The 72,089-nt window shown below is 39.0% G+C and overlaps 2 protein-coding genes across 2 annotated transcripts in view; one reads left to right on the forward strand and one right to left on the reverse strand.

Moving 5' to 3' along the window:
• Positions 1 to 7,672: 7,672 nt before the first annotated feature.
• GUCY1B1 (guanylate cyclase 1 soluble subunit beta 1) lies at positions 7,673 to 53,378 on the forward strand. The gene is made up of 14 exons (XM_075751762.1): positions 7,673 to 7,814; positions 8,129 to 8,202; positions 25,487 to 25,587; positions 26,598 to 26,716; positions 32,798 to 32,995; positions 40,189 to 40,419; positions 41,787 to 41,903; positions 42,748 to 42,881; positions 43,685 to 43,882; positions 45,747 to 45,984; positions 46,828 to 46,968; positions 48,108 to 48,262; positions 48,575 to 48,701; positions 52,051 to 53,378. Exons 1-14 carry the CDS (start codon positions 7,812 to 7,814, stop codon positions 52,072 to 52,074), a joined length of 1,860 nt encoding a protein of 619 aa, XP_075607877.1. The 5' UTR covers positions 7,673 to 7,811; the 3' UTR covers positions 52,075 to 53,378.
• A 16,532-nt stretch (positions 53,379 to 69,910) lies between these two features.
• Positions 69,911 to 72,089, reverse strand: part of ASIC5 (acid sensing ion channel subunit family member 5) — an 18,009-nt gene continuing 15,830 nt past the window's right edge. Inside the window, exons 9-10 of the mRNA XM_075750722.1 lie at positions 71,612 to 71,703; positions 69,911 to 71,009 (exon numbers count right to left, since the gene is read on the reverse strand). Coding sequence (XP_075606837.1) covers positions 70,810 to 71,009; positions 71,612 to 71,703 — 292 coding nt within the window. The 3' untranslated portion in view covers positions 69,911 to 70,809. The remainder of the gene's footprint in view (positions 71,010 to 71,611; positions 71,704 to 72,089) is intronic.

Consider the following 72,089-nt stretch of genomic DNA (forward strand, 5'->3'; position numbering starts at 1 on the left):
ATTACTACAGTACAAGCTTTTCTACTGTGGATGGTGGAACATGAATGGAGAACTCTCAAGACTCTGCCTCTAGAAGTGGCAGAATAGTTAGAATCCTGAGTTTAGGATTCTGCCTCTCTAACTAGCAGATCCATCTGCACAGAAATATCTCTGTGCTGCAGTTTGATCCCAACTCCAGGCTGGATAAGTGCACTGCTTACACACATACAAATATTTCCAGTAGTATCAGATATTATTAGTTATTATTCTAACCTCTTAAACTCGGGTTTTGGCATATCAAGCCATAAAAGTCTTTCTTCAAGCTGCTTGCCACTGAATCAGATTTTGCTTTCTGAGTATTTACAGGGAGCAATTACATTAGACTAAGGTGCCATTCTGTTCATTTTCTGAACTTGACTGGTTCATTCAGAAGCTCGATATACTATTTTATCCTACTCTTTTGCAGTAGAAACTGACACAGCACATGTACCATCACAGCCTTGAGAAAAATCCTTATAAGGGACTATCACTAAGAACATTTTAAAAGCATAGTTTGTCAGATTTGCTGTAAGCAGTATTTGAACAAAACTTGAACCATTAAATCCTGCTATTGCTTGAGGTCTCCTATATCCATCCAAGATGCTTAGAAATAATCTGTGACACAAAAATGGAACCTGAGAGTCTCTCTCTATATTTATATATACACATCTCACACAAGCCATATATGCACACACATACACAAGCATACATATTTGTAACATTATTAACAACAGTGTTTCAAGGAAACAAGAACTATGCAAATCTCAGCGACTGATCTTTGCAATATTATTTTGGTCAGAAAAATCTTTTCTATTGACATAAATACCCAGAAGCTAGTAGCAGTCCCATGTGGGTGCTCCTGGATTTAAAAATGTGGGAGTATTCGACTACTGACTCTTCAGTAGGCTCATGATATTAAGCCAGTAATGACTGAAGTCAGTAGGAATCTATCCATCTCTGTTATCTATTGAATGTTAAAAACCACACAAGCTTCTAAATAGAAAGGATTTCTTTCTCCGTATCTACTGAATGGGACAGACTCTTAGGAGTGAATTTCCTTTTGTCCCTAGGAAGGAACTGTTGCTGGACTGGATGATGGCCATTCTCAAAGCTAGATTTCATATAAATCCATCATTCAGTAGGACGTTCATCATGGCAGTTCCTGACACATTCCTAACTGTATCTCTGTAAAACAAAATGCGCCCTAGGCCAAAGTTCTTATTACAGATCAAATTTATCTTCCAATGTTACTTCTTAGAACTCTTTTTTAATACACCCTGGGCTACATTACCAGCTAGGACAGAATTGCTGTAGAATTCCTTTGCATTTCACCAACTTTTTTTCTGAAAAGTTCAAAACATTCCCATCTCTACTTCAGCCTTAGTTCAGAGAAGAATCCTAATAAGGCGCTTAGGTGTACACATAAAGCAATATGCTTGAATGTCAGTGAAGTAAATAGGATTTAGGCACATATTTAAGACAATTATTCAAGAAAGTGCTTTAAAAGGTACTTGTGTTCAGACCTGTTCTGCAAAAAAACCCACAAGTCTATGTTTAGCTTTAAGCATAACTTAAAAATTTAAGTCTCACTGAAGCTGTTCCTCTATTTAAGTTTTTTTGCTGAATTAATATGTATTTAATAAGGGACAATTATTTTTAACCTTTTCACTTAGATCTTAAATAGTCCTTTTACTTTTTAACTAATCTTTTCACTTAAGTTAAAGCCAAAGGAAAAAAAGGAATCAGGAAGCCAATAAGCAAATTGTTGAGATAAACAAAAGGAAGGCAATTTAACTGATAAAATACCAGGAGATTTTGCAAGGAAATAAAATGGTTTTAAGCTGATGTCTTGTATAGTAATATGTTGTATGATATTGTGAAAGTCTTCAGAGACTATTTATATAAATATACAAATATTTTAGTGTTATGTCCAGAAACAGTTTTGTTATTACATGAATTTTTATTTTATTATTTCATGAAGATTCTGTGGGTCTGATTCCTGTTCACATTTACACTATGTGACGGGATGATACATTTTTATCACACTGCAGTTTCTTTGCCAAAGAGGTGTAAATGGCCCTTGAAATAAATAAAGTGGGTCTTTTGAATCTTAACAGTGTCATAGCTAAAGTAAAAGCTATAGCAAAAGAATTCAACTAATTTTATTCCATTCAGGCAACACCTGGTAAGATTTCAGGGAGATGTTGGAAAAAAATTCTCATTGCTGGTGTCAGAGGAAGTGCAATTAGTGTGGAGCTGATGTTTTCTCCCTCTCCGAACTACTGTGCAAAACCAAAGCAAACAAACGGACAGAAACTAACAGAACAGTGAAGTGCACAGAGCATAATTGAGTATAATCACGCCCCAGAACAGATCTATTTTTTCATGTGAAATCTTACAAAGGATGAATTCAGACCTCCTCTATACCCCCATTTATTTCTCCCATCATTTTCTTTTGCATTCTCTGCAGAAACAGCTGCAACAGATAGTACAGGAGGTGAAATGAGTATTTCTAGCTGAAAGCCATCAGAATTAAAGGGAATTTCTCTTGAATCTTGGCAAGGGGACCCTTTTTCAAACCCCACCCATCCTATAACCTAGCAGGCCACTCTAGCTACTACTATTTTTTATGCTTGCTCTTTGTTCTGCAAAAGCAGTGAAAGGGGAGGTTTTGTTTCCTGCGACAGCATTAATTTTTGTGGCTATTTGCCATATAGCATACAAGGGACTGTGTTGCTTTCAAAGCCCTGCTCCAGTTTATCAGAAGTCAATTTGGGAGGAACCAAATTTAACTTTGAGGCTGTTTCTGAAATGAAAGCTAGAACTATATTTTCTACCTCTAAAGTCTGCAAGACGTGTGCCACAAGAGTCTTCAAAGAGCTCTAAAACCATTTATGATGGTATGGCTGCTCACAACTGCATAGGAAGGAAATAATTAGATATAAGCTTTGCCTTTATTTAAGAAAAAATAAAAATAATTCCCAATCCCATTTGCATGGACTGGCAGTCCTTTTCTGCAGAGCAAAGGAAGAGAGTAAAACTCACTGTCTTACGTTATTCAGCATTGCTCTGATACTGAAGCACAAATAAAAAAATGGAAGACAATCATTGGTTCTGGAACCTCTGCTACATCCAGATGCAACAGTTTAAAGATATGTACTCTCCTGAGCACAAACAGTAGGATCTGAATGTTAAATATGTAGTTAGGCTCGGACATGAAGCTGGAGAGCCAATTAAAGAAACAATAAACTGTGAAAGAATCTAAAACAAAGTAAACATCCTTATAAAGTTGTGTGTCTCATCTGCTTCAGCAGATTTTTGATGCTGACAATGAAGTCAAGTTGAGCCAGTGGTTTCCTAATATAAATGAAAATGAGCACATTGCTTTGCAGCCCCATTATAAGGCCCCCTCTGAAGATCTCTGCTGAAATTGTTTCCCACCTTCTGAGCAGTACAAATTCTTGTGCCACTACAGCAACAAATGCCATGTTTATATGAGTATCCTGCACATCCAGCATGTAATGGGAAATAGAGGAATACATGCAGTAACATCCCAAGGATGTGAAAAGGGGCAGATTAAGTCATAGATACACTTCCACTCTTCTGATTTGTTCAACACAAACAAAACCTGCCAAAGAAATATTGAGGACAGTAACGTTCCCCAGAGCTTTAGACTACAAGCCTGCAAAAATCAACAGGATTCTTTCCACTGATTGCAGAAGGTGTTAGGGAAGATTTGGACACATGATTAGTTTGCTCTGCATTGCTAAGATTACATTTCTCTTACAGGTGGATGCAACAGAGCCCACAGAGTTTCTCAAATCTACACAGGTTATTGCATTACAGAACAGCATGGACATATTGAGGGCTGTTTCAGTCATAGCTTCTCAATACCAGTATTAGAAAATGAATGTAACGGCATAGTGAAATAGGGTATAGTGGTACAGCAGAAATAATTAATCTTGCTGAAGTGATCTTAAAAAAAAGAGCGTATTTCTGCACCTGAGAAGTAGTATTATGACAATCCCAAATGGCATGTCTTGGACCATTATCATTTGAAACAGATAACTAGAAAATACCCATAATTCAGTTCGATGTCAGTAAAGTAACTCCACCTTCAGTAAGTGAAATCCAGCAATACCATATAAGGCAGCATTTTTATTCAGGATTACAGTAATGATATAAACTGTAAGAGCAAAGTCTAAAGTAAAAAATGCATCTTATTAAAATACTTTCTTTGTTTTATAGTGGTTGTGTATTAACACAAACCATATTGAACTGCATGTAGATGTTCTTGGCCAGATAGTGGTTTTCCCAAAGTTACTGTCTCAGCAACTGCCCTTTCATACAGCATAAAGGATCCTATGCTACTTTTTGCTCTCATGGATCTCAACAAGAATTTCCAGATGAAGTTAGCATCTCAAATCAGGAAAAAACATGTATACCACCACTTTACAAGTACAGCAGTTGTTCGTCTCCTGTAATCACTGACTGCAACTCTTTCAGCTTTCTGATTGCCAAAGCAGGAAACTCCCCCTGAGCAACATGTTCAGGTGGACACAAAGTAGAGAGGCTGCCTTGCAGGATTTCAGTTACAGAAAACGCTTTCTGAAGGGCTCCTTTCATGCCAGCATTCCATCCCATGCTCGTCCCAATTGTGGCTAGTGCCACAGCTACTCTACCACTCCTGAGTACCAAAAAGCAGCTGGGCAGCGGGTCATGAGCTGTACCTAGTGTGTGAGGGTCCCCAAATGGGAATGAGATTGCATACTATAGTGAGTATGCTGCAGGCTTTAAGGAAGTGCATAAGATACAGTCCAAATGGTTGTGTGATGTGCACAATCCATGAGTCCAAGCAGTCCTGATACTGATAGGGTTGGGCCTTGAAAACACAGCCCAGTATTAACAGCTTAGTCTGACATGTACTTTATCTTGTTAACTTAGAGCCTTTCCTTCAGCTTAAACCAAATGTTGCCTAAGACCTACCAGACAGTCTTGATTCAGCAGCATCTAGAATGGAGGCTGGTCCCTCAGTGAATCACTTTGTTGAATTCTTTAACTCAGCATCTTCCAAACTTTTAAAAGGGGATCCCTGTTTTAGAAAACTATATTAATCATTGTCTGCTTTAACTCTGTCCGTGCTGTTTTCAGTTCACATTTTACAAATCTCATCTCAGATGCTAGAATGACACTTGTATTACAACGGCTTAATCGCAAGAACAGCCTGCAAATGCAACGTACCAAGCCTGAACCAAATCAGAAGAAGAAAGGCAATTTCACAATTGTCTCAAGCAATTTTGACCTTTGCACATATCAGCACTTTTGAAAAAGTGTCATTCGTACACAAAATTGCCAGGATAATCTACTTTCAGAAAACCATATTAAAAAAAAAAAAAAAAGTTATGTAATCTCTCTAGTATCATTTCATGAGCATGAGGGTTTACCCCATATACAGACTGAGCAAGTGGATTCCCTTGAAGCTTATGAAGAACGGGGATGTTGTTAACACTGATTCTCAATCCAGTCTTGTTGTTTCCTGCCCGGGATGTGCTGTCAGGACTTCCTTGACATTTTGTGTCCTCAAAACTATTTTACAGGTGTGTGAAGAGGAAGACTACACAACATAAGAGGGCAAAACTCCCAGGTGTTATCTTAGATCTTCCAGTAGTGTAGATTCACTACCACCAGTAGGCACACAAAGCTTACAAAAGGCATGTAACTACAACATTTGTATTGTAGGATAGGTTTTCCCATTTTCCAAAAACTTCCTTCTAACCACATAGGAAAATTGGATGGCGACCTGATGTACTCAAATCCTAGTTAATTTGTGACAAGCTGACCCCTCCTCAACTATAGGGAAACATGCCTTTTGTCTGGTTACAACAGCATGATTTATTACATTATCTCTGTTGCCACTTTCCTGGAGATTGAAGAGATTCTTAGAGATCTGCATCTCTTCAGCTTTTGTCTGGTTTTCTACACAGTAGATTTGGAATGTGTTAAACTAAGTAGAATTTATTCTGATGTCTACATGACCTAAAAGCAGGGTGTTCTTGGAATGCCTACTGAGATGACATTTGCCAAATTTCTAATGGCTATCAACCTGTAATTTGTCTCAGCACTTAAAAGCAATTTCAACAGATCTTAACACAGATTCAAAGTTCACCAAGCAATAGATGAGATTTCAAAAGATTTTAAATGCTGTCATTTGTTAACTTACATGGAAGTTCCAACACACTCCATCTTTGGGTTTTTTTAATTTTTTTTTCAAGAAGTATGTGAACAGTTCAAATTTTAAACTTATTTTGCACTATCCTACTAAGGTCTGAACTTTTGCAATTTTACTTACATCTAGAATCCATCTGGATTGATTAGTATCTATGGCTCTAGTGACTTCATGTAGCAAGGTCTATGCCCAAGAGCTACTACAGTAGTAGCCCATCAAGTATTCATCCTATAATCCTCCTAGATAATCTCATTATCTCTTGAATATATTTTGATTCTTTTTAAGTAAGCAAAAAGAATCATTAGTCTCCTCAGGATTTTTATTTCTTACACTGAGGCCAGGTCTTTAGGTGGTACAAAGGGCTTTACACTAAATGGGTTTTTCAAGCGCTGCACTATCTTTTTTGTTCCATGTATATGCTGATATACGATGACAGCATGTTATTTCTGAACTATCCTTGGCAGTTTGTCAGCAACTGTCCTCTGCTCAAAAACTCCTGTTGTTAGGGTCATACCTTAGTTGGAGATCCCTTTAAGAATCCGTATGCAGCAGGTTACTTGTACAATGCAGTGTTTATTTACACTGGCTACTGACAAGGACTCAACAATACAAAACCAAACATTACTGAAAGCATTCCTTACTATGCTTTTCACTAGCCTTTGAAAAATGAATGCACAGAAATGTCTGCAATCATTTTGCCCCTCAGATTCTTCGTTTTTAGGGGGCATTTAGGGGCCATTCATGTTCCTAAAAGCTACATGCTTGCACTGGGATATGAAACAACTGAAGAAGCATTTCTGTTCCTGTGAAGGCAATCCCTGCAAAGGGCACTGACACCAGAACACATGTTGCCCTACACGTACCTACGGAACTGCTAGGAACCTGCCAGGGACTTTCATTAATCTTCACACTGTCAGGCGAGTCCCAACAGCTCCAGCTGAAGAAAAGCATTTGGAAAATCCCTTTTGATGCAAGGGAAACTAAAACAGAGGTTCGAAGGGTTCCCCGCTGAAGCGAGCATCGAGGGGGAAAAAAACCCGAGAGGGATGCATGTATTTCCTGGGCCTGTCCCTCCTTCCCTCTCCCACACACGCCGGGCTCGGACGACAGCAAACACTGTTATCCCGCCGACTGCCGCCGCCTCAGCACCTGAGGAGGAGGCGACGGGCGAGCCGCAGGCCGGGCAGTGAGCGCACCTAGCTACCCGCAGCCGGCCAAGCCCGCACTCCCCTCTCCCCGCCGGGCCAAGGCAGCGGCGCCCCGGGCGAGGCCGCTCCGCGGATGGCGACCAGCTACGGGCGGTGACTGGCCGCGGCCCTCGCGCCCGCCGCTCCCACTTCCACGCGCCCAGCCCCCGCATCCCACAGTCACCCTAAGTCCCGCCCCCGCTTCTGATTGGAAGAGAGCACGGCGGTCGCGCCCGCCATTGGATACTAGAGCGGCAGCCGCGCTCGCCATTGGCTGTCGGCGGATGCCACTCGGAGCGGTGGAGGCCGGGGGGAGGTGGTGAGGCGATCGGGATCGACCTTCTGCTCCGCGGCGGCGGCGGGGAGGCGGCGGCGGCACCATGGTGAGCTCCGTTGGGCTACCTTCCCTACCCGGGAGACCGGAGCTGACGGAGGACGCTTGTTCTGATCCGCCCGGGCCCGTGGTGGGAAGGAAGAGGCTGAATCCGCTTGGGAAGAGGGAACCGGGAGGGGAGATGGGCCCTAGTGCTTTGTTTTGAGGGGGAGATGGAGGGAGGGTGTTTCGGAGAGGTTGCTTCCCGCCGGGGTGACCAGCAGCGGGGTGGAAGGGGAGGCGTGGGGTGGGATGCTGCGGGGCGGTGGAAGGGGCTCCCCCGCCTGGTGCCTGACCGTGCCGCCGCCTCTCCCTGCCCCGCAGTACGGCTTCGTCAATCACGCCCTGGAGCTGCTCGTCATCCGCAACTACGGCCCCGCCGTCTGGGAGGACATCAAGTAAGTCCGGCGCGTGTGTGCGCGCGTGTGTGCGCGCGTACCTCCGCCCCGTCGCGGGGGCGGGCTGGGCCGGGGGCAGGGGCCGCTCGCCGGCGGGGTACCGGGCTGGGCAGCCGCGGCCCGGCGGCTCTCCGGTGCCGGCAGGGCTGTGTGAACGTCTGTGTCTGGCAGCGGTCCCCAGGAGGTGGCTTTCGGCCGTGACAAGACCAGCATGGTTCTTGCCGCGTTTCGTCCCGCTCGGGGCCTTAACGCCGCAAAGACCCGCCTTGTTCCATCTTTACTCGTCTCCAGGAGTCGCAGAGGAGATGACATTGATCCCTGCGGTTCCCTCGATTATGCAGAGTATACAGCAGAAGTAACGAGTGGGCAAAATGTCCCAGAAACCACGGAAGCCCTTCCTTGAGTCAGACCACCAGATGATCCATGCAACAGTTACATCTCTTTGCATTCCTGAAGGAATTGAAATACAGTTTTTAGCTAGTAAACTCTATCTAAAACTAGTGTGAGATTTTGGTAATGTGTGCAGCTCAGAATTTAAAAAGCCCCTGCTATAGAGAAGCGTAACTTCATGTACGTATAAGAATGGATTTTTGCTTTCTTCTCTTGAACCTGATTTCTTGTGTCCAACCCTTGCTTGTCTGGCAGTATAGCATTTTTCCAAGGAAATGACTGTCTTCACTTTAAACTTTTGATGAATTGTGGGATTGCACAAAAAGTTTTAAATGAGCAGTGCAAAGACAATTCTATTTACTGTAAATATGGTATTATTGATACTTAGATAAAACTACAAGAAATTTCTCATTGGTTGATATTGTATGTTTTAAAGGAGAAGCAGATGACCCAACTTGGAGAAAGTAGTCTTCTTTCTACTGGACACTTTCTTCTATACTCCTCTCCCATTTATTTTGGACCAAGTTTACTATGTCAATGTAGCTGTCTTGCCATTGTCCTCACACAATTTTTGGAGTCAAAGGGCTGCTCTTGACTGTGAGATTTTTGTGGCCATGACACTTTTTTTCATGAATCCATTCATTAAGAGTGTGGTAATCTTCCACAGTACCATGAAATCAGAGAATCATAGAAATGTTGGTTGGAAGAGAGCTCCGGAGGTCAGCTAGTCCAGTCTCTGTTCCAGTCAGGACTGTTGCTGGCACTAGATCAGGGCTCAGCTATGATTTTTGTGTGGCTGAGCCTTTACTGTCACCCAGGATGGAGAGTCCACAGTTCTGGTTCAGCTGACATTCACCGTTCCAGTGATCCCTGACAGTCTATAAATTATACTTTGCAAATGCAGTTCTATGGATTGCATAGATGACTCTTTAGTGAATGCCACACGGTTTTGGGCTCTAAGTGAGCTATCTAAGTTTATTTTTCTTACATACCTTATCTAAACACACTGATCTATTTTGAATCCTTATGGTTTGATACTGTTTTTATATGACACATGTAAGATGTATCATATAAGAGCTTTATTAAAAAAAAAAAAGGTACATACCTCATTTTCCATTAAAATTATAATAAAATATAATAAAGAATGTTTACTCTTTCCTAGCATGCCATCCCTTACCAACATGCTTTTGAATGTTATGGTCCACTTTTGTCCAGATTACTTACTGAACAGAATTTGTATTTAAGGCTAATTCATCTGAGAAGATACAAAGTTTCATCTTTTAGTACAAGATCATTCTGCAGACTGTCAGAACCCAGTCATGATTCCTGATGCATCCTATCACTAAGATTTTACACACACTTACTAGAATACCGAAGATAACTACAGCCTGTGAGGAGGATTACTCATTTAACATTTTGTAGAAATTTAATAAAAAGATACGAAATATTTTACTAAAGGTCAACTGTGAAAATTCAGGAAGCTGCTACATCCTGTTTCTGTCTTTCAGCTGAGAAACATTTCTGTCTTGTAGCAGCCCAACAGCTAGGCTCTGCTATTAACTCGCAGAGAAGATGGCTTTCTGGAAGGAAACTGTACCACATCACCACCCAAACAGAAGAATGGAACGTGATCTGCAAGGAAGCTCCAACATATATGCAACAGCTGCCATAAATCCTTATGCAAAACATGTTTGCAACAGGGTATTTGTTCAGCAGAATTTATCTTAAAAAGCAGCATATCCTAGAGTTTAGAAACCAGCAAACAAACCCCTATATATCTCACTGGAACAGATTATAGTGGTTTTGGTGGTTTAGGGGATGGTACAGGGTCAAGTGGGAGCCACTAAATGTTTGTTGGTTTTGGTACTTTAAGTTCCTGTGGTGCACTTGTAGAGGTGTTGTGGAAGAGGTTAGATGTTTTACATTATGTAAGCAAATACAGACTTCTTGCAAAGGCTTTATTAGAACTGTTAAGTCTAATTTAGGAAACAATGGGAAAATATAGACCAGTGTTGTGGCATGCTGGGTTGAATCAGTTGAATCACTGATTATTGAATTGGAGGAGTAATTGTTGAAGTCAACAGTCTTTGGCCATTTAAAATACATGAGGGGAACTTTGCACTGTTAGTGTGGTTGAATTCACAACAATTTAAGCATTTCTGTGAAGCAGAAAGGCCTCTGGGTAGTTCAATACAAAATTTGACATCTAAGCCTGTTTTTTTTTTTTTTTCATGTTGAGCTAATCACTTATTGCTATTTTGCTCTCTCTGAAGTCACTGCAGAAGCTGTGAATCAGCACTGCAGGGTGGTGGGTTGTGATTGCTGAGTGATTCTCAAATGCCAGTGGATGAATTTGTACTTAATATTGATAGAAGTGAAAAGAAAACAGAACTGAATAAACCGAAGTGATGAAAACAGGTCATTCTTCAAAAAAAAGTACATTCAGAAAAGTGAAATACTGAATTGAAAGGGTATGCTCCATCTGAAGCATGAAAAGTCTTGCTTCTGTAGCTTCTTCAGTTGAAAGTGACATTGAATGAAGTTCTTCAATATAGAATTTGGGAGACCAAATAGTTGAATTTGATGCTGAGAGTAGTGTTTTCGTTGCCATCACTCACTGTTGTTTGGGTCAGAGTGATGATTTCAAGTCTTTGTTTCTGCTGTTTCATTCATTTTTCAACATTCTTGGGAAACCACGATCATTCTGAAAAAGATACATATTGATTTTGTTTTTAAATGTCTCAGAGTGGAATTCTTGAGGAAGTTATACTTTGTTTTTTTTCATCCGCCTTTAAAACAGAGCATAACTAAACAACAGACTTTTTTTTACACATCAGGCGATGTTTACAATGAGGCACTAAGCTCATTGAAAAATTACAGTATATACTCTGAAATTTTACTCAATATGAATTTTGTCAGCTCAATGGAAATATGGCTTGGTTTTCCTAAAGAACTAGAATTAAAATGCTTAAAACTCAGAACAATTTAAAGCCATCTATTTCTGAACCAACATTGCTGATCTCAAATAGGATGAATTCAAAATAACATGAAGAAAGCTGGCATATGATCAATGAAAGGCTATCTTGATTTATGGAGCCTTTATTCGTTTTCTGAACCGCAAAGTCAAAAATTTGTTTCTCCTTAGTTTTTCTCTGGCTGCCACTCACAGAATTGAGAATTTGGGCTTGTGGACAGGTTTTTTTCATTATAAAGCCTTAGAAGCATTAGAGGAATTTAACGCTGGATGAGAGAGGGGGAGTGAGAGCCACTTGGGAGAGTCCTTCTGCAGTTGCTGAATTCTGCAGTAGCAGATTTTTCTTAGTGGAAAGTGAAGATGATTCAGCATAATAATTTCTTTTGCTTACTGGCAGTTACACTTCTCATTGCAGTTCACTCCTTCAGTCATTGCAAGGAGAAACTTAGGACCTGGAATTCATGTAATCGTAGAATCATAGAATGGTTTGGGTTGGAAGGGACCTTAAAGATCATATAGTTCCAACACCCCTGCTGCAGGCAGGGACACCCTCCACTAGACCAGGTTGCCCAAAGTCTCATCCAGCCTGGCCTTAAATGCTTCCAGGGATGGAGCAGCCACAGCCTCTCTGGGCAACCTGTTCCAGTGCCTCACCACCCTCACAGTAAAGAATTTCTTTCTAACATCTAATCTAAATTGACCCTCCTTCAGCTTAAGGTCATTCCCCCTTGTCCTGTCACTACACTCCCTGATAAACAGTCCCTCTCCAGCTTTCCTGCAGGCCCCTTCAGGTACTGGAAGGCCGCAATTAGATCTCCCCGGAGCCTTCTCTTCTCCAGGCTGAACAGCCCCAACTCTCTCAGCCTGTCCTCATAGGAGAGGTGCTCCAGCCCTCTCATCAGCTTCGTGGCCCTCCTCTGGACTCGCTCCAACAGCTCCATGTCTCTCCTGTACTGGGGCCCCCAGAGCTGGACGCAGTACTCCAGGTGGGGTCTCACAAGAGAGGAGTAGAGGGGCAGGATCCCCTCCCTCGACCTGGTGGTCACACCTCTTTTGATGCAGCCCAGGACACGGTTGGCTTTCTGGGCTGCAAGCGCACACTGCCGGCTCATGTTGAGCTTTTTATCAATCAATACCAAGTCCTTCTCCTCAGGGTGAATTCATGGAGGCATGCTTCTTTGCTCAGCACTCCGCTACTTCTGCAGTTATTTTCTTAGTAAATAAACTGTTAGAACTATTAACCACTTTTTGCTAAGACACTTTTGATTTGTCCCTTTCCTGCTTAAGAGAAAACCTTTCTCAAATCCCTTATCTTGTCAGTGTTACGTCCAGAGGGCCATTTTGGATTGCGTGGCAACAATTGCAATGGCTTGAAAAGATGGTTCTCAATATTCCTTTGGCATTAGATATCTTCAATTCGTCTGCAGTCAACATAAACACTAGGTGACATAAACTAAAAATTGTCAGGCCTGACCACTCTCACATACATGGCGTTGTGTGCTCATGTCTGGTCGAGACCAAATTTGAACTGCTGGGTGATATGGTAGTGTGTGAATGTGATAATAAGTAGTGTGTGTGGAATTACTGTCTATGTGCCTGCCAAAACAAAACAGATTACTTGCATTAAAAACAATTAAATCCAAGGCTTCTGAAGTTCTGTCTTCTATCTGGTATGTTTTTGCGGTGGACATATTTAAATAGGTGTATGGTTACACGTTTTTAAAAGGGGCTTCTATCATGATAAAATGTGAGCTCTTCTGCAGCAGGTGCTGAACAGCCAATATATGTGAAATTCTGAGCACTCCATTCAGCAGCTCTAAAGGTTTAATTGTGTAACAAAGAAGCATTAACAGGGATGTCTTTCTGAAACAGCTCCAGGACAGTATGTGGGAGCTAGGGCCATGTTGTCAGCAGGGAATATGTACATAGTCATTTATCCTGTGTTTCCCAACAGTATCCCTCTGTGTTTGATTAAATGAATGCAGGGTTTTCCCACGGGCTCCTAAATCTGAATTTCAGCCAGGTTAGATGCTCAAACTGTGACACTTTCAAATATATTGCCAAGAAAAGGAATGAGAACTCAAATATCATATTAAGAAATGCATTAAAATGCTTTGTCACAAGACTGTAGGATAAATTAGTATTTTTCCCACGTAGAGGTATTTTTCCCACTGTGTTTGGGAAGTGAAATGGCACAACCAGTCAACTTCAGTCCTCATCTTTCTTCTCTTTCTATGTTAGATGTCCCCACAAAACCTGATGAGCATGGAAAAACTAAAACAGAAGTTGAAAACTCTGTGTTTGCAATAAGTGACTACCTAGAGGTCAAACCAGTTGATTCTATAAAATAGTATCTATGTTGAAACTTGCACAGTAGCAAAATAGGCATTTTATGCCCCAAGAGCCATGTATCCTTTGCTGGCTGCATCTTAGTGTGGGATGCAGAAAGCAGGTAATAGTCGTCTTTTCCTGGTGCTCTATGCTTAATGTCGAATTAAGGCATCATCCTGCCTTTGCCCTTTTTTGTCCTCCTTTTGTGGGTTAGGCTGGCATGTGCTGTCCACACATGCTCTTAAATGCCAAGACTCCAGGTTCGGGAAGCCCACTGGGTAGCACAAACTTTACATGGGCCCAGTGGTCTGGAGTGCACACAAAGGAAGAACGAAACTCAATCACTTGTCCTATGAGGAAGGAAATTTTTGTTTTTCTCCCCCGGACTTCACACATTATCACCTACCAAGGCTCCAGGCTAGTTGACTCGTCAGAATTTGTTTTCTGTAACTGTCTTGTTATGGTTAAAATGGTGAAACATGGAGGGTTAAGAAATTATCCTGGTGCAGTGTAAGTAGAAAGCTTTTCTCCTCAGTTTCAAATTGGGTTCAACTGAAGTAGTAGAAAACCCTGTAAATTTTGGGGAGTGAGATAAGCTGTAGGGCTATCATTTGCTTTTAAAAAATGAAACAGACACAGAAACTTCTGCGTCATATCAGTAATGGTTAACATAGGTCAGACTTAAGTTACTTAATGTGGCTTTTGCAGTAGAATGTAGGTGATTTAAGAATACGTGTTTATTGGGTCAATTTTTTCTAACAGGTACACAAACGTTGTTGCAGGTTGGCTAGTTAAGTCAGGAGATGTAGAGACTTTTATTCATTTATGCGCTTAAAAATGTCCTCCACTGACTTTCACTAAAATTTAGATACTTAGGAACTCATTGACAGGATGTGATATTCTGATTGATTTTATTTGCAGTTATCTTCCTAAATAGTAAATAATATAAAATCAAATAATATAATAGAAAATCTACTCAACTTTTCCTTTAAGAATATGTATTACAATTTTTTTACAGGGGACAGAGTTGAGGTTTTTTTAAACTCACATTATTTCCTGGGAATTTCCAGGATAGCAAAACCTGTCCATTTTTATGCTTCAACAAAGCATAAAACAAAGTGGATAATAGAAAACTTTCTGTAGCTGCAGAATAAAGGCACTAGCTTGACTTGTGTCCATATACTTTGATTTGTTGTGTCCGTATACTGAGTTCAGAAAGTCACCTTGTCAAAGATGTTACTTTCTGCTTACTAATATGGCAAAACACAATTTGCATTTGTTGACAAATCCTGTAAAAATGAAGATTTTGGCCCATTACTATTGCTTAGCACAATGTTTAGATGTAATAATAATTCATACCATACTATAGTTTGCCTTTTCAGAAACCTAGAAAAATACTCACAAAAGCTGTAATGAAAGACTGTACATGTTGCAACAGTAAGCTCTGAAGAAGTGTTGGAATTCAGATAACTTGTAGGTCTGATGTTGGTGGCATGTAAAGTCCATGAAACCTGTGCTTTGAGCATAAAAAGTGCTGAGTACCTTGAAAAAACAAGTGCACCCTCTCTCAAACTGGGAACCCCAAATTAATGAAACCTTTTTGATCCACAGTAGTCTTGCCCATTTAAAATGGAAATGGTATAATTGGCCTCACGAGGTTGTTGGAGAGCTAATTAATGCTTGTGTATGCAAATAGTATAGGGATAAATTCCACAGGAAGGCTTGTTAGAAATGAATATTTCTGTCTTCAGAGCTGGATTTGAAAACTACGCTGTACGTTAAGCCTGAGGTTATATATCAATGAAGGGGATTAAAAAAAATACAGAATAGCTGTGCATTAACTGAGTAGGATTTAGCCTCAGTACTGAAAGAACCAGTAGCCTGGAGGAAAAGGAATAGGTTCTGTGGGCTCATGGGTGCGACTAGTAGGTTGCATCGTGCAGGCTCAGGGAGAGGCAGGGAAATGTGCTTTGGAGTAAACTTCACTAATGTTGCTATGAGTGGTACCTGAGTCCATCTTTCCTGGTTTCACAAAACAATACAAAAAAGCTCATCAGATGCTTATGGCTCTTTATGAGACACTCATTTTATTTCTTCATAATCATTCTGGAAAATGTCATGTTTTCTAAGTTTTCAGCTGACACTAGTTTCTATATATGTAGGGCAACCCTTTAAAAAGCATGTAAAATAGTGCCATAGTCTATACCAATCTGTCTACAGTGTTAACAGTGTCACTTCTGCTAGGAGAAAAGATGGATAATCATCAGCTTAGAATGTAAAGTTTTTTGAGAAACTATATTTGTATATATATAGATACATATGCATATAAATATTTGTGTGTGTGTGCATATTATGTCTATATAACCACAACGTGGCCTGGGCAATAGAAATGCAAACTAAACGGGATAAGAATCAAAGATATGTACAAAATGTGAGATGTGGCATTTCAATTAAGTATCATGCATAGTTGAAGCGAGTGAAAGGCCTTCCAGTAATTTGTGGTATCTCTCAACAAAGACTGATTTACAAGAGAACCTTGGTGCCAAACTCCTTTTAAACATCTAAGTGTAGGTTTGGATGTGCCTGGGACTTCACTTTTTTTTTTTAATCATATTAATGCCTTTGGGATTTCTCCCATCAAATTGCTGGCTTTCCTTTTCCTTTCTTATGTACTTGTCTTCCCAGGAACTGTAGAAAAAGCCCAGGTGACTAACAAGTGGGTTATGGGTTTTACCACATCGACACGTATAGCTGTATATTGCCGTGGTGGTAATCAGTCCTGTGTGAATCATCCCTCCTGCTTCGTTGAACTGCTGTGAGCTTGCTCGGTATTTCCCTTTCCCAGCGCACAACTAATTTATTATAAAGAATGCTTGCTTTACAGTTTACCTAAAGTTACTGATTCTTTCATGTTCAAAAATCTTGCGGACATACTGTGTTAATTATCTTAATTGTCTTCCTACCCTGAGCACTGATGAACAAATAGACTGTTCACTAGAGTTTTAGATTAGAGGTCCATACTTATTTTGGGTCATGTAGGACTCAGTTATAATTAATTGCAGCGGTCTGTGAAAAAACATGAAAATTGTTTTTTTTGCTGCCTTCTTAGCACCATGTGGGTTTACCCAGTGCTGAAGATGGAGTGTTCTGTTCAATCACTCTCATAACTATTTTGAAAAAAATACAGATTACTTATAAATAGATGTCAGAAAGAGACTTTGGAAAGCCATTAGTGGTGTAAGGACGATAGATTTAATTTTTTTAATCCATACACCTCTTAACATTAATGAGTGTTTATCCAGAAAGTGGTGTTAAGTAGGAACATTTATTGTTGTTTAAGTTTCTAAGTCCTTATTTCATAGTATTCCAAAATTCTAAGCAGTATTTTTGAAGTTTTCCTAAAACTGATGCTGAATAGATGGTTCTTCATGGGTCTGGAGGTTAATATTAACAAGATTTATAGGGTCAGGACACTACACTTCCTGCTCCTTCAGTTCCTTGCAGCGGAAGGACCTGCTTGGAGGTCAGGAGTTTAAACTATGTGGATGCCAAATTCTTTAATTCTCCTGGGAAAGACTTGGCTAAAAGGAAATAGTGGCGTGTTGTGAAACACGGTGTGAGTTTTCTTGCAGTATATCTCAGGTACTTGGCAGTTTTTCTAGAACTGGGAAATGCTTTTAGACTTGTCAGGATACCAGGTGTTATAAACATATCACTCACTCTTATAAATGAAATGCTTAAAAGAGTATTTTGTAAATACCATTCCTTTTAGTCCACTCATGTAAAAATAAGCAAAATAATACTAGCTTTATATTTTAATAATATTTTTAGTATTTGGAGTAGTAGCAAAGATCTTGTACATTTGTTAACTGTATCTTCCAGGATTATCTTGTTTTGAAAACCTACATTAAACACTCTCATATCCAGCCTGTAAAACTGGGAAACAGCTCAGAGCTCTGAAGTCTATAAATACACCTATTTACTTTACCCAGAACATCATTTTCCTGGACAGATTCCCATTTTTATTTGATCTTGTAACTTAATATAATTTATATTTTTCCCAGCTGGGTGTTTTAAAATATCTCTGGACTATCCACAACATGTACAAGTCTATTTTCTTTTTTTTCCTTTAGGGAGGAGTGAGAAGAGGGGTTCAATATTTGTAATAATTTTTACCAAACCATCTTTGTGAAATACATGAAAAAAGATAAGAAGCATTTTGAAAACACAAACCATCTGTGAAGTAATACAATGAACAGAGAGTTTGCCATTTTAATGTAAAAGAGATGCAAAGATGATGATTCTGTTTTTACTGATAGCATCTTTAGTTCTGACACATGTGATTCTGTTTAATAGTGTTACTCTTGGAAGAGAATTAAACTTGACATGCTCAGATCAGTGAGATCAGAACCATGCTGGGTTTCTAAGTGCAGTAGTGTTATTTTGTCATTAAGATTGTTTTGACTGGTCTCTTCAAATTAACGAGCACTTTTTTCCATCCTTGGTACACCAAGAATAGTTAAGCACAATGGTGGCAAAAGTCCCAGCAGAAACAATACCTATCATGGAAGAAGTCCTAGAGGTGATCTTGGAACTAGCTGTTGTTGTGGTGTGTTCAAGGTGACACACCCAGGGCATGCACTTCGGACTGGAGTTTTAATAGGAAGAGATCCAGTTGTGCTTTTGGGACACTAAAGTGACACCAACAACTTCTAAATAATAATGTTGTTTTATCACAGAGAAGCCTGTGCATCTTCAGGATACAAAGTAATTGTTCTGTGCAGTCTTGTACCATCTTTTTTTCCTGTTTGTATCCATTACATTTTCTCAATATTTACTGAATACACAGTTCTGTAATGGAAAGGGTTCTTTTTCTCTAAGATTTTTTTTTTTTTAATTCCAGCTTTATGACTGACTACAGAGACAGGATAGCAAGTGCTGCTTCAGGAGAATAAAAAAATTCTAACAGCAGCAACCTTTTTCTTGATTATGATTAATCAAATTCCCTTTAAATGCTACAATCTGACTGCAAAACTACATTAAAATCCACTTTGTGCAGAATGGGCTATATAAGTTAGACCAACTTGATGTGGCATCTTATCCAACTGTGTTGTCTGTAAAATCTCTAAAGATGGCAAGAGAAATCCTTACTACAGCAAAATAGAGAAAATAATTCCTCTATGTGAAATACAAATGTGTGTAATCTGTGGTTTAAAAATCTGCAGTGCAAGATCTGTTCTGATTTTAAGAATGGTTTTTGTCGGAATGTTTGTCCACACTTAACATTTCATCCATCTCTGAGAATTATTAACATTACCTTTGAACATCAGGAGTGTGTTTTCAAATACTGAACTAGTTTCACAATGGGAACGATTTTCAAAGGGCCCATTGTACCCAGGTAGTATCACCTGTAATGCTATTCTGTGCTGCTAGACCAGCAGCAGTTTGGGGGGTGTTTGCATGACTGATGGAGCAAAGGCTGCTTTAAGACTTGATCCTGCTTTGATCTACTCAGTAGGAATTTTTCCATTGATTTCAACCTGTACATGAAAAATGACCTCTATGTAGCTGTGTTATTTTCCATGGTGCAATGGTTAAGGTTCTTTTTTTCCCAAGTAAACTTCCTCACATTAACCTGGATAATATAAACATTCTGGAGGAAAACAAAGGCATTTTAGAAAAGTCTGGGCTGGAATCTTTGTTTCCCACAATTTGAATAGCTCTGTGTAATCGTTCAAAATTAGTCTAGAGTAAATAAAAAGGGCTGCCAGACCGTAGAAGTTAGGACAGGCATAACATAGGATGTAAATTTTAAACCATGAAATATCACATCCCATGTGCTCACAACAGGAGTCAGTTTGGGCAAGAGTATTAAAATCCTGGATTTTTTTAAAGTTTTGAATGTAAACTTACTGGAGAAAAGCACACCCTTCTTTTGTCTCTAGAAATGTAAACGAGACATTAATTGTAAATTCTGTTCTATTTGACTCAGAAGTTATTTTGAAAGAAAGGCCACAGAAAAGTTAAAAGTTTGCTACTGCAGTGCTGCTACTTCACTAAAGAATTAACCAGGGTTTGGGAATTTGCCAGAGCTTGTTGCTTTTGGCTCATTTCCAGTCAAGTCCTTAAGAAAGCCACCAACATGTTATTGCTGTTAATGCCTTTGTGATCAAACACCACAGTCTGCAGAAAACATTAGAGCTATGCTAATTTACTCCCATAATTTTATCAGATCAAAAACTGGGAATAAAGATTGCAGCAAAACATTTCAAGGGAAATGCCGAGGTTTTTCGCAAAGCTATGGATTATGAAGTTTTCTATGAAATATGGTCAACCAAATGTAAATTCTTTGTATCTGAGGATGCCATGTTATATTGCAGTTCTAATCCCAGTTTATGAACCATCTGTCAGCCAGGAGAGGGAAGCTGTTCAGATGAGAACAGTTACAGCTTTCTGGTCTTTTAAAGTTCACATACTCGGGTTTGTAGCCATACCTTGTTGTTCCACACAGACAGGTTTGTTTTCATATGTGGTACTCATAAATTATGGAGTTAAAACCAACCGTGTCACACTGGAGGAATTACTGTTGTTGGACAGCCAACCACAGCAGCTCTGCAGAGCTGACAAAGCAGCCTCACTTTTGGTATTAGTTATAACAGTTTTCACAACACTATCATATATCATGTCACCCTTGTTGTAGAACCAGTTCCGTAGTGGAAATGCAGGCAGGTTTGATAGATCAGGTAGGGGTCAGGTAATTAGGTGAGAAAACTGCAGCCAAGAGGAAACAATTTAGGAATTGCTCACGTTGAATGAATACTTCAATGGCTTTGTCCTGTTTCCTAGACCACTGGTGGTCACATAATGTTCAGCCTGTCTGGGGCTGATAGCTGTGATGCTATGCTCTCTGAAATAAGTTTATCAGAGAACCTGCAGTTTTGTAGACTTGCTGAAGGACAAGTGCCTCTGTAAAAATAGGAGTGTTTTCACATTGCAGTGGCCATTTTGGATAAGCTTACAGCAGCATTTCACCATCACATCTAGTCTTAAAGCTAACCAGATATTTCAGAGAGAAAGACTTTTGGAAGATCTCACTGCTGTCAGATTACTGAGGGGGGCAGAAAGGCTTCGGAAGCTGCAGACCCAGCAGGAGAAAGCCTTTGGCTGACTTGACTGCACCTCCTATCCTGTCCTCAGCCACTCTGTACTGCTATGCTTTGCTCTGTACGCACAGCAGCTTCTGTGACCAGGTGATGAAGCAGACAGGGAAATCCATCCAGCAGAAAATTAACTCAGAAAAACAAATATCTAACTGAATTATTTCAGCTCAACACCTAGCTAAACGATTGAGATATACAAGCACAACAGGACATAGAGGTATGGAAAAGGAATTGTCCTGGAAAGGGAAAAAAAAGAGTTCTGGAATTTAATAATTTTCAAGCACAGGCTTTAAAAAGGCAGTTTATCTTTTGACACAGTTTAGATCAGACATTGTCATGCAATTTGCCATATTTGTGGGACAAGCAAAGAGATTTTTGCCCACATGGTTTTGAATAGGAGTGTAATCCCCTGCAGGAGTAAAGATTTAATTTGACAAATTTTCTAGAAAAAATTTCCCCAAATGGGAGTGGCTTTTGTTGGGTTACTTTTTTTTAAAATATATTTTTCTCTGTCTTTTTAAAACAGAGTGTTTTGGAGTATTAGCCTGCAGTACAAGCACTGGGTCCTTTTCCTGTAATGCTGGAACGCCCAGCAAGACTGCTAATACTGAAGGACAGTGAAGCCTTAGAGCAGCGAGTTTCACTCTTATATCCAAGAAATGCAGATGTGATTGCTGATTGAACTATTTTTTGTTTAATTTTATCAATAAAGTTATTTTAGTGGGAAATACATCATTAAGACTACAGAGAAGATGGCCGTTGAGTAATCTAAAGCATCTAGAGAAAAATGGAGAAAAACAAAATAGCTAAAATAATCAAAATGGAATAGACATTGAAATAACCAGTGGTGATTTTAAAAAGTGGTGGCTCAGAGAAACTGCAAGCATTGAAGAAAAACTTTGACAAAGTAAACTAAAGACAATTAAAGTAAGAAAAAAGGAAGCATGGCTTGGCACAAAGAAGGAAACGGAAAAGTTCCAGTCAGTATAATTGGAAAGACATGTAAGAAGTCTTGAAAGAGATAACAGCAGCATCAAACTGGGTCAATTTTTAATAGAGAAAATTCTCACACACAAAAACTGTGTCTACTGGATTGTGCAAGTATGCAGTATTTTTGAGGATGGTCATTGCTTTTCCAGATGTGTTTGTTATCCTTTGTGGTTTGGCTGAGATCAGAGAGACTAAAAGAGAGCACAGTGTGTATCAGAGATGTGGGAAAGTTTGTTCATCCTTTGCAAACTTCCCTCCAAACTGTATCTGACTTCCAGTTACATATACTGTTATGAGAATCAAAGAATCAAGACGGTTTTCTCTTCTCATATTAATTTCAGTTCAGTTCTTAGGAAATGTAAACTCTATCTTCTTGTCCCTGACTGACCTCATATGCTTCAAGACAGTGTTTCCCACTAGTAAGTCCAGCTCTCCTCCTACTTAGGAAAAGAAGGATTATGTGGCATGGGAGCTGTTTTCAGGAAACAGTGAGACTTGATATCCTGCAGGCTGATCTGAAGTTTTCAGAGAATGCCTGGGGAAGAGGACCGGAAGTACTATTTTGGAGTATGAAAATAAAGAGTGGTTTAGGGGATTGTGTGCACACATACCATTTCTGCTTGCTTTTTTATAAATATACTGTTTCTTCAGGTAATGAATATGTTATTGTAATTGATTATTTAATAAAAGATAATACCGTAGTTTATCTATTTTATCTCTGAGAACACTCTTGCAGCCAGTTTTGTCCTGCTTGTTAATGACCGTTCTTTCATGACTTTTGGCAAGTTCTCAAAGAGTTTAAGAAAAAAAATAAGTTTATTAATGTTTTTCATGCCATTTTTTATCCTTGTTTTTAGCTCATTATGCTCATTCATAGAGTATAAAAATGTATATGTCAAGTAGCAGTTACAAGACTTAATTAATAAAAAAGAGTAGATATATTTTTTAAATATAAAAACAATGTAGTATAATTTGTGGTCAGCAGTAAAAATGTGATGAGCAAGATTAAAAGAAGAGGAAAACAAAAATAATGGGTTCCAGACTTCCATTGATAAGTGAACAGATTATCAAGGACTGATGATTACTAATTGGAGAGTTACATTACAAGTAATTTCATTTAGGTCAATAGAATACTATCATATGATCTTGGAATCAGGCCTTATCAGCAGTACCATTTGCCATCTAGCAGTTTTAGGATGAACAAGAGTAATTATTTCTCAGACGTCTCTCCCCTTTAAACAACACAGAAAATATTTCTGTTTGTATGGCTGGATAATTCAACTGCAACTGTAAATGCTTGAATTGTTGTGCAGGAATTATTATTTTTTATTATTTCATTTTTAAAATAAATTATGCCAGCTCTAGAAAATTAGAATCTAAGTTTCAAAGACTTTTGTTTTGATTGATGGTTGATCATGCCATGATGGAGACAAAGATTTTGATGTAAAAGGGGATGTAGGATTTTAGATAGTAGATTTAGAATCTACTTTTTATAGGTTTATAATTCCTCTGATGACTATTAGAAATTAGCAGTTACAAATATTGGCTCTTAAACTATATTTCAGCCTTATCTCAAGGAGCATTTCTGTCCTAGTCTGTCTGGTAAAAGCCCTTCATTACCATGGTATGAGTAAACAGTTTTTTACTTATGGTTCTCTTTAATTTGTACATTAGAAAAACAATTATTCCAGTTTAATTATTTATTAAAATATACCTCATCATCTGCCTTTTTGATATTTTTTCTAATTCTAAGGCTTTTTCTGAAGAACAACTCCCTGTACTAATTCTTTTTGAGGTGTAACATAAGAAGGTGTGATTCAGTCATTCTCTTCTAGGGTTTCCTACCTCTGCCTTTCTTTTGCCTTTCTGAAGTGTTCTGCAGCACAGAGCTGCATTTAGATGAAAGGGTATCTTCTTTTTAATGAGGTAGCTGTGACCCTCCACCTGCAAGGATACTATCGATGCCATGATCATATTAGTTTTGTTGAGCCAAAATACATTCTGAGCACATGAATTAGAGCATCAATACCTACAAATGTCTCCTCTTTTGTCACTGTTTCTGCAAAGCACATTGTCTCTATAGAGAATCATTGTAGGCGAGACAACGGAAGGTGAACAGCTATTATAAAAAATATACTGATAAAGGAGGCTATGCTCCTTTTCCAGATGAGAACTTCAACAAACAGAGCATGGCTTCATCAGAGACCACAGTGTGCCCCCCTGCACGTCCCCCTCTCTCTGCTAAAGGATGGGGGATGAGGAGCAAATACAGAATATGACTTGCACTTGCAACAGGGCAGAGGCATGGCCATGTCCATTGGCATATTCTATGTGCAGCAGGACCAGCCACATGGGGCGGCTGGCCCTTCAGGGTCCAGGGGTCTGCCTGCCCATGAAGGTGCTCCTTGTCCTCCTCCCGAGAGCTGGGACTCGGCCAGCACTGCAGCATCAGTGGCCTGGATCTTGTGTTAAGCACATGGGGTAAAACAGGGAGGAACTTGTGGGCCCTCCCAAGTAACTCACTTGTGTCAAATGCAAGGCTTGGAAGGTACAACAGTTCATTGCCTAGGGATATCAACTTGTTTTTCTCAGGAAAAGATAGCCCACAGAGTTGTGCTGCCGTTTGGACTAGCTGCAGACTCCGTGTTCAAGCTGAAGAGAATAATAAATGATCCTGAAAAACAAAGGAGTCATTTTGCTTTGTTTTTTTACTTGGCAGCAGTAGTAAGTGTGTGTGTGACATATGCATGAATCTGGTCTTAAACCTGGGGTTGAGAATTGTTTCCTTTAGTGAAGAAATGTATATTTTTATTGTGCTTTAGCTAAAAAAAAAGTAAAAGTGGTGACACTTTACTCATGAAGAACTGATGTGCAATGCGAGAACAAGGCCTTACAAAATCCTAGCATACTTTTTTTCCTATCTACTGGGCATGTACAGAATTCTGAAAAAAAGGTATTTGATTAGGTACCTACATCTGGATTTTAGATTCCCCTTTGAAAATAGGTGCAAATGGTTGTAAAAACATCCTATGCCTTTTGTAAATAAAGTGTAATCAAAATTGGAAGGAATGAGAACACTTGCTTAAAAAGTGTTTAAAGAGCCCATCTTGGGGTGGATTATTGGATATTCCCCTATTTTAAAATGCAAATTCTGTCTTTATTAGTTCAGCAAGTTCTTTGTGAGGCTCTGTACTGAAAAATTGTGTTTATTTTCTCACAGCTAATTATTATTTTCAGAACACATGTGGTCTGCAATATTTGTATTGTACCTTAATGACTCTGAGATATGGAACAGATTTATTTCTAATTTTCTATCTTAAGTAACTTCTTAAAGGTAGAACCTACAAACTTATTTTATTTAAAAGACTAATATATAATTGATTTATTGATATGGTGCTTCTCCCTCAACCAAAAAGATTTTATTCTATTTTACTTTTAGGAAGGAGGCACAGCTGGATGAAGAAGGACAGTTTCTGGTCAGAATAATTTATGATGATTCCAAAACCTATGATCTGGTTGCAGCTGCAAGCAAGGTCCTTAGTAAGTAATACAGATATCTTCTTTGCCCATTCATCATGAAAAAGATGAACCCCCCCAAAAAAATCTATGTTCCAGAGGGAAAAAGGATTTAGCACAGAGGAAGTGAAAATGAGGTATTGGTCAAAGAAAGAATTTTTAAAAAATCTTAGAAGAAAGGATTTTATTTCTTTTATTTTTCTAAGATATTTTTATTCTTTTTATTCCTTGATGTGATTTTTATTACTTTCCAAGTATTCAAAGTCATAGGTACACCTTAAAACTGCAGTAATATACCTCATCCACAGAGCATGGTCAGTGCTACAAGCCGTCATGAGGTAACTACCTTGCAAATACATCCAGGTTTCAACTACTGCTGCAAGAGCAGCCCGTGAATGAATCCTTGATCTCTCTGCTGAACAAGCCTGCTGAGTTACATAAATGTTTGTCGCATGGGCACATCTAAAATTTCATATCTGCCATAGATTTGGGTTGCATTCATTTTCAATCATTGCAGCTGTGGTCTGGAATTTAAAAGGTAGAATGACGCCCATCAGCATTATTTTATCTGCAGACCCAAATGCAGGATGAATTTGTTCTGAATCAGTAATTAGCTGAGAACCCATAAAACTATGATGACTGTAGTAATGCTGAATTGAAGCAGCACATGTGTTTCCATGCTATTGTAAACGAGAAGTAACTGCCCCGAGGCGAGCACTACTAACAACTGAGTTCCTTTATTTTCAAGTAGTGATTTCTTATCTGTATCAAAATCTAAAATGCTATACATGCATGAACTGCACAATGTGGCAAAGTCATAATGGTAGTTGGTAAATCCTAATGAAATTCCTGTATTGAATATCCATTATTTGCCACGTGGACCCTGAATCTTATTTTTCTCATATTCTTCACCTGCTGGATCTGGGTAGAGTTTAGGTACTGTCTTTCTTATTTATAAATACGAGACTGAAGTAGTGAGCAAAGTACATGAAATGCAGTGTTTGGGCTAAATCATGTTTTCCTGTTTTAACTAGATCTAAATGCCGGGGAAATTCTTCAAATGTTTGGGAAGATGTTTTTTGTGTTTTGTCAAGAATCTGGTTATGATACAATTCTGCGTGTCTTGGGCTCAAATGTCAGAGAGTTTTTGCAGGTAAGAATTTTGTGCCAAATTATTTCAGATACCAGACAGAAGTGTGGTCTAGTCAACAGATTAGATTGAGATTTGGAGATATAGGTTGTACTGTGTAATCTCCCAGGTATTTGTGGAGGGGTGTCTGAAAACTTTCTTCCTTATTATTTGTATTCTGTAGAGCTTTCCACTGCTCAGCAGCTTTGGCATTGTTGCTCTCTTTCCCTCTCAGTTAATATATTATTCAGTTACTTGATAGAGTAATAATTTTTCCGTGGCATTTTTGACTGTTCAATTTCATAAAAAAGGAGTGAGAAGGCAAGTAAGCTGGGGTTGCAGAGGCATTCATAAATCTGAAATTTCATTTGAAATTGCAAAAAAAAGTTTTGAACAGTTTTCATATGTGACAAAAGTATGGGGTACAAGAGACAAGAAAAAATGCCACCAGTTCAAATTGTCTGTGTGTGTTAAGTAAAAAGACTTACCTTTCTTTATACTAACGGAAAATGTTGTCCTCAGATTTGTAGGGTATTTCTTCTCCTAAGTTCTCTTTGAGTAATTGTAGATACTGGTTATTTCTAATTGTACATTATATACAGACCTAGGGATAATGTACAGCTTGTGTCTAAGACATTATCCTTCATCCATGAACTGAGGGTGGGATACAGCAGCAGTATTTAAGTTAATTTTTTGTGCTTTCCTAACTGCAGAACAGTGTGATACTGTACTGTGAAAGAAAACAAAATGAAAACAATTTTTCAATAGCATGGAAGAAATGTAGCGACTTCTCTAAAGTGTGATTTTTAAGTGTTGAAAAAATGGGCTTCCCTTTTTTTTGTCACCTGAAAACTGTTCTCTTCAAAAAAACACTTTGGATTTAAGATTTCTGATATATATCACACTTGGAGAGAACTGTGTGCTGTAATGAGCTTAAAAACACTGGACTGATTAAGATTTCATGGGAGATTGCCCAAAAGCTGAGTGTCAAATCTCTATTGATTTTCACTGGAAATTTAGCAGCCTCTTGTTATTTGTTCCCTTAAAATCTCTCCAGCAGTAATAAGTGAAAAGAGTGCATAGTTTGCTGGATTACTAGAATATTTACTTCTGTGTCTCACTACCTGCCCCAAAACCTGGCTTATTCCGAAGCATCCTAGATGTTGTCAACCTGGATTTCTTGTACAAATCCCATGGACTGTAATTACTGGGCAGACAGACAGGGAATGTGTATGCTCCAACATGCACATACCATGTGTGGTCTGTAAACTCTTTTCTGTCTATGGGATGTGACATCCTTTATATTTCATAGCTTCATTCACAGGCTGCCCTCAAAGCAAGCCTTCAGATAAATGTAATATTTAAAGATGATTTATGTACTGAAGTTGTGGTTAGGGTTGAGCAAGAATAGGGGAGGAGGCAAAAAAAGGTGTAGCTGGCCTGTTGCTTCATCACTTTGGTACACATGGATGGGCCAATCCTTCCCTAGTCCTTTCCCTCATGCCCTTTTTCATATAGTATACTTCTTTTTCCATTCCTTACCATGTGCGATGATGAAAAGACTGGACATGTTTGTTGTGTGCACCAAATATCTATAAAAGCATGAACAGCTTACATTTATATTCTTCTAATGACAGTATTTTCAGATGCTTTGTTTGAATTTCAGTGTTAACAGATGACATTGGCTATTATATACTCAGTAAATTTTAACAGGACTAATGTATTAGTAGCTGTGCCAGAAGTGTACTTTTTAGGTTTTTATTATGATGGAAAATCAACATTATCCGTGATTTATTGTTTTTGCGTCGTCCAGCAGTCAGATTAGGTCAGGAAACTAATTGATACACCTATTACAAAAATAGGTGCAGATTGGGTTTAATGTGCTGAACTTTTGTCAGATTCTTAAAATACATAATAGAGTTCCAAAAGGTGCTTCTTAAAATCTGTGCTGAGTCCAGGATATATGAAATAATTGATGACTGCAGCTTTTTAAAGTGTGTGAAAATAAATCTCATATTTATGCTCTGTTTCCCTTGACATCTCAGAGGAAATTCAGTTTATGTGTAGATGAAACACAGGTACTTCAAGCTTCATGAAAGAGGAAAAATATAGCACAACTAAATCTAATATTTATACTTTCTATGAAAAACACAGGCCTGGAAAAATTGCAAATCATATTGAAAGACACTGAGCCAAAGGAGTGTGAAAAGAGGTACCTCCTAAGAAACCCAAACTGTGCTTTTATGTTATGTTCAGTAGCTTTCTGCTGAAGGAAAATCAAACACTGGAGTAGTGGTTAGTTCTCTCATTTAGGGAATCATTTACATAGCTATTTAGTTTTTCATAATTGCAGTGCGATAATTTCAGGGGACTAATCCTTCTTTTAGAAAAGTTTCCCTATGCTCTGTACCACATAGAGCTAAACAGCATATCTTTGTACTTCAGGTGCCCATCACAAATCTCTTGCTTTTAGACAGGCTGGGATCTCTGATTTAGTATCGTTGCTTGTTCTTGCTTGGAGATCTCTTTGTGTATCACCATGGAGCTGATCACTGCTCTCCAAAGCTCTAGAATTAGTGTCTCTGGTCCCAGCACAAGCTCTGACATACATCTGAGCAGTCTAGGAGCCAAGAATTCAGGGAGAGAGCTTAACTTATTATTATCTGTACCTGACTGCACCTCTGGCCCACAGCAGGTGAACAAACTAGAAAATAAGACACATTTCTTTTCCCAGAAACTGCAATATCATTTTAGAATGGATCAAACACAACAAAAAAATAGGAGTAGGAGTGACAATGACAATGTCTAAATGGCAGGATTTGGGAGTGATTTCACTCCTTGATCTGGAAGCTCATCTCTACTGCTTTTTGACTGTGTGTTGGAGCAAGGTTCTGAATACAATAAGCTCTTTGCTCACCCCATAATCTGTATGAATAGGGAGAAAAGACACATTGGGGACTGGTAAGCAGCTGCAATACATCCTGGGCAAGTCCCCCACTCTGGATTAGAGAGTAAAGACTGAAGGGCGTATCACATGGGCTCACCTGTGACACCTTGGCCAAAGTCAGAAGCAATGGGTAGTAAGGTAGCAAAGTGGTCTTGGAGAATGGGGATACTGCCATTTGTTAGCAACACTTGTGCCAGACTTAAATGTTTGTAATTAGACTACCATCTTATAAAAATTCTATCCTTGACATTGGCCATTTTCTATAACAAACTCCTTTTGAAGGAGGAAGTTCCAGGCTGAGTGCATCCTAAGGAATTAATTTCTAAGAGTCCCATTTCCTCTGGAGGCCTCCCAGGAGAAGAGGCAGCTGTTGGAGTACTTCACAGCTGACATGAAATCAAGTTCAGCATTCTTCCACAAATGTGATGATCGACAGATGCTCATGAAAGGTGGAGAATGGCCCAGACAGCACACTGAAAATATTTTTGCCTCACTTTTCCTTGTACTGGCAGAAACAATATGCAGAGCCTGGTGGTAGCAGTTACTTTGGGGGGGTGTGTGTGTGTGTGTTACAGAACAACATTTAAAATATGCAGTAATGTTCTGGATTTAAGATGTAAAGGATTTGTATGAATTTACACATAGGTAAACCCATTATGTGGGTTGCAACACTATCCAGCAAACTAGGTTGCTCTTTCTGTGTTAAATATACAGTAAATAGCAACGTGGAGCCTTGATAATTGCTCAAAATCAGAGCTAGTGTTGAGTTCTAAGTATGATTTTGATCTCATTGTTCTCTTTAAATGTCTGTATTAGATATGCCTATCAATTTATCATTTAGCTTTCCTCTCCAGACAGCTATTCGTCTGGTCAAAATTTAAAGTTAAATACATAAGATGTCCAGGACATCAGGTGGAAAACTACAAGATCTTGTCACTTTCCTGAGTAACGTTTTCTGAAACATTGTTACAGCAGTTGTGATATGTTCTATGTATTCTGTGGATTTTTTCAGTTATTCTCAAAGAAAATATGTATTTAAGGTTGGTCTTTCAATCATTTAAATCTTTACTTTAAAATTTGAAACTTTGTCGGGCCTTGTAAACTTGGGTTGATTGTTACGATGTCAGAACTAGTCTGTTTCATTGAGAATAAGGATAAAGATTCATATTTATTCAGACATACTTATTTGTATTGAACACCTAAATTCACATCTGAAGAGGAGGACTAGAATTGGAAGGGATGAAAGTTCATGAGTTACAGGATTGAGAAACACACCCAAGTGGTTCAGCCGGCAGCTGAGTGCCACGCCCGCTCACTCACCCCTCCCCCGGCGGGATGGGGAGGAGAACAACGGAAAAACAGCGGCAAAGCCTCTAGGGTTGGGATAAGGGCAGTTTTTTTAAGCGAGGGAGAGGGCAACAATCATCAACAGTGCAGATAACAGATATTCACAATGGGTGATAACAGAGAACAATTTACCAATCCCATGACCTGACCCCCGGCCACGCCAAGCCCACCCCTGCCCGACTAGCCCCCTTTTATGGTGAGCATGACGTCACATGGTATGGAATAGCCCCTGGCCAGCTTGGCTCACCTGTCCTGGCTCCTTGTGAAATTAACTCTATCCTTGCCAGAACCAGGACATTATCCACCCCTTATTCCATACCATCTACGTCATGCCCAGATTATTTTACAGATCTCATTGCCTTACTTTATGGGCTATCGCTCTAAAGTGTCTGTCGAGTTCATTTAGTCCATGGCTTTGGGTTCCATCTGCCATTACAGTCTCTCAGAGCAGAAGCAATGGTGCGTGCTGCTGGATTGTTGCACGCTGCATCCGGAGTTTTCACGGCCAGGGTATCTGGTATGGTCCATGCTCACAGTCTGGATGTCAAAGATGTGATTTTCGATAAAGTTTCTGGGCACCAGTTGAAGTCAGTTCTAGTTCCATCATCGTGGCACTTTGTTCAGTTTCAAAGTCCATCCTTCATTAGTTTTGGGTGATTCTTATGGTCATACCATTGATACAGTATATTGCTATTAACATCATGCAATTTAATTTGTTGGCTATTTTCACCCAAAATCAAATCCCCTTGGGGTACACACCAGACTTCCCCATCTTTTCTCATCACCCACCAAATGCACCCTGGTCCCTGAGCAAAAGCAATCCCGCAGATGGGCTTGCCTTTGCCTGAAGCAGGGATAACCCAAACTGTTTTACCCAACATATTTTTCATGCGCACTACAGGAACTTTATCCCCTTCTACTAGGTGTGGAAATTTTGATTGGGCAGGGCCAGCTCAATTGGCAGATCCCCTAGTGTTAACTAACCAGGTGGCCTTTGCTAAATGTGTGTCCCAGTGTTTGAGGGTCCCACCACCCATTGCTCTCAGGGTAGTTTTTAGCAGTCCATTGCACCTTTCAGTTTTCCCAGAGGCTGGTGCGTGGTAGGGGATGGGATACACCCACTCAATACCATGCTCTTTGGCCCAGGTGTCTATGAGGTTGTTCCAAAAATGAGTCCCATTGTCTGACTCCGTTCTCTCTGGGGTGCCATGTCGCCACAGGACTTGCTTTTCAAGACCCAGAATAGTGTTCCGGGCAGTGGCATGGGGCACAGGATATGTTTCCAGCCATCCAGTGGTTGTTTCCACCATCGTAAGAACATAACTCTTGCTGTGGCGAGTTTGTGGGAGTGTGATGTAGTCGATTTGCCATGCTTCCCCATATTTATATTTCAACCATCGGCCTCCGTACCACAGAGGCTTTACCCGCTTGGCTTGCTTGATTGCGGCGCACATTTCACATTGATGGATGACCCAGAACCAGGACACACACATAGGGTCTTTAGTCATCAGAGTGTTTCAAAATACAGCATAGTCAAGCATGAATTTGTATTATCTGGAGTAATTTTTAATAGTGCTAATTTTGATGCCATTTATTATCCTAATATTGCCACAGTAGATGGAAAGAATCTGAAAAACCTGCTATAATGACAGTCCTACAAATGATAAGGCAAATGCATAGGGAGTGTGAGCAGTCAGAGAAAGGGGATGATCAGATTATACAGAATATCAGGTTATACAGAATATGTACTTACTTTCTTAAGCACTAATAAGTGAATGCCTTATAATCATGTTTTTCATTTCTTCTTCCAGAACCTGGATGCTTTGCATGACCACCTTGCTACCATTTACCCGGGTATGCGAGCCCCTTCCTTTAGATGCACTGATGCGGATAAGGGGAAGGGACTCATTCTGCATTACTATTCAGAAAGAGAAGGTCTCCAGGATATTGTCATTGGAATCATCAAAACGGTAGCTCAACAGATCCATGGTACAGAAATAGATATGAAGGTAATGTCTGAAGGGATGTACACATTGGAAGTTTATGACATTAGGACAAAACCAAGAAAATCAAAAGTGAAGCGATGGCAAATAATCATTTTCATTGTTACTGTCCTGTGTGAAACTGTGGCATAAGTACTGACTCAGGAAAAGCCATCATCATTTGTATTGCTTTAAGGACAGGTCAGCCGTGTGCTAAGAAGGGCAGCACTAATTTACAAACAGACGTAGATGGGAACAGTTCAAAACAATATCCCCTTATTCAAAGAAGGAGATGACAGGCACAGAAATTAGATAATGGCTTATTTGGCATGCTTTTTTCCACTTTATTTTATATTTGGCATATATTTCTTACTGTCTACTCTGTTCTGTGACAACACAGACATTTTGTATCTGTGTCCTAGATTCTTCATCTATGTGCAAACCGTGAGGCTGATGTGCACTGATGAGGCCTGGCTGGCGAGCAGTGTTTTCCTTGCAGCCTGCATGCCAGGTCCTTCCCAGAACCAAGATGTGTTTGTGGGTCTCATACTACCATTGTGTGGGAGTGTGGCTGGATATACACCTACAGCTCCAGAAGTGGAAAAATGTTCCTCAGTCGCAGAGTTTACATAACTCATGTGTGCTAAGTCACTTGTGAAATGGGAGAGAGGTTTCTGCTTTGTGTCCATACAGAGCAACAGAAAGATTTAATTGATCAGGCCTTACATATGTAATGGTATAAAGTCAGAGCTTGATTCAAGGTGCAGATATATCTGGGGAAAACAGCAAATAAAAGCTTTTTGGTCTTAGAAATACTGCAAATGATATAAAATACTTTTGATCAAGCAGAAAAGAATCTAAGCAGGTACAGCAAGCATTCTTTTTTGGTTTTTTAACCATTCCATAGTCACATTACATTTCTAGCACAGTTTCATTGTATACTTGCTCAGAAAAATCAGTTCCACTTTCATAGGTGTATCACACAAACATGATCTTGCTCAGGTAAGAGATTTACAAGCAATCCAATGACAAAGGTACTTGTACTGCTATACTGGAGTATTTGCCTTTTAGGTTCCTTGTTATAAACTAGCTCAGGTTTATAGTGAATAGCTAGTTCTGCATAGAGATGGTGATATACTTGATGTCCTTGTTTAGAGTCTACTTTGTAGAATCAAACAAATTTTTGCAGCAGGTGTTAGTAATCAGATACAGAAGGATGCAACAGAATCAAAACACTCCTTTTCTTAGGTCCCTGTTTATTCAAAGTGTTGAGAGACACAAAGTGGACCCTGTTGGAAAGTTGGCTGCAACAGTGCTAAAGCTGTTGCTTGACAAGCGTTTCTTTTGGTAGTACAGGCATCTTACGCATTCTCCCTTCTCTTACTGCTCAAGCTTGTCCTACGACAGCTTCTTCAGCTGTGTCTCTCCAGCTGTTGTCAAGCTATAAAATAAACTAGACTGAGGAAACGAACTGGGTTCAAAATAGGTGGGTTTTTTCTGGGTTATTTTTACCCACATCTGTTCCTTTATGTGTTTTGGTGTTCTGTCTATCAGAGGGAGTTCTGCCAGCATAATCAAGGGGTCATGCAGAGACAAAAATGATCAGTGGGCAGAGGAGAAACCTGGATTGTGCAAAGCAGCTACCTGAACAAACTTTTGACAGTGTTCTCAGTCTGAATGTTACTTTGTTGAGAAGATTGTATAAGACAGTACTTATAATATATGGCAAATATAATACAAATAATATATGTTGCATACAGCTTTACATGTTGATTATAAATTTACTTCTCATTTTCATTTGACTTTGTCAGGCTTTTCTGGAAACTTTGTTGTTGTACTGTAATTAAATAGAAATTTAATAGTATTGGTTAAACCTATTGTAAGTGAGCACAAAGTTTAATTTAAATCCAAACCATTCTTGCAGACCATCTGAGCCAAAAGCACGTAGGTGCTTAAAAATTAGTATTACCTCTAAACTGAAAACTTTCCTTTTATGAGAGATCCTCCAGTGCCTTAATCATCTTAGTGGCCCTTCGCTGGACTGTCTCCAGTAGCTCCATGTCTGTCTTGAACTGAGGAACCCACAACTGGGCACAGCACTCCAGGTGTGGGCTCTCCAGTGCTGAGTAGAAGGGAAGGATCACCTCCTTCCACCTGCAGAGAAAACCTAAGGAATATCATGATCACAAGAGGAAAAGTAAATATTAAGGAAAATACATTGTTCTTGTTGTGTCCTAAATTGTTTCTTTGGGTGGAGAAATAGCTAAATAGAAAAAAATGTTTCATTTTATCACCTTTCTGCAGTTTCACACAGAACTATTTTATATATACATACATGTATATATACACACACGTGTTCTTCTGAAATACAGTAGGGCTTCCTTTTTCCAGAATGGTGTCCTGCAGGAAATGTGCCTTTTCTTTTAATACCTAGGGTATGTGCATGCTGAAGGCAAGAAAAAAATAAAAAATGGTCTCAGTTTGTCTCTGTTAAACTCTATTAGCACTGAAGGGAAGGCAATTTGTTTTGAAGTTGGATTCACAGTTCCAGTTGGATAGTTCAGGAAAGCCTAAGTTGACATTAATCGATTAATTAGTTCAAATCCAATTTGCCTTATCTTCCCTGATATGGTAATCCATTTTTAGCTAAATGGAGCTAAGACTATATAATTTTTGCAGCAGGTATTGTCCCAAGAGATATTGCTGACTTTGAGTACGTGCTAAGAATATTTAAGTTCTGCCAGTTTCAGTATAAAACTAAAAATCTTTATGGTGCTGGTGACCAGATTTGGCATGAGATCTCTGTTAGCAGCCTTCTGGCTATGCCTTCTCTTGCTTCACTTGTCAGAGGTTGTTTATGTATAAATGAGGGTGACCTGTGAAGGTGAAGTCAGGACAGGGATTCCCTCAAGGCTGCAAATAGTACGGGTCAATGAAGAATGTTGTACAGTCCTACAAAGCCCAAAAATCTGTTGGGAAAACAGACTTCTTCAGTTCTGTTATTATCCGAGATCAGACTATCAAAATCTTTCTTTTACTCAGGGATGGTGGTTTACAATATAAAATGAGAAAAGACATGGGGAAATCCTTGACAAGATGATAATTGCAGATTGTCTCAGTACTAATGGCAATGTAAAAAACAAAGCTAGAATGCGACCAGCTGGAGAGCTGACCTAGAAACTACGGAGGTACTTGTCATGGAGGACAAGCAGTAGTGATCCACACATTAAAATGCTAGCTGTGTATGAAGATAAGTCAATCGTGGAGCATGATCAGCCTCTAATTCTGAGACAAGGGCAGCTAGAAACTTCACTGGCTCCTTTCTCAGAGGTTCAGTGCAGTGAGACAATCTGCTTTGAAACCAGCTACCAGGTGGAGACGTTCCCACAGTTTTAACTTTGGGTGTGCAAAGCCAGGAGTATCATTTCCACAGTGAACTGCTTTGCCTCAGGATCTCCCTGAAACAGCTGCAGTGGCATTTGTCAAGTAGCATTGCACAGTCAGCTTTGATCAGAAGAGATCAAGAATTTCATCCTGTATTGACCTTTAAATGGCAAAAACCTGACTTTGTATTAATCTTCACACTGATGGAAAAAGGTCCCTGTCCAAGGACATTCTGTCCCTCCCTTATGCTGAGGTACAAGTTTATCTTGGGGACATGCTCATATCTATAGAATTGAGTCTTGTTTTGTAGATACATCAGTGAAAGTTTAACAGATAGCATGTGTTCGTTATACATGGTGTATCACAGTGATACTGCTTGATTTAATATCTTGTGTGAAGCTCCTCAGGTATATTAAACCACAAAGTTATTTTAAAATAACTGCTCTGAATTGTCCTTCCCTGAAATATTAGTGTGATTTTTCACTTGGCTAAGCAAGGACAAACTGTGAAGATACATCTTCTGGAAAGCACAGGCAGGTTAGCAGCTAGATGTTACATATTCTCTTTGAAACCAGGAGAGTGATTTTTCCCTTCAGTTTTTAACTGCAGTTACTATGGTGATTGAGCTCTTAGACTTGGTGAACTGATGTCACTTCACCAGCTAAGACCGTAGGGGGAGGAAGAATTAGACTTGATTCCTGGCTTTGTTGCTTCTGTCACTGAGCTTTCATTTGTCAAGCATTTAACAGAGGCTTCTTCAACAATATTTAAATGATACTGAAATTCTGTGGCTTGCAAACTTTGCTTGCAGAATGAAACAATAGATAAGTTCTATTCTAGTTAAGCTTACCGCAGAGTATCTAGGGCAGGTCTTTATACCAGATAAATATCTGGTCAATTATGTTGGATCTGTAGGTACAAGGGTGAAGGGACAGAATTTAACATATTATGTTAATGGCAGAAGTGCTCATTTTAAATTTGCTGACAAGGTGGATGAAATCATGACATAGAAAGATTAGATGGTACATAAATGATGTGAGCAGAAAAGACATTGTGAAATTACATATCCAATGGGAAGTTATTTCAGGATGACTCAGTAGCTTTCTTAGCCTGGAGATGGGTATGATTGTAGCTTCTGTTAATAAGGGTCTGTGCATGGATGACCTGAATCAAATTCAGGAAACCAACCATGTCCACAGCATATCAGGTTTACCATGAGTCTGCAGCTGGCACAGTGGCTGTCTCGTAGGGCTGACACATTTCCATGTGTTTCGCCTGTTGTTCATTTGCTGCACTAATGTGATGCATGTAGTACAGCAAGCATTTCTAGGTGCCCTGGAGTCTGGTCAAAAATAGTGTTGCAAATGAATTTGAAGATGCCTGGGAAATTTGCAGCTAATCTGTAAAGGTTAGGAAAATAGCACATCGTGTATGATGACTGATTCATCACTGTGTAAGCTTGTAGGATCTGTAGAGGGTTGGAGGATCGTGTCTCAAACTTAGCTAGACGTCTTGAAGCATGTAGCAGTTCTATTTTTATAGGTTGGTTGGTTGTTTTTTATTTAACCAACACTTGAGTTTTGTTTATTGATGCATTGTTCATTTCTAATAAATGGAAAAAAAGGGCAGTTATGAAAAATCCATTAGGTGCTGCATGGTAGCAGGAAAAAAACCTATAAATTCAGGTGCAGGCTGGTAGCAGAATACTAGTATGCAAGTGACTAAGATGGCCATTAGGTGGTAATATCAAGATCTCTGGAAGGTTATGTGCTGTTAATATGAACATTTACTTAAAAATTATTAGATCTTTAAAAATGAACTTTAGGACTGCTTTGCCAAAGGAAGAAGCTTTTCATCCAAAGTATGCATTTTTTTCCCCAGTTGTGGCAAGAGCAACTCTTTGAAGTAAGATCCAAGACTGGAAATGATCTGGAAGCATAGATCAATTCTAGTGATAATTCTACACAGTATGAAAAAGGTTACTGTGTATGACCTCAGCTATCCCTGGACACAATAATAGTAATAGTAAAATAAAACCTGTGGGAGTGTGTATGAGTGATAGAAAGTAAGAATTAAGACTGTAACTGCATTCTATCAGTCCTCAGTATGGCCACAGTCTCTCACAATTTCAGGGATAATGGTTTAAAAGGAGAGGAAGACATGGAGAAACTTTAAACCCTGAATTCAGAGGAAAACTAGGTCTCCAGTCTCCTATGTTCCATTTTCCTAGACAAATGCACATAACTTGTTTTCCTCAAATGACCACCACTCTTTCTGATGTTTACGTCTTATTAACTCATAATTTCCCACTTCTCTTTGCCACACACTGCCATATGGATTACCAACACAGTTTCTTGAAGAAATTAGGTTTTATCATCATTAATATTTGAACTTCTTCATGCATCCAACATTAGGTACATACATTAGCTGGTAAATTTAGTAGGCTGATCTTTCTTTAAGTTATTTACATATGCAATACAAAGAGAAAACTTATGCAGCACATGGTATAGAGCACCTAAATCAGGCTCCTGCTCTGAACTGTCCTCCAGAAAAGCCTCTCTTTCCTTTAAATGAATAGTCGAATAGCAGATCAAGGAACATTACCTTCTTAAATTAAGCATAATTTAGCAATAAAATATTGTTTTGTTGTTTCACAGTGCTCCATTTGTATAGGAACAAATAAAGGACTCAGTACTCCCCAACTCACTAGCTAGCATGGCTGACAGTTGTGGAGGAGAAATTTTTAATAAACTAAACATCTTAGGGATCAAGTGCAGTGTTTGTGCATATCTGTTCCGTTTCCATATTGTAACTGTTAATCTCTGTGGTTAGACTATGTGTGAAGGGCAGAATCAGGATACATTAGATTTTAAGAAGTCTTTTTTGCTTCAGTGGCTTTAGGATCAGACTCAACATGAATGTAGAATCAGGTGCAACATGTTCCAGAAAGTTGCCACTAAACAATACTGTGTAAATAGAATTGTTCTGTTCCAGTCATTAAATCTAATTAGGCTTGAGAAAAGGTGAATTTGGCCTCTCAAGTTATGTTATTGTATTAGTTATTAGCTTTAATTATCTGCAATACATGACTTTCACTGAAAACAAAATAATCCGTATTAATTTCATATTTTTTACTAGCTTTGAGTGAAATTTCTAAAGTGTGAAATGCTATATTCAAGACACTTATTTGACATTCGACTGACCTAGATGACTCTGGTTTTGCTGTGATTTCATTTAGTATGGAATGCAGCTTGCAGAAGGTAGTCATTGCTTTTAGTTTTATCTGTTGGTCCTGATGTTGCAGTTATCACTGCTTGAATGCGTAAGGACTGTATATTCAAACATCTGCTCCATCCATCTTCTGGCTGACTGTGACGTGCCTGTCCTCTGGTCAGCACTGTTTGCTGTTGTGTGTGTGCAAACAGCTTTCGTCAAAATGAGGATTCAAGTGATCTGATTTGCCACACGTTCATTCGGAGGAGGGAAGAGTCCTGTTTTCTGGCATGTACCGATAAAAGCAAGCATAACCTGAGCCTGAACCCCTGATTTCAGGATGTGCCTTTTACTCAGGCTTTATAAATTGTGTTTGAGTGATCTTCAATATGTTGTTCATGCAGAGAGCAACTGTGGCTAAGCAAAGGTGTAATTATTCACCTGGAATTATAAAGGCTCTCTAAAATCAGAAATACTTATTAGAATACAGTATTTTTCAAGATGCAAATATCATGTCTGAATTAATCTTTCTGCTCTAAATGTATTCCTAGTCTTCATAGTAGCATTCCAGTTATTCATGAGTAGCAGAGTTTTAGTTTTTCATTTTTCCTTCATTTTTGTAGGTTATTCAACAGAGAAATGAGGAATGTGACCACATTCAGTTTTTAATTGAAGAAAAAGAGTCTAAAGAAGAGGACTACTATGAAGACCTTGACAGATTTGAAGAAAATGGTACCCAAGAGTCTCGCATCAGTCCCTATACTTTCTGCAAGGCCTTTCCTTTCCACATCATATTTGACAGAGATCTGGTGGTCACACAGTGTGGCAATGCTATATACAGAGTCCTTCCACAGGTTAGATGATTCTCATGCATGAATAATCATAGAGATTCCTAATGCTAGATGCATCACAGGTTTATTTTGAAGATGAATAAAATGGATTCAAGATTCTCGATCTAAACAGTGTTCCTGTGTAACTGTATAATATTTACTACGTTGTGCTCCTCTGTGAAGAAGTACTGAGAAATAAGCCCTAATTCTACAACAGCTTTGTTCCTTATGATCATATCAGTGTGCAGTAAGAGAATAAGCTTGAGGAGAGAAAACCTTATCACCCCCACAATTCAGGTATTGGCTTGATACCTGATCCTTTGTCGTAGCTCACTCCTAGATACATTAGCTATGAAAGTGGCAGGTAACTCTTTAAAGTGGACGTGAGACAGTCAGTGCAACTTGGCCTGAGGTTCAAAAAATGGTCTTGCCCATACTACTGTATAGTGTAGCAGCAGGTACATAGTCCATATATATTACTTGGCAGTAATGCTTTCAGATACTTAAGCTGTCAGATGCACAATAACTGAAGAGCAGAGTAACAGAAGTTGTAGTATACTTTCTTGGCTTGTGCAGCAAAAGCATCAGTATTAACTAAGATGAGCCAAACTTTGTTTGTGAAATATATATATGTGTGTGTGTTCTCAACTGAATGCAGCTGCTACAATTTCTTCTGGTTATTTACAGTAAAAGAGTACTCAGAGGTCCATTTAATGGTATGTATTCTGTATATGAATAGGATACCTCAGTTCTTGTCTGAAAGAGCTGACAGTGTTTCTATAAATAAGCAACAGGGAAAAGCAGTAATATGAGGGAAGCAAAAGGTAAGATGATGAAAACATCAAACAATCTTTACAATTATGTAGGCCTAATGTTGCACATACTATGTTGTTTTTGAATCATTTACATACTTTTAAAATGCAATTTTACGCTATTTGCTTTTTCCTGCAATTTGTTTTTGGTGATTTGTCTCAATTTTGCAGAAGAATTTGAAAGAGTCACTGAACAGCCATAACTAACTATTCAGCCTACTGAGGATGGCTATCAGAATCTTTATGATCAGAGTTGATGCTTTAGAGAACAGCTTGTTGAAAAGGCAGTTTGAAGGAGGTCACTTAGGAGGAAAATACTGGAAAGCTTTTTTTACTGTAGAGTGGGAATAGTTTGCCAGATAATGAATGTGATGGTCTAACACAATTTTACAAAGTAATTTTGCAGACTAGAATTGCACTTTAAGTCAATATACTTCTAATATAAAATCCTTATTTTAAAACCCTTGTGGGGAAATGCATAAATTTTTCTTCCATTCAGTATTGTCATCTAAGCAAACTGAATATAATTACCATGTATATTTTTATTATAAAGCATAACAATCTTCTTTTTTATTCTAGCTGCAGCCAGGAAATTGCAATCTGTTGTCAGTTTTCTCCTTGGTCCGGCCTCATATTGACATTAGTTTCCATGGGATCCTCTCACATATCAATACAGTCTTTGTGCTGAGGACCAAGGTAACTAGAGAATATTCACCTGGCTTTTCTTTAAGTAAGTATGCTTTGGAGAGATAAGAAGAAGTCCTGAAAGCTCAGAAGTCTTCAGAGAAAATTCTTTGCACAGTGGTACTCTCAGTCCCTTTTGAGTCTTGAGCCAAGAAAAAGTCACAGGTGTGAATTCATGTGTAGCTCTTACTTAATTAGAATGCTTTATAGGAATGATGAAGTAAATATATTTCATGTCTGATGCTTTCTTTGCAAGGGGCCAACCCATTATGTGGCATTGTAGCAAAGTAACTGTGAAAAGGCAATTACATTTACTTTTGCTTCATAACAATATGGGAGACAAATATGAAATGTCTTCTTGCTTGGGCTCATATGTTCATACACAGTTCTGTGTCCTTTTCTCTAGGGAGGACAGGAGAGGAGGTGGGTGATATGAATAAATGCAGCATGCAGAGTAGCACCCGCTATGTCAAGGAGCCTGTTTATTTATAGAAAACTGTACCTGAAAGAAACCAACAAGGTTTCTTAGAGATGCTCCCAGGCACAGATACAACTTTATAGAATAGGCAATACTTTTGTCAAACTATTGTTAAGAAATGACGCAGAAGAAAGCAAGAAGTTATGAACATGAATGTAAAGAAAGATACCATGCTTTATATCTTTGAGGTAGCAAATAACAGTATTAAAATATGCATAGTGTATGGTGTTCAAATGAGAAATTAATTGGGTTTTAATGTAGGCTGTAACTCTATTCCAAACATTCTGACTGCCTTCACAGTGAAGGCACTTATGTACGTGGCCTGGTGTGTAACACACGTACCATTGCCCTTATATAATTGTGACTTTTCATCACCAGGAGGGGCTGTTGGATGTGGAAAAGCTGGAGTGTGAAGATGAACTGACTGGCACAGAAATCAGCTGCTTACGCCTGAAAGGGCAAATGATCTACTTGCCAGAAGCAGACAGCATTCTCTTTCTTTGTTCGCCGAGGTACTTTAAACCTTAAGAGTTCTATAGTATTGATTTTCATTTTACAATTACTAATTTTAAGAACACTTATGATAGTGGTACTACAGAGATTAATTGGTCCAAGTGTTGATTTCATTGATTTTGATGTGTTTATACTAAAAGAGGGAGAAGCATTTAAACATCAGAACTTGACTGATTATTAAATAATTCAATATAAACATTGGAATGCTCTGGCCCAGTTTGTGCAAATGGGAATTCCTCATGATTCCATGATTTTTGGCAAGTGTTGTCCTTTGTTCCTTACTCTGAGAGTGCTAAGAAATGTCAAAATGATTTGGTTTCCTATGTGGATTCGTATATTTTTGCAGTAGTTTTAATGTAATAGAGCAGTGATGATTATAAAGTAGTGGTTGGAATGGGAGATTGAATGGAGGGTTTCTTTAGCTGAAAGCATGTTGAACTAACACATCAGATTGCAGTTAAGATACGTTACTCTCCTGTGTAAAAGGGAGAGGGTGGATGAAGACAGAAGGGGAAGAGGCTACCTTAACATAATCTTGCTTTTATTTATGTACTGAAGTATGTACATTTGATATATTCATGGAACTTATCAATGAGAATTCTGTATTTAAATGCAAAAATCATTGTGTTAACATGAATGAACATAAATAAGGTATTTTGTAGAAGGGATGTGTTGTACAGCTCATCACAAGCATCGTCTTTCTTCTGTTTTTTCAGCAGCCTCTGCTGTTCATTTGACTTTTAAATGCTCCTTTGACAAGTTTAATTGTACCCATATTATTACACATTTCTTCACATTGCAGTGTGATGAACTTGGATGATTTAACCAGAAGAGGTTTATATCTGAGTGATATTCCATTGCATGATGCTACCCGTGATCTGGTTCTTTTGGGAGAGCAGTTCAGAGAGGAATATAAACTGACTCAAGAGCTTGAGATCCTCACCGACAGACTGCAGCACACACTGCGTGCACTGGAAGATGAAAAGAAAAAGACAGACACGTAAGAACCAAATCTTGATTTTGAGCTGAAGCAGTCACAGCAATATATTATTTATAGCTACCTTCTTCAAAGAGTAACAGAATCTTGGAAGGAATATAAAAGATATGCAAGGCAGATTATTTTGGAATCAGGAAAGAACATTTTACTTTTAACACCTCATAGGGTTTTTCTTTATTTAGATTGTCAAATGTCATCTGCAGTCTAGGCTGTTACATGCACAGGTGTTTTGATGGCTCCTTCCCTGATAGGAAAAGTTATCTGAAGTGAACTGACAATCCTTTTTGCTTTGTGAATTACCTAAAACAGCAGTTTGGCAAACTTTCTTACATGCAGTCCCTGTAGCCAAGATGTATTTGATGAATGCCAAAATGCTACTATTTGACAGAGTTCTGTCAAATACCAGCTGTAGACCACTTTGTCTTTCTGGACTGCCACGCTTACAACTTAATAGAACAGGAACACGTATCTTACAAGCCTCGAAAGTAGGCTATGTAAAGGTGAAGTTTTGCAATAGGCTAATGCTATGAATTTGATTTTATAGTTACCTGTAGAAATGGATTTGGGTCTACCTAGATAATACTGCTATCTAGGTATAAGTACATAACAATAATAAATTGAATGTATTGGGCCCCAAATCCATTTCCACGGGTAACTATAAAATCAAATTCATAGCATTAGTCTGTGGCGGCTCAGTTGAAGGACTACTGGCAGGTAAATCAAAGAAAAGTTTGTGTGACAAGCAGTGTGGGGTTGATGGCTGACTCTTGTTTATAAAACATAGTTCCCATCTCTGTAATAGAATTTCTTGTTGATTGTACTTGTTTACTAGTAGAATTAACATTTTTTGTGCTATGAATTCTATTGACAGATACTCTTTTTCTGTAGTAGTGTAATGGAGATTATTGTAAAAAGACTTTAAAAGTGTGGATGGGAGAGTCAGAGAGAAAAGACGCCTAAAAAAATATTTTTTCTATTCATTCCTGTTGACTTGCTTTATAAATTCATTTTATCTTCAGGAATTCTAGCCGCCTTGGCAGCCGCTGGAACAGACAGTGTCAGTTACTACATCATGTGCCAACAGTATTCACTAATTACAACTCCTGCAGTAGTGAACTTGCAAAAAATGCAACTAATGAGGGTTTGTGCAGGATGCTGTGTGCAAAATGATGCTCAAGATTTGTGAAAAAGTCAGAGATCTTCAGCTTGCCCACTTAGCTGTGGGAGGAGGGAAATACACCTTAAGATGGCAGTTAGAAGGTTGAAGGAATACACATGAGAGTAGGGTGAAGCTCTCCCTTTGTGATTTGGATTTTATTTGCATAATTTGTAATATGAACAAGTGTTAATATCATATAGACTATTAATTATAGAACATGCAGTAAACCCTAAAAGCAGCATTCTCAACAGAAGAGGAAGCATTTAGCAATGCATGAATCAATCAAAGTGGAAAACGGTTTGATCTCTTCATGGCCTTTTTTGTAGTTTTTATGGCTCTGTGAGTAAAACCAGATTATATGAGCTGAGGATATGGCAGAAATCCTTAAGCAATAAGCAAAAATTATCCAAGACACTATTAAGAGATCATGTAATAAGAATTAGTAATATATGCCTCATTCTGTTGGTAATTTAGATGTATTAATGTGTGTTTGAAATGTCATGGCTTTAGGTATGCTGATGTAGATCAATTCCTGTTTCCCAAATAACATACTCTTCAGTAAACATCTTTTATATTGCTCTTTGATGATGCGAGTTTGTTATAAACCCTATGGGAGGTACTAAGTTAATATGTGAAGAGTGCTGATGTAAAGACCTTTCTCCACATTCTTTCTGTTTTGCTTGTGCCTTTCTTTACCTACACGTTTAGATTACTGTACTCTGTTCTACCACCATCAGTGGCAAACGAGCTGAGACACAAGCGTCCTGTTCCAGCTAAGCGGTATGACAATGTGACCATTCTTTTCAGTGGCATTGTTGGATTCAATGCCTTCTGTAGTAAACATGCCTCTGGAGAGGGAGCCATGAAGATTGTTAATCTTTTAAATGACCTTTACACAAGATTTGATATTCTGACTGATTCACGAAGGAATCCATTTGTTTATAAGGTAAGCAGAAGATTTTCAAAGTATTTAATCTGTGACTTTTCAGTAATTTACTATGTCACTCTTTTCCATCCTTTGGATTTTAGGCTTTTAAAAAAATAGTTATGTTCTCAGTCTTTGAACTGTGTTACCTGATACTACATAGCTAAAGAAGAGTATGTTGTTTATCTCTAAATGTGTGAAGGAACATAAAAGGCTTAGTTCTCAGCAGGATTTCTGCACAGTTATCCATTAGGTGGATATATAAATCTACTTCCACGTTTAGTAGATGTGAACACTTCTACAAGCAGTTTGTGGTTCTGCTGACCCTGTGCTTTAAGTTTTTCAGTCATATACCTGGGTGTCCTGGTTGTAAATTATAACTTATTATTCAGTTACTCAATATGAATTTCATTCCTTCATTAGGAATGAGGTGTAGTTGCAGATGCAGCTGGTAGCAGGTAGATAGGTAGATAGATATACCCCATGTAGATGTGTATGCTTGTGCGTTTATATGTATAATATTCATTCCCAGCTTTTACTAGAAATCAATTTTATGTCTTGTATCAGGTGAATTGAGGGTGTGAGTCCAAACAAACATAGTGCTCAGTTTCTACAGAAATTCAGAAGACCCCAAAAGAGAGGCTCAAGTTCACACAAACATGGTGTCATTTTAATTTGTTACATTGTGGGCATATAATACATTCTCTTCAATAACAAGTATAGATGATGGGAATTAGGATTGTTTGAATGAAAGTGAAGGGAAACTATTTGAAAGGACAAACAATCTTGAAGGAAGCACGACGTCCATTCTAGTACTCTAAAGCCCACAATAATAAAGTAATTGAAAAATATATATCTTGATAGGTGGAGACAGTTGGAGACAAGTATATGACAGTGAGTGGTCTACCGGAGCCTTGCATTCATCATGCACGATCTATCTGCCACCTGGCATTGGATATGATGGAAATAGCAGGCCAAGTTCAAGTTGATGGTGAGCCTGTACAGGTTAGTAATTGTGTGGGCTTGAATGAAGAGCCCATTCTTTGCTATGATGATAATGCTTTGAAACAGGGCAATGCTCAAGTCCCAGTCCATGCAAGCTTTGTTATTAGATTTTGAGACTGATATCTACAAATAATATGAAGAGGCACATGTAGACATGACGTGTGTTTCCCAGACCTTAAAATCTAATTATTGTGCTTAACCTTTTTAAAGGACTAAATTAAGTCCGCATCATTTATGTCTGTTTTCTGATCATTTCAGTCTAATCAATATATTCTCACTGCGCATCAAGTACAATTCGTTGACTCTTCTTCATCTCAATGAAGAGAACAATAATATTCCCTCACTGATATTTTTGATCATGCTTCAGATCCTCACGTCAGCATGAGAAAATACTGCATTAAAAAGAAAAGTGCAGTTCCATAGGCAGGTATAGCAATGATTACTGGCAACAATGTATATTAGTGAAAGTTCACTCATTGTGGGATTTTATGAAGATGTTGTGGCATTAATACAGATCTGGGGAGGCTGCATTGACCTGTCCTCATCAGAAGGCTGTGAGAGCAAAATAAATGAGTGTGATGCATATTTCTATTTACATGATGTTATGGGTTTAACACCTAGCCTAGATCTGTGTACTTTGTCACTAAGCAAAGAAGTAAGAAGGTTTGATTTGAGGCTTTACAATAACTGTAACATGCTATAAGAATGAGCTTCTCCAAACCCCTGTCCTATCTCTTGAGTTTTTAAATGCAAAATACCATGATGTTTCCTCTGGGAAACATCTTTTTTTCTTGACCTACACCATCCATTTCTGCATCTTCTGAGCACTCATTAAACACAGACCTGCAGAGTATGCCTCTCTTCCCACTTATTTTAATTTCATAATAGCAGCATGGCATGGTACCTGCTGGAAAAATATGGAGTTTGTCCTTTCATGTGGGAGGCAGAGCCATGACACTGCACTACAGTAAAAAAAAGTGACACAAAACACAAAATGCAAGGCTTTGAAGAAGCAGGAGTGGCACACTGAAAAAATAAACTCTATTAGACAGAAATGGCATAATACCCTTATTTAGTCAGAAGCATCAGATTAGTTACATTGATTTTGAATATTCAAACTTTATTTTTTCTCTCTAAAGATAACAATAGGAATCCATACTGGTGAGGTAGTCACAGGTGTCATAGGCCAAAGGATGCCACGTTACTGTCTCTTTGGAAATACTGTCAATCTAACTAGCAGAACAGAAACTACTGGAGAAAAGGGAAGGATCAATGTCTCTGAATATACTTACAGGTGAGTGATAGAGTATTTTTATTGGCGTTGATATCTTAAAAGAAATCACTTTGTCAGCATCACATCAAAGTGTCTTTGGAGTTGAAAGTTACAGGACTCCTGCAACACATTTTTTAAGTACATAAGTTCTCATAAAACTATGTGGCAGACTGCATTATGATATGTTATTGGTATGCAAATATAATAATGATCTAGAGATAGATTTGACTCTTGTTAATTTGATCGCATATCTGTGGCATGTTTAATATTTTATATAGTGTGTGGCGTGCATGCATAGTACATACATTTACATGTTTTCTCTTTCAATTTCAGGTGTCTTATGACACCAGAAAATTCAGACCCTCAGTTCCACCTGGAGTACAGGGGTCCGGTTTCTATGAAGGGTAAAAAAGAACCAATGCAGGTTTGGTTTTTGTCCAGAAAGAGTACAGAGACAGAGGTATGACTAACCAGAGTGTAATTATTTTTTTTAAACAAGGCATAAACATGACAAATTTAATCTAAACCACTGAGATCCATTTGCATTTGCCAAAACTAAATGTTCCCTAGAAAAAATGAAGAGTTTTGTACAACAGTATTTCATTAATGCGTTTACTATCTTGAGAGCACATTAAAGTCCTTCATTATTTGTCTTTGCAGTTTGTGCAGTCCCTGAAAGAATACTTTTGTATTTTAAAAAGTCCTTGAGGGAATGCCAAGGGTTTAAATATTTATATCTCCCTCCTCTTACAGATTTCTCCACTGTACTAGATTTTGCAGCATAATGTCCATTTCTGTTTAGCTGACATGTCTGGTTATCAGCACTTCAAAATTCATCATTTATTTTCTTACAATGAGTGAATAAATGTGCCTTCAAATATTTAGGCAGCAGTCCAGCACCTACTTGCAGGCAGGTTCACACCTGATGTGTGTGGTGGTCTGTTAACCCCAGATGGATCTGCTTGTTCAGAGACTGTTGCATGATAGAGGTCCTGCTTTAGAAATATACAGGCTGAAAACTGTTTCTTCTAAATGATATATGAGCCTGAATCCTCTTCTCAAAGTGATGTAGGGTAAAGCATTTCAAGCACTGAGTAGTCTTTAAGTTTATGCCTCAATTTCAGAAGTCTGGCCATGTATTAACCAAAATCTCATTAAAACCCAATTAGATATATATTCATAAGTGTGCTACAAACTTAGACACTTAATCAGGTTACAGTATGCCAGCTGATTTGCCATAGCTGAGCAGGTGCATACACTCCATCCATTACCAACAGGGAGAAAAAAGGATAAAAGTAATTTACATAGCTTGAATTTTGTCCTGAAGTAATACAAAAAGAAAGAGTTTTAAACTAATCTCATCTTAAAAGTACACTTGAGTAAAATAATGAAAGTCATCAGCTACCTTGTCTGAAATAGTTCTTGTAAGTCACAGGAAATTAATTACACGTCTGAATACTCATATGCTTCTGAAAATGAAGTTTCAGCTGTTAACCTGTTTGGGCTCTTAAGGATATCTAATCCAGATTTATTACCACTGGCACCTAAGTATATGAATACTGACTTTTTAATAGTAACTACTGGTATTAATCCGCCGTATTAAACTTCAGGGGAGAGCTTGTACTTTAACTCTGCTGAAGTCTGTATTTTAGTATATATTATCATAATATTCTGGGTGCCACTTTTGATAATACTTTTCTATTTTTATTCTATATCAAGATTAACTATAATTTCACAAGGCTACCATTCTTTCAAATATATAGTTGTATTTAAAATATATTTTAATTAAACACCTTTCACTTTTTTCTGATTATAAATTATGTCCTATCCTTTGTAGCAGGGCACATTGCAATTTTAAATATAAAATTTCATAGGGGTACTGAGTCAGGTGGGTATTTTCCTTGTTTCAGCTTCACATGTGTTTTAATATGAATATAGGGTTCAGATAGTTTAGAATTTTAAATATTGCAATTTCCTTTTAGAGATCTTATACAACAGTTGTTTTTTTTAATCGTGAGAGGTACTTGCTGATACTATTATCTAGCAATTGAGCTTTGTAGCGGGGGACATGAGGGGGCAGAAATAAACCTGACAGAAAAATACTGTCAGCCTGATTTTCAGGAGCACCTAAGACTCACAGTTTAAGCACACTCAAAAAGTCTAATTTTTGTTAGTTTTGGTTAATTCTGAAATTCAGTTATACATGTAATTCTTACAGATAGAAGGACTTCTCCCATCACAGGTAGCTTTTCTAAATTGTAGTAAGTTTGGGAGAATAGCCTACTATAAAGATACATGCATGTGGTGGTTGGAACTGATAATCATTTTGTCAGAGGTGATTTTGAAAAGTGGAAGAATATAGTCATCTAATCTTTTAATTCTTTTTCACTCCCTGCGCAATTTCATCTGTCCATACACAAAAAGATTCACTGAGTTTTACTGCTTTAAGATTTTCTGAACTGTTTGCAGTTTCTCTTTGTCTTGTGAAGGTACTCTTCCATGTTATTTCTGGCACTTTATAGGCTGTACATAATAGTTGTAATCCAAAAGCAGAAATCAGATTACCAACTTTTTATGTTTGATTACCTTAGAGTAATTGCTTTGCTTTAGGCAAGGGTGTAGTCTTGGTTTTCTTTTCAGAATCTTATTCTCTCTGACCTTTCAAACACATACACATGCTAATGTATTATCATGTGCAGTGGCGTTAATTTCAGGGGGACTGTTCATAACAATAAATATGGCATGTTAACATATATTCAGAAACTATATGGTAAATTTCATGAAAGGTCACTCCAGAATATTACAAGAAGTGGCTTATAGAAGTAAACATGAAAATATTTCTTAAATAATCCTGAAGATATTTCTGCTGATTATTCTTTTACTGTGAAGTTTTCTACCTCCAGTATCTTTAAATCTAGCATAAATTCACATTAGTAATATATTCTCTTTTTCATTGTATTCCTTAGAGAATGACTAGGTCAGCATTTGCAAATCTATCAGTGTAATATTTTACCCTGAAGCCCAGTAATTAATGTATGGTGAGGAAAGAGGACAAAATACTTACAGCTGGCATAAAGATGTGAAACGAAGGCTTAAAATATGCTGTCTGTCTGCTAGGCCTGTAGAAAATGATAGGGTTGGAGCAGCTCAGCATACCTCAAACTTGGTTCCTAAGTTGGCATCTCTAGTATCACTCACCATGAACAGCAGTTACTTCTGAGAACGACAAGAATCACTGTTGGTTTGGAGTGCTGCTCCTTTACTTTTTTCCACTGAAGATCTCTCTTCCATGATACCATTACAGCAAAAATTAGAATTGCATCAGAAATACACATGAAACAAAAGCAACTGTGACCAGTTACTCATTTTGCATCCGCTTGTTTGCATGTTATAAGATTAATATTTACTATAATTATTTTAGCAGAGGTTCAGCTGCAGCTTCCCTCTTGAGAAACAGATTTGTTGTAAAAACTGAAGCTTGCAGAGAGCCTCAGATGCCTGACTGCAGTTTCCATCATTCCCCACCTTCAAATACCTTTCTTTCCTGCCCTGTCCCCATATTACCAATGGGAACAAGTTAAAGTATCTTGGTCAGAGCTGGTAGTTCATCAGGGAATGTAGGAATTGTTACCTACATCCAACACATGCAAAAGAAATACGTGCATTACCTATACTGTGTTTTATTGTTTTTATTATTTCCTGACATTGGTTGCAAGTTGTAAAATGTATTTTGTCGCTGCATTGACCCACCATGTTGTTGCTTCAAAAAAAATCCCTTACTTCTCAAATTCTACTTGCATGCACTCAAGGAAACAAAGCAAGATGCTTTCTGAGCTGAGGGAAGAGGAAGAGGACGCTGGATAGGGTGCAATACTGTCTCCAAATAGGGTGCCAGGCAGTAAGGTTGAATTATGGATGTTACTTCACGTCATATCTCCCATTGCCATGTGCAGTACCATTATCTTTTGCGCTACTCCTGAAATCATACTCACCCTTTTTCTCCAGGCTTGCTTGCTATTTTTTTTTCCCCTTAATGTTTGGTATGGTTATATCTCTGCTATGAGCATGTATTTCAAGCTTTCCTTTTTTTGATATGCATTTTTGCATGTCAGTCATGTGGCCCTTCCTATCACCAGATAATATTGAATAAAATTTTGTAGTATGCACGCCACAACTAACCACTTCAATCTCATGCTTCACATCTTCATCTTCATCTCTGAAGTATGGTGGTTATGTGAATCCGTGACATTTCTGGAAAGATAGGTACTTCAGTTGTTGGGCAGAACAATGAACCTAAAGAACTATTTTTAAAAATAATTCCTAAAGCAGCATTATGAAAATTATTGTATAAATGTTGTTTATCAGATTTAGTTCTGCTATTGCCATTTTTCCCTTTCGATTTGTGAATAACACTTGATGCACTGTAAATTTCTGGTTAGGAAAAGGTTCCTCTTTTGATATCATCCTGCATTTTCCCTTTGTAGACACTATGTAAACATTTTCTATATTGAAAGGGGGCAGTTGTTTGTCTGATACTGCCATTTGAAGCATGTGCCAATGTACTTCTGCTGAAATGCTGTTCACTTGCATTGTATTTCTCAATGATTTATATTAACTAAATTAAGTTGTCATGTTAATGATAGATTGCTGGACAATTTTAGACCATCTGTAGTGCTTTCGTTCTTTTCTGATTGAGCCCCCAGAATTGAAAGGCTTGCTGCCGGGACATGGTTGTCATGGTTGCCTTTTGCTTTGGTCTCTCTAATTTTCAGAAAGGATCTTATTTTATTCCTTGGGAGTACCTGATAATTTTTTAGGCATCCTGGCATAATTAAGGGATTTAACTGTAAGGGGACATAGTGTCTTTTATCAGCTGATACAGTTAGTAAAAGTGGACAAGGCTTCGTATGCATAGACCTTCCATAACTTCAACATACCATGCATTTTTATGTGAATAATATCTGTTCTTATCTGACTGATAATTTCTGAATATTTGCATTATAAAATAGGATCGTGCAATTACTTCGTGTATAAAAATTGTCTATATCTAGTATACCTTATCAGCACAGAATATATATGTATAAATGTTTCATGTTAATGTGCAAAAGAAATTGCAATAAATTATTTTTTCCACTGACTTACAGAAATTCTGGCATTTTCTTTTAGGTGAAAGCTGCATTTCATTGTTTGATACAAAACAAGTATGTTCTCCATTCCATAATTTGAAGTCCAAGTTTAAATAGTTTATTGAGTCGTTGTTGCAATGTTTCCAAATGTCCAAGAATCTCCCACATTCTGGTTAATGGTTCATGTCCTCAGATTAAAGTAGTGTTCAAAATGTGTAGATTAATGCTCCAGAAATAGTAGCTGAGGTCACAAAAACGCATATATTCCTTTGAAACTCTTGTAAAATATTTAACAATCAAAAATTATTGGCCATCCACTTTAAGCAGGATGTACATTACCAACCAAAGCTTTAGGAATGGGAAATGAAGAGAAGCAGCCACATACATTCCTTTCCATCATCTCACTGTCGGACAGCAATGCATCCCAGCATTTGTGAGAGATTGCCCTTGCTCTAATAGATACATAACAGCAATTTGCACTTAAAGTTGATCAAGGTCACCAAAACTTTAATGGTCACTCGAAACGGCACAGGATTTGTGATGGCCGTGGTTGGGCATTGACATAATTCATGCAAATGGCTGTGAAGTAACTGAAGTTTCTGTATTACGCTTCAAGCTGAAGGAAGATGGTATGCCAGAAAACTCAAATAATGCTCTGAGTTTATATTTTACCTTCTTATTCATTTCAAAGTATTAAAGTATGTGTTAAGCTACTCTGTAACATAACCAATTTCTTAAAGCACTGGAATAATAGCTCATATATTGTGTTCATGTGAGAGATTTTTATCTCAAGGACACCAGTACGATGTAGGCACTTAACCACTTTTATTTCTAAAACTGGTCTTCACTTAAATGTCACATTCAACTACTGAAATTATAATTTGGTTAAATATTACTCTCAGATTACAGTTAAAAACTTCTGCAGGTATTTAATTCTTTTCTGTGTGCTCTTTTGCCTCTTTTAACTATAGTGATTTACTTTTGAACAGAAGCTCTCTAGCTGAAACATGAGGCAGAGTAATTACCAAAGTCTGTTTCAAAGACTTTACAAATGCATCTGTTTTATTTTAGTATTTTTTGTATAAAAGTTGAAACAAGGATAAGGGGAAAGCGGCGATGAAATTGCCTATTATGGAATGCTTAGCTGTTTGTAATCTTCTGGATCATATGCTTTCCTTTGAATTCAGATATGCAAAAGAATTTGGGTTTCTGTGGTATTATTAACTAGGGCTGTGGCCATGCAGGGGACTATGCTACTCTACTATCTTAAAGCTGGCATAGCCATAATGCAAGGCTGAGTATTCTGATTGTTGCTAGTGTTTCTTGGATAATATGCTCCCCTTTTTTCCTAATGCAGGGCTTGAAAAACAGCAGAAGGACTCTCACTGGCTTCAGTAAATCTTGAGGCAAGCTTATTAAGTGCATACTGTCAATCTTCAGAAGTTACATTATAAAGACTTCCACAACCAATGAGGCCATTTGATAATATGGCCCAGATTTTTAGAAGCTGATCTTTTAATTGACCTTGCCCATGTGAAATTATATCAAAACTTGATGGGTTTTAATTTACATGGGTAGGCAGATACGTATGTTTACTTTTTTCAGCAAAAATATTATCAATTCTAGCACAGTAAGAGGGATATATTATTACTATGTTTATTTTTTAATCACTAGTACACTTCTCACAGTGTTCTAGTACAGAACATCTGTACAAATGTTCTAAGTTATGAGCCTTTGCAGTCAATTTTTATTTGTGTTTGTATGCCATAAGGTAAAAATCCAGTCCTCAGTGGGAACAAACTCTGGGAACGTAATTTCTTGTTTGATAATCTTGGGGGAAAAAACAGAATGATAAACAATGAATGAGACACACATTTAGATATCTATTTACAGTTTTATTGCAACAATTATTCTTGTATTTTTTACTTACAAAAAGAAATTAAAATGTACTACTGTGGTTGGGGAACTAGAAGGGCTTTATAAATAAGAGTAACTTGAAAACTGTCTTGAAACTTAAATAAATGGGAAGGGTGCGAGTGAAATACTGCTGGTTCTAACTCCATATATGTCTCTGAAAAGTTACACGTGGGGACAGACCAAACAATAAGCTACACGTGCAGAACTCCATTTTCGTTTAGGAGAGTGTGGGCTTGCAAACTCTGCCATTTTGGCGAACACATCTATAGATGTCATAATAGGGATGCGGCTGGGAAGTGCAAAGAAGTCAGCAGCTAGAGTAGAAGACTGAATGTCAGGACTCCAGCTCTGATATCTCCGATTGATATCACAAGTTACAGCACAGCTCATAGTTCAATTCCTTTCCCTCCTGTATCTAGCACCAGCTTGGCTGTAATGATCTTAGAGGTATAGCGTCTCTCCCTTGCCCCCAAATTTGATGATGTAAGAGTGTGATGCATTATTAATGAAAATAGTGGCCTATATCCTTATTGCTGTGATTTCTGTTGGGACTGTCCACTAAGTCCAGCTGAACGTACACCTAAATTTTGCAGGCTTTTTGTTCACCTTCACTACAGGTTTGTAGGAACAGGAGACAGCAGTATGTATCTCAGACCTGGGTACCGCAATAAAAACCATTGCCCAGAAGACTCTTAATTCACCCTGCTGCTATCTGGCTGTTTGTGTGTTTGTTTTTAGAGGAACTGCATGTTTTTATTCTTAGCTCACAAAGGCATCATTGGCAGCAATGGTTTATTAGCACTCAGAAAAGTCAATTTAGCTCTTATATACATATATAAAATACATATCTTTTTATGTGTGTGTATATATATATGTACATATAAAGGGTGTCCTCCAGGAAGGAATCATAAAGACAAAAGTGGAAAAACCATTTAGGTTATATAAGTTGTTTTGGCTTTTTCATGACATGATTACAGTGTTTAATGTAGGTGTTAGTACAAAACGTACCTGACTAGTTACAAGCTCACATTCGAAAGACAATCATATGCACAAGAAGGAAATCGGAAAGGATATGCTAGCATCTGATATGAATAAGAGATGGGTGGAGCTCAAGGGCCCAGGACCTTTTCTTTGAACAAAACTCTACTAAGATCTAAAGCTAATAAACATTTGAGTGTGCTGCGGCCAAGCCGTGCACTGCAATACGCACCCTTGTACTCCGGGACTCGGGCAGCTTTGGCAATAACATCTGTCTCCATGGAGCCAGAGCAGGGCCTGCGGCACCCGTATCCTGTCGGGGTTTTCATTTACCATGTAAACAGGTCGACACCATACGTAGGTGGTCACAAACTGTAAAACGATTTCCAGTGCCATCATATATTTAAACAATTAAAAAAAAAAATGCTGGGTCATCACGTTCTAGCAGTATGAGAACTTGAAGAGGATTTGGAACTCATGTTCTCCCCGCAGTCATCAGGCAGTCAGCAGAGTGGTGCAAATGGGAGCTTGTGGGCTGTTGTAAATGAATTCTGCCAGTCACTCTGTTGGCTTATCATCTCCAAGTAAAGGGATGTTACTGGACTTACAGTCCTGTTTTATTTGAGTGCCAGGGACACACAGAGGATCCGTGTTAGCATTTTTCAATTAACAAGATCCTTTGTTTCCTGGGGGGAGAGTCTGAAACTGTTGCGATTTCATACACCTACCTGACAATGTCGGGGGAGCAAGTAATAAGCCAGTCAACAGAGCCAGGCTAATCTAACTGCAAAGAAAAAAAAAAGTGGTTCCATTCCCCAATCCATAGCTAGCTGTACATACAAGACACTATGTTTTTTTCCCTCTATTGTTCTTCAGACTTCTGGCTGGCTTTGGGTGACAGTTGTGGAAAAACTGCAACAATACGTGCTGTCTCCACCAATTCACTCTTTGTTTATTATTAGCAGGAAAAGGCTAATGTTCATTTTCATCATAATGGTCAATGGGTCTTTCTGCCAATGTGATTGTTTTGGAAATAACGACAACCAGGGAATGTAAGAACAATTTTGTGATTATTATTCTGGGATGAAGCTATGTGTTCTCTGTTATAAAGGGTTTTTTTCCAGATGATTCCACATATCCAGCAGTCAGATTGGCATTGCCTTTGTTATTGGTTTTTTGCAGCAATGATTATGGAGATTTCAATATGTACAAAGCGCCCAGTACAAATTTGACACTACAGTACAATTGTACTTTCAAGGGAAGCGATTTTTTGTGCTGAGGGTCTATGAACTTGCAGCAGTCAGCCAGTGCTAGCACACATTTATTCATAAGCTGGACATCTCTGGCACGAAGCCGGTCTGGTTTTTTATATTGCAGGTTCTCAGGGTCATTCGAGCCTTCCAAAATTGATTTTACACTGTGATAAGTGTGGTATCCTGTCTAGTGCTCAAACAACTGACTTGTGATTAAAATGACAGAACTTAGCTGAGTGCAGACAAAAGACTGAAAGTGTTCATGGTTTTTAGCTGGTGTTAATCATAATCCTGAACTGGAGACCAATTAAGTCAATAGTCCTTGAGCTTTTGTTTAAAAATAAAAACCAAACAAAAAAACCCCAAACCCACAAAAACTTCATGGTCATAGCTTTCAGATGAAAAATAAAACTCTGAATTCAGTATTGCTGGCTTCAGCCCCCTGTGTCAATATGAGCAGAGTGTCACAATGAACTGTGTGAAAAATCAAAGCACTTTCATAAATCTGACTGAAATACTCAATGTACTAAGTGTGAAGAAATGCACATCTATTTCTCACAAGTCCTAAACACACGTTGTGTAACGTTCCTGGAAAGAAAAGAAAGCAGGTTATGTCCTGTTATTTTCAGATACTTTGTGCAAGTCAACTTCATAAATGGCAATTTTCATATGCAAAGTGTTCAGAAACAATCTCATTTTCAAAAAGCCTGTATTAGGAGGTTGAAGAGTAAGCAGCTTTTTTCCACAGAGGGCATAGTGAATCAGTCAGAGATTCAACTGCCTGTACAAGAAACCAAAGCCTTGCCTTCTGTCACATTATGGGGGGGGGGGGGGGGGGGAATTATGTAATGACCTAGAGGATAAGAAACTTGCCCACAAAGTGTGGATACATGCCTTTTCTCAAAGCCAGCCTTTCCCACATCATCCTACCCCTCAGCTTTTATAAATACAGACTTTCACTTCTCTGTAGGCCACCAGGCCACCTTTCTTCTTTCCTTGCTGCTTGAGCCTGTGTCCAAGGAAAAAAGACGATACTCACGAGGCCTGTAAAACAAGTACAATAATACCGTAGTAATCCTGATGAAGGCACTGTGCAGGGGCTGGGTAATTACTTTCTGGTCCCTGTCCCTGCGGTCCTTTTCTGTTTAACATAAAATGCATGAGCGATCTTAGGAGAGGAGGGTACAGCCAGGGACAGGAGGGGAATACCTGAGCTCTGTCTAGACTGATCAAAAAGTGTCTCATTGCAAACAAACATTGTTTTCTCATCTGCGGCTCATACTGTGTAAATTTAAGGTTTGATGTACATACATTGTTAAACTGGAGATGTCAGTATTTTCTTATAATTAATTGTTGTTCTGCCATGGACATGCCAAGAAAAAGTCAACATATATTTATTAAATACTTGTCCTAGGACAGGTTTTTTTGCTTACTTTCATTATTGGGCATGATTCATGTTCCTGCTGTGGTATCTGTGGGTAAATGTTGACATGTATTTTCAGTTGTAAACCACAGCACTACAGCTGCAGACAATCTCCATTGTCTCTTGCATTCCCAGGTATGTCACATTTTAACTACGATACTTCCTTATCTTTGGACCGCGTTTTTTCCTGGCACCATGGCACACTGCAGCAGTAGGAAACATTACTCTCTGAGTGAGTGCCGTAGCCTATCAAAAAACCCAACACTTTAAAAAGCCACTGGTGCTGTTTTTCATTACGCTTTCTTCATTTCTGGCCTCAACAGGCTAAAAACTGTCCAATAAATTGTTCAGAAAGAACCTGCAAAATGAAGAGCTGCCGCAACATGGGAGATGATGCAGAAGCCGAGCAGTCAATCTGACTGGGTAGCTCTTCACTGGCACAGCTGCCAGTCCCCAGTTTTTGTGTTCCTTCTTGTCTAATGGTAGAGCCTGTTCTGTGTCAGACGATGTCATGTTTTCTAATTAAATGCTGCAGGGTGCTAGTATTTTCTCCCCCTGTTGCTACAATAATACCAGGCAACCTATGCAGAATGTTACAACAGTCTTGAAGACAACAAAAAGGATATTGTTCATATTAGACTGTTGTGTCAGGTTTTGAGAGCTCTGCAAGGCTGACAGGAAAAAGCCATAGCGGTCGCTTTGCATATGGCTCTGGGCCTCCGACCTGGCTTTGAGTGCCATCCTGAGGTAGTGGCAGTGAAGCTGGCAGCAGTGCTCTGTGCGTGAGTTCAAACTCCCCTTGTTTGTGTCCTCTAGCGTGAGAGCACAGACTTACTTCTCTGCCTTCAGTAAGTAATAGGAATACTTTTTCTACATATATAACAAGACGGTGCTCTGGAAAAAACAAAACCAGAGGAGAAGTACCTGCATGTCCCACTGTAATGCCACCCAGGTAAAACACTATCCAAAAAACAATTTCAATTCGCGTTGTAAAATCATAACAAAACAGGATGGAGGAACACACTTTAGAAAAGGAAATCCTACCTTTTCTCAGTTGAAACTTAAAGGGAGGCAGTAAGATGGGGTTGCTGAACAGTTCTGCAAAAGGTGTGAGGCTTTTGTGCCCAAAGGGAGGACTCCGGACCTGCGTTGGCTCTGCTGGATCCGCGCTCAGCCTGGCAGCGGACGCCATCTGCCGAAGCACCACAACATTGCCAGAAACGTTTTGATCAGACATTTGCTCAGCTAGTCTGGGCTTCTCTTTTGTTGTTTGTTAATTTTTAGCGATGAGACTAATTTTTCTTGGGCAGCAACTCAAAACTGGTTAAAGGGAAAGTTTCGCGTGCTATAAAACATTGGGGAAAAAGTAACAGAAGGGTCTTGCTTTGCCCTGACGCCAGCAGAAAAGACATTAACAGTCTCGATCAGGTCATCCAAGGGTGGAACAGGAGCCGCCTGAAGAAGAAATGTGTCTGGTTTATTTGGGTTTTTTTTTTAACTTGGAGTCTGTAGAAGAAGGTACTGCGAACTGGATAGTTTTACCCTGTCATGTTTTAATGTTTATTATCTGTTTATACATGATTAGAAGATAAAGCTTTCCCTGGAAAAGAGGAGATAATTGACTGGGGCTGTGTGTTTGGTGCTGAGTTACCTTATGTTTGTTAGGCCGTGACATGAAGACAAACACATTGCATAGGGTCCTGTCGGGTGGGGGTTGTCTTTCTGTGTCCTTCTGGCTGGTTGCCGCTGTCTTGGGCCGTCGCCTCTACCGAGAGCGGGGACTGCAGTCCTGTTAGCCGCGTCACAGGACGTAAGAGCCCACAGCTAATACCCAGGCAAAGCTCTCATTGAAGGCAGCCAGTAAATTCTGGATTAAACAAACACACTGACTGTAGGGATAATTCACTTCTGCAGATGGATTGTGGCTGGAGATAATTCCTAAGACTGCAGATGTTTCTCGTAGGCTCCTAGAAGTCTGATCTGCTATTGCAGGGCAGGGGCAAAGAGCTGGCTGTGGCTGCAGGGCCGCGTGTCTCCGGGGTCTCGTCAACTTCCCCTGCTGCCATCCTGGCAAGAGGGTACAGAGAGGCAGCTGCCCATCACCCTGGAGGCAGGGGGCTTGCCTTGGCTGCTGGAGGCTTGCTTTTTGTTGGAGGTAGTGGCATCTTGCAGGTATTTGTTAGGGAGGAAGCACAGGGTCACCTTGCTAGTTGTTGTTGGCTTTCTCCTGCCTTAGAGCAGGCAGTTAGCTCTCTGCGGTGCCTGCAGTGCTCCTGTTCAAAAGATGAGGAATTAATCACTGACCGGACAGGCGCCTTTGCGCACCAATTTGTGTACTGTACACTCTTGCATAGAGTGGCAAGAGGGGCATACAGACTGCAAAGTCTAAAGTCAGCAGCTCTTGGAAGAACTTGCTTTCCTGGGATACTTGATTCTCCGCCTGAGGAAGACCATGGAAATTACTGCTGCTTTGCGGAGTTTGAAAGAGCTTGTCAGCACTTCAGGAGTGGCTTGTGTTGCGGAGTCCGTCCTTCTCTGCTAGGAGTTTCCAGTTTCTGCTGACTGATAGTATCACTCCTAATGCAGGCTGGTCCATTTTACACATCTGTTTCTGTGCCTTATGTTCGTTTTGACCACAGCCCTCTGGTGAATATACAGAAAATGTTCTATTAAGTGTTACTGAAGGAGTCTCTGCATTGGACAAGATTGAAAATACTTGCAAAAAAAAATATTAATGTCCTATTATTTCCAGACTGTTGCTAATACCTGGAGTATGACAAAAGCCCCTAAGCCTGATGCTTCTGTTCTACAGTTCCACCATCTTCAAACTACTGCACAATCTTTAATTACGAGGGTGTGGATAAACTGGATGGACTGATGTTAAAGAGTCTTTGCTGCTGTCCCTCATCTGTTTCTGTAACAATTCCCTTTCCCTTCTATTAATCTCAATAACACAGATATGAACTTTGGGTTGTCTTTATCAGAATTGTTTCACTTGCTCACTGTAATTGAAAACATTCATAAGTCATTAGCGTTACTAACTGAAGTAGCTGGGTCAGGTCCTGCTCCTAAACCACAAACACATGCTGGAAAACTCCCTGCCTGTGGAAAAAGAAAAAGCAGCTTTCTTCTGGCTGATGTGCAAGTGGGTGAATTCTATCAGTGCATGGCATGGTGCAAAAAAAACTTACTGGCAATCAGGGAATAGGGACCTGAGGAGGAAATTAGGTGATGAGAGGAACAGCTCACCCAGCTCAGTCTGGGAACAGCTTCAAGCACTGCTGTGGCTTTTTCATTGATGCCTGTTTCCACCTTACAGGGGCAGGTGGAACAGATAATTGGGAGGCTGCAGGATGAAGGAGACTTGATGCTTTCTGAGTATTGGGTCTCATTTGGGCTCCTCTCGTTGCCCAGGCACTTGCATGGGCAGCAGCACGTGGGATGCTTTTGCCTTGTCTTGCCTTGCCTTGTAGTTGAGGGAGCATGGCTCTGTGGGTGCAGGGGACCTGGGTGAGGGAAGCTGGCATGCAAGGTGTGGGAGGCTCTGGTCCTTGCTGAGGGCTTTCTTCCCATCGGCACTCAAAGAAATCATACAAAGCAATGTGCTGCTCTTTTGCTTTTAATGTGAAAAGGAGGAACAGAAGTTGGGCACTAACTGATTCTGTAAGTATGGCCAAAGGGATTGTTTTGTTTTATGAATCTGAAAGCTGCCTGGTATCTGTTGCCTGTTGTGCTGCCCTTTGTACTCCTTAGGGCAAATGTTCATCTGTTGATGCATGTGAACTATGCATTTATTTTAATTACTAAGTCCTGTACGTGCTTTATTTCATTAATCTGTTGTTAGTAATACATAGCTAAGTGCATGCAGTTGGAATGCATTCTACAAGTCTCTTTTTTTTTTTTGTAGCTTTCTCAGCAGGACAGCCATTCTGTTCTGATGGCTGATTGCTGAACAATCTCAAAAACTAACCCTCAACCTCCTTCAGCTGATTATTTGAAGGCAGACAGCCTTTGGGTAACCTAGTGTTTATAAATCCAGACAGGGAGTCTGAAAATAAAAGTAGTCAAAATTTGTCCTTGACGTAACCCTCCAGAATTTGGCTAGCTTTAACCACTGTTGCATAGGATTTTGTTGTTAATGAAATCCATGTTGATAAGTGACTGTTGCAGGTTTCCTTACAGGGCGCCCCAGCGTTGGTCTTGAAATTGTGTGAATGACTGATCAGTTTGTTGAGGTGTTTCTACTCTTTGCTCTGTTGAGGGAACAATGTCAGGATTATGCAGTTGAATTCTCAAATACATTTGTTGACTCTATGCTGTGAGAGCATGATGAAAGCTCCTGTAAGGGCTAATGAACTGAGCCTAACTCCATTGCTGAGTGCAAATTCAGTAGCAGGCTCTGTGTTTAGAAGGTATATTTCCTGTTTGGTGTTCTAAAAGACACAGAGGTTAAGAAAGAAGGCAAATGGGTTTTCCTTAGCACAGGAACTGTTTGGATCCTCAGCCCTTCTGATTTTCCTCAGAGATATGAACCATACCTCTCATTAGAAGTGTCACAAGAAATACTCTGTTCTTCTGTTGGAAACCATCCCTTTCTCTTCCCCAAAGAGATCATTTCCCCTATTGGATGTATCTTTGGGGTTGAATACAGTTAGTAATTTGCTTATAGTGTTCTTGATTTCCAGACAGAATTTTCTGCCAAAAGGTTCTTATCAGCTTATCGTACTGAAAATTTCTCATGGGATAGACAGAAATGGGCAATGCCAAATAGAGAGAATTCAGTCATGTATCAGAATAAAGAATGAATAGATTGTCTCCAAATTTAGACATAAACCTTGTAATCCAGTATTTTCTAGTGTCCCCAGCAGAGCTTATGTGGGTAAATATTTGCTGGAGCAAACTCAAGGTGGCATCAAACTGCGTGGGTGGTGGGAAGCTGGGCTGTTCGGCACGACTCAAAACCATTGCTGCCCCCCCTTCTTCGCACACCAGGTGCATAACATGTCTCCTTTCGCAAGGAAGGCTCAGGGAGAGTCACGCCTGTCGCTATGACAGTGCCGTCGCTCTTGTCTGCTCACTATTGGGGCCATTTGTTTTATGTTAAGACATCTAAGCTTCCTTTGTGAGTGGTAGGAATGAGGGAACAGGTGATAGCCATTGCCTACCTACCCCACTTTCCATGGGCATCCCAAAACACTTTGAGTTTGGTGCTCTGGGTTGAGGGATGAGACAGATGCTTTAAAGTTTTCTAAAGCTGAAGGACCTTTGGAACTGGCTCCACATTTTGTGAAGTACTCCATACAGTGGAGTTGTTGTCTGAACTGGGATACTGGAAAATAAAGAGCAGCTCGCAACTTACTCTTTGGGAAAAATGAAGTCTCTAAAATATGGTGCTGTACTGCACAATATGATTTTGTTTCTTTGTTTCCCTCAGATTTTTTTAGAATTATGTATGTCTCTTAGTAACAGGTTTTTGCCTTTTTTTTTTTTTTCTCCTACTTGTTACTGTTTGGTAGGTTCTCATGTTTCAGCAGTGAACAGGGTCTTACAATTAGTCTTGAAACAGACATTTTGTGGTGTTTCTCCAGTTAAAAAGTTGTGTGTTTTTCTCATATCTGGTTTGTTTCACATGTGGCATTGCTTGCCACTTTTATTCACACATTGCTTAGAAGTTTGAACTAAAACAACCCCAAAAAATTCAATTTTTTCAGACTGCAGGAAAAGATCAAGATGTGATGTAATACTTTCAGACTAGAGCATGCACAATCTATAAGTGAACTCTAAGTTTACATGGGCATGGTCTGGAGTTGTTTGGCATTTTAGGTTGGAAAAGTTCCAGTGAACTCTGGATCAAGTCTGTAACAAATAATACTAGTCCTACAGATGGTGGCAAGAAATGTTAAGGATTCATTCAGGGTTACATATGTGGAGGCCAGGTGACCAACAGGAAAATATTCCAGGTACCAGGGCTAGTCCTATTAGCTAGGAGTCACAGCAGGCTTTATAAATGTTTTCTTTGGCAGCTACTGCACACAAAGACCTGTTGGTTACCCCAGGAAAAGAGGTTATATTTATATTCTTAGCTAAAGTTATTATTGGGAGTATCAGTTATGGAAACTGCACTAAGAATTGAGTCATTGTTGTGGGAGGCATATGGGTTGAGTTGAACAACACCAGAAGCAAATTTTGGTTATTAACGAACAGGTTTTGCATGCTCTGTGGCACATGTGCAGCCCTGAGAAGCCCACATTTTTCACAGCTTGTGTATGGAAGTCTTCCTTCTTGTAGCTGTTCCTATTCCTTATCTTCAGTTGATTCGCAGTTTAAAATGAAACCTTTAATTATGTGATGGATACATCAGAAATGGTCAAATATATAATCCTCAATCTTGCCTTGAATGCCTATTTGCCAAGTCTTAAATAGGTAGCAGTAGAAAAAGGAACCCAATGCTGTGCTTAGATTGAGACCCATGAGTGACACAACCTCTGTTAATCTAGATCTTCATCACTTTAACTCAAAATGACTGGCTAAGTTGAGAGTGGCTTTGAAAGTGTCACAAAGTAAGCAGAAATACTAGCAATTATAATATGGACTACAAACTTTCTTTTCATCAAGGACCCTGAAGTATACTGGAAGCATTACTAAATTTTCTGAGGCTCAGGGTAATTTTTTTTGAAAGCAAACCTCACTATTGGCAAGGCGAAACTAGACCTGCACTTAACCAGCTTCGTGTTGCTAATTGATGCCCTTTTCCTTAGGTAGAAGGATTTGGTATTTCAGTCTGGAAAGAACAACTACACGTGTACGTCTCTCTCATTTCTACAGTTTTGTAAAAGCACTCCTTATCCCAAAAGTTTTTTAAAAAAATAAAATAACCTTGATTGCTGCCGTCCTGAGACAGGAGATGGGTAGGGAGCCCCTGCTTGGACGTTGGTTGTGTGTGTAGCGGGAAGAGCCATTTGAGAGTTTTTCTCTTCTAAAGAGAAATTTTGTTAGTGGCTCTTCTAAAGAGAAACTTTGTTAGACCTTCTTGTGGTACCTTTCCTTCTAGTGAGGAGTCAGCAGAGGTGAGCTTCCCGTGGACAAAGGGACTTAGAGTGCAAGAGGGTTAACAGGACCGGGATGGTCATAAGCAGCATCAACTGGATGGGATGCTAGCCCTGGATCTGCAGCAGTGTCCCATTCATACAGAGCTTATTGTTTATAACCCAGTTGCGTTTCAACATTGCAGTAAGTAATTACTACAGTATGAGCCTGGAGATATTTCCTATATCCCGAGTTTAGTAAGAATGTCAACTGTCAGCCTGAGAATGTGTTTAACTCGGGATACAGTTACAGTGACTAGATGTCCTAATGTTTATAGCGTAATAAGGAGTATATACTTCTCAAACACTGTGTGTTTTGACAGGCAGTATGAGGGAACCATTATGGTTTATCTTGGTTTAAGATTTTTTAGAATCGCGTGATGATCCTTGGATTTTCAAAATACAGAGCAACCCCAGAGCAGTGCTAAACTGGAAAGGAGCTGTAAGAAACCAGGGGGCACTACTTGGGTGAGGAACACGGCTTTCCTGAAGTTTTGCCAGCGCCGGATTCACACGCGGTGCAAACACTTGTATTGGGGCTAGAGGGCAGACGTAGCTAACGACCCTCAAACTTGAGTGATCGCGTAGGGAAATTCCTTCTTTCCTGTATAGTTTCAGCTTAAAGAATTGGTGAGGATTAAGGAGATTCTTATTTTACCTTAATAAACGCTTTCTTAAGCAATAGTAGATCAGCTGGCTTGTATAAGCTGCTTAAGAGATACTTTGATCAGCTTATTTTGATGCAGAATGGGGGTGGCTGTTTGTGTGTTTGTTTATCTCAGAAATTAATCTAAACACTGGGCGGTGAAGATGCTGTCACTTAGTTCAGGCTAAGTAATGTCAGGTTTGCCAGCAACTCCTTTGAAATATTTCACCAGCTCATACATCATTAATCAGAGGGGAATAATCTGACTTAAGTTATACCGGGTAATTCCGTACTAGATGCTGAGAAATCAACTCCACACACGAGAAGGCCTGTGAACAGAAGCCTAAGGTAAGTGGGGCATCTACTGGTGAGATGCCGCAATGAATTAATCTGCTGCGTAAAAGCCAAATCCTTCTCCTATACAGGCCGTTCTGTGTTCATTTTGCTGTGCCAAATAACTGCGCCAGGCCAGTTTCCTGAGCTCTTTGGTCAAAATTGCAATTTCTCCTTGAATAAATCCTTACTTTCTGGCACTACTTTAGAGATGTCTGCCACATACATTGCAATAGTAGTCCCGTGAAATATCTTAGTTAGAAGAAGAAAGGAAATGAGCTCAAGAAACTTGTCAAAAGATATGGTGCAAGTCTTTAACAATCTCCAACCTTCCCTCACCTCAATCTGTCATGACAGGTTCTCTGTCTGATATATTCTATTGCTGTCTTCCTTGTACCAGGAGCTAGTCTGATACTCTGATCTGCTGCCCAAGGGTGTGAAAATGAATACAATGCATAAGAGAATGCAACAATACTCTATGGACATAAAATCCAGAGCAACCAAACACAGGTCGTTATCCACACAACACGATTGCCTTCCTCTGTTCTTCAGGAAATGTTGTATACAATAGCACAATGTTCTTTACAGTATTAAAGAAAGTTTAATGACTGCTGCAGAATGCATTGAAAAATATGTCTCACTTTTATTTGTTGTGCAATGCTTATTACTTCTGGCCAATTAGAGCATGTCATCCTCACGCTGATGTGTTTCTAGCTAAAAAATTCTGTGTTGCATCTCTTTGTGCACATCAGACAAGGATTTGGAAGGAGCCCAAGGGGACTTTCCTAATCATGTCACTAATTTCATTGTTGGGATTAACATTTTAGAATCAAACAATTAGCATGGGAAAAGCTTGCTGGTAGCTGTACTTGGAGCATGGACGTGCACTTGTAAAAAGGAAAAGGGAATAAATAAGAAGCGAAGTAATGCTAAATTGGGAGATGATCTGATCAAATTGTTAAAATACCTTGTTTCTGCTGCCTTACAGATATATCATCTTTACCTATCCAGTAAAGCCAAATATTTTCTTAAAACTTTAAAAAATTCTGTTACCTTAATAGAACAGTAGTCATACATCAAAATACAGAAGCACCCTTACTTCTGCTCTGCTGCACAGTGTACTAGCTATATTTAGCTGTGCTGGGGAATCAATTGCTTTATATAATCTCATCACAAGCCATTGCTGAAAAAAACAATGAGTCTGTCACTTGACCTTGGGCAAAACACCAGTCTTTGTGCTTTCTTCAGAGCTCCTTCTGCCACGTATGTTAGAAGAATCTGTAACCAAGCAGTGATTTTAGCTGTCCTTGTGCAAAGTAAGTGGAGTAAGCAAAAGTCATTTTAGTCTTATTAAACTAAGCAAAAATGCAAGTACCTTCCCTTTCTGAGAAATAGCTCTTTTTTGCCGATTCTTTAGCGCGTTCTGCGCTTTATTTCACTTGAACTTTCGGCAGAGCAGGAACAATACCACTTGTCTTTTGTTTAGTCCTTACAATACTAATTTTCTTTTATTTAACCTTATTAGTAGAGTAAACAAAAAAAAAATCATGATCGATACCTGCAAAGCACTTTTATCTCTGAAATATGAGGTGTGCTAGTTCACTGTTAATATTTCCCCTGCTTTCTTTTTATCCAGAAGCCAGATAACACCAGATTGCTACTTTCAAAACTGTAATTTATTCTGGTTGAAGAATTCCACATCTATAAACTGTTTGAGGCTGGGAGAAATCTTTAGAGAAATATTGCAGTATGTTTGCTCTGTTCTTTCCATTCCTCCTCTGCATTGGCCAGTACACACCTCGGACAGCAGGGTTGGATAGACCTTTTCCCGTGGCTGCTATTCCAAGTGCGTGTGCATCTTGGTACTAGTGTGTGCGTGGGGAAAGCCCCAGCAGAAATGGCCAATAATAAAGAATGGAGCAAAAATCTTTAAGTTAAACTGAAGGTGTCTCAAGCCTGCAGTTACTGAGGAGTAATATCAAGGCATCTCTTTCTAGGAAGCAAAAACATTTCCTGTGTTATCCTGGGGCTTACGTGGAAGGAAGCTGGTGCCCCGGATGGGCAAATGCTGGTGTTTTCATTACTTTGTGCCTAACCTTAAGCACTTGGCTGCTTAGTAAGTACACTTACTACTGTCTTTGTGGAAACTAATTTATTATTAGTTGCTGAATTTGAGCGGATGGTGTGGAAGAACAGTGTGAATTACAGAGCACGGCTATGGCTGATTGCTCACCCGGAGTCTCAGGCGCAGCATTGACATTACCTAGAGCGCAGAGACGTGCCCCGGGGCGGTCTGAGGGCTGCAGAGCCCAGGCACCGACTGGGGAGCAGTGGTTCACAAGGTTTAATATTGTAGCCTTTGCGAGCCTTCTAATGTAAAAATGTTATGATTAGCAAAGTCTATACGGTGCTAGTCTGAAGTCCGGACAACTGTCCGTAAGTTTTCAAATAAACAGTTATCTATTAATATTATGTGTATTTAATTGTATAGAAAGAAGCCAATGCTTCTAATCAGGATAATCCTTTATCATGTAGCCTTAAAATTAGTCTCGGTGCATCTTTTACAAGACTGTTTTGAGTCTACCTCTCCTGAAGAGTTTCCACCCAGGCTCTGTTTGGCACCTCCAAATGCATCAAAAGCTCTGATTGATGGACTCTGGCAGGAGACTTGGGCAAGCACGGGTTTGTTCACAACTGTGTTCAGAAACCTATTCTAGAGAAAGAAATGTATTGAAGGTACACTGTATGATTTCATTGTATAAAGTGAAACAATCCTATCAATTCTCAGATTTTAAAAGGATTGTTGTTTAATAAGATGTACTTAGAACACAACACTCACCTCCAGCGCACGCTTCTTGTTCTAGGAGCTTTAGTGTTTGCGTGGGGGGGAAGAGTGTTTGCACTACACTATTACACATCTTTGGAAGTTTATTTAATCACCAAAGTCTTCTTTAAAAATTCAAGACTCCAGACCAGTACTGTCCATAGGCCCACACAGGCATAGGAAAGCACAGAAGCTTTTCTGAACGTTTTTAAAGGAAGAAATGTTCAGGAAGCCTGATTCAGCACCAAAGCCACAAAATTCTTGCTCTCACTGATTTTTAGTAAAACTTAGATGAAGCCTTTAGTCTTTTTCTTAAATCATCTTTCATGACATTAAACTCTGAACTTGGCTGATGTTTGCCCACTTGCCATCGACTCAGATGCCCCAAGGTTTGCTATAGTAGTTGGCAGACTGATGAAATTTTTTTTTTTTTGTATGTTTCAAACAGATAATATACTATAAAAGTTATTGTTATTAGGCACGCTCCTAATTCTGACAGGCAAAGCTACGATATCCTGCACTGGAATGCGTAACAGTGGTAACCTGCTAGCAAAGACTTCATCGTTAAAAAGGAATCTGCTTTTTCAGCATAGCAATGTTCTACCTTTATGGTGCTTAGGAAACTTGCACGTGTTAATTTGGCATGTGTATTATTTCTCACTCAAAATACAGAAGCTAAAAACTGGGTCAGAAATGCTAAATGACATTGTATGTCAGTATCACTTGCTATGCTAGTTTAAAAAAAAAAAGGTAATTCTTTAATGGAAAATTTTAGTTAAAGATTACATTTTTCTTTATGTGAGAAAAAAGGGAACTTTGGAAATTCTAAGTTATTAACACAATTAAATAGTTCTAGGCCATAAAAGAAGCAGGAAGAATAAGGAGTGCAGGGAAGGGAGCAATGCAAAATATTGCTGTCTCCTTTTTATCTTAAAAAGGAAGAGAAGTTGCAGAGACAATTAGTTTTGTGCTTCTACAAGCCACTAACATTCTTGTATTCCCTTCTTTTTTTCCTTGTGCGTTGGTTGGTTCTGGGATGGATTGTTCCATTGAGGCATTTCAGGAGCTTTCAATAGAAGAAAGATGCACATCCAACAGAAGTTAGTAAAAATATACTCAAGCAGTTCTATGATTGTAATCATACTGGCACCACAAAACAATCCAAGCTGGCCACCTACATCAGCTGTAACAGAAGGAAATAAACATATGTCATCCTAAGCATTTGGTTTAGTCTAGCAAGCAAACAAAACCTTGCCGGGTTCAAGTGTTAAATAAATTCAATATACATAATCCATCACTTGAAGAAAACAGAATTAATATTCTTAAGAATGTTTATTGGAGACGACTAATGTGTTTCTTAAAATTCTAAATAGAGCAAGTATGACACAACACATCCTGCTGTGAAACATATCCTTAAAATATTTCCTACTTCTATGTCCTTTTAACTGTTCTCTTGCACCTCCTCCTCCTGTTCTCCTTTACCCTTCCAAATCTTCTGAGCTTCACTATTCTTACAGTCCTGTGTGTGTTATAGCAGTAAACTAACGCCAACCTTAATTCTTACTCTCGGCGCTGTCCATACGGCAGGTTCTTTAATGGAATGACAAGAGACAGTATAAAAAGATTTTTGAGGCAGACATGATTATTATGATAATAAGGCATTGCTTTTTGTTTAGAAGCCCACATAGGCTATGACTCAGGAGGGGAGAGAATAAAAAACCAGGCTGTTTTTATTTTTAGATTAATTATTAATCAGAAATAAATAAATATTAAACATTCACTCACCAATCAACTCGGATATAGTCAAGGCCTTCTGCTGCTGTGTTATTTTGTAGCTCAGATCATGATATTTAATGTCAATACGCACAAGGTTCTGCCTAATGACAAATACATACAGTATTACTTGAGACGGCCAGCAGTGCTGTTTTCCCAACATCTGTCGGCATGGACTGAGTTCGTGGAGAGTGATGGTGTCTTTTAAAGAACGATTAGATGAAAGTTACCAAAACGAGTCAGATGACTGAAGAAAAAAAAAAAAAAAAGTGCCCTAATAACAATGGTTATGATAGGAGCATGTCAGAGGAGCAGATCTTCAGGCTATGTTGAAAAAGTAACTCTAGATCCATACTGTGAGATAGACTAATACTTTTTAAGGATCACAGCTTTAAGATAAGCTTGAGTGGAAGTGTCAAGAATCCTGACCTACAGCAGATACAGTGCTGGGAAGTGTAGTCTACCGCTCTCGTTTGTTTGCAACTGCATA

The sequence above is a fragment of the Balearica regulorum genome, chromosome 4 (genome assembly GCF_011004875.1).
Source record: "Balearica regulorum gibbericeps isolate bBalReg1 chromosome 4, bBalReg1.pri, whole genome shotgun sequence".
Lineage (NCBI taxonomy): Eukaryota > Metazoa > Chordata > Aves > Gruiformes > Gruidae > Balearica > Balearica regulorum.

Bases quoted from the DNA above. Each gene is read 5' to 3' on its own strand.
- GUCY1B1 (XM_075751762.1), top strand. The intron at 45,985-46,827 runs GTAAGCAGAAGA...ATATCTTGATAG, and splicing joins GGAATCCATTTGTTTATAAG to GTGGAGACAGTTGGAGACAA. The intron at 48,702-52,050 runs GTATGACTAACC...CATGCACTCAAG, and splicing joins GAAAGAGTACAGAGACAGAG to GAAACAAAGCAAGATGCTTT.